At 37.1% G+C, this 72,089-nt stretch overlaps 1 protein-coding gene across 1 annotated transcript; it reads right to left on the bottom strand.

Moving 5' to 3' along the window:
- Positions 1-2,791: 2,791 nt before the first annotated feature.
- Positions 2,792-29,025, bottom strand: SLC6A15 (solute carrier family 6 member 15). The gene is made up of 11 exons (XM_009813815.2): positions 28,737-29,025; positions 19,664-19,821; positions 19,059-19,185; positions 17,205-17,386; positions 15,563-15,673; positions 11,740-11,981; positions 11,442-11,634; positions 10,297-10,489; positions 7,417-7,576; positions 4,601-4,763; positions 2,792-3,163 (listed from the first exon to the last, which is right to left on the bottom strand). The coding sequence occupies exons 1-11, from the start codon at positions 29,023-29,025 to the stop codon at positions 2,792-2,794; spliced, it is 2,190 nt and encodes a 729-aa protein (XP_009812117.2).
- Positions 29,026-72,089: the final 43,064 nt, after the last annotated feature.

A 72,089-nucleotide genomic window follows, 5' to 3' on the forward strand; every position in this document is an offset into this window, starting at 1 on the left:
CCCAAGGACTTGGGTGTTACACTTTATAGCAATTATTTTTAACATTTTTAAACCTCCACATCTAGCAATTTTTTTGGACCAGTCCTGCTTCTCCAGGCAGGACAGACAGTGCCTTAATTTTTAGCCCATCTGACTAAACCAGGTTAAAGGAACTTCTGCACTTCAGGGTGTTCAATCACAGTTGAGATCGAACTATGAATTGAACATCTGGCAGTAGACAGGACATACATTTTGGGCTTTCTCAAGCCTGAAAAATTTCATGAAGCCGAGGTGAGACATGCTAATTGGCACTATTAGGAAGCAACTGATTGAAAAGCAGTGGTTTAAATGAGTGGAAAATCTAAATACTCAATAGAAGTGTTCAAGGAGACAGGCAAAAGGGCAGAAAAAAGACATATATTCCCCAGCAGAATAATCCTCAGCAACCTGCTTAAGTAGCATTAGTCCCCTTTGTGATGCTTTAAACAGAAGTAGCTTTTGCACTTCAATAGTAAGATCTTGCTCACATTCTTTTTAACAGGTCTTATGTAGCAGCAGACATTTGGCCATCACTTCACGTTTAAAACTATGTTCTATGTAACTAAAAGCACATGTCACTACAGGCAAGAAGTCTGCAACAACAGACTTCTGCACTCTGTGAACTGGGCACAGAAGGGATGCATGACAACTACCCTGACCAGTCAGCTACTTCAGAAGCCTGATGCAGGAAGGTGGTGGAAATCTGCTGCTGCTCTGCCACAGCAGGAATATTTTGTACATGCTTCCTCTGTGTCTCTAATGCTGATCAATTATACACATAGTAATATTGCTAATTGATCTGTTATGAATGCACAAACTGCTTAAATTACGCCAGTGCTCTCCCATATGTTCTAATACATGCATTTTAGAGGACTGCTTTAATCTCTGTTTTATGTGCACAACTTCTAACAAATGTAAGATAAGCCTGGTAATTAAATATAGCTTTTTCTCAACTAATGCTACTACTTCAACTTTCTGATGATTGGGAATAACTTCAAAAGCTCCCAGGTTAGAAATGTAAAGACAATACTTATCCCTAAGGAATTTTATCAGGTTGATAGGATATTTTGATTTGTTTAAGATTTTGCTCCTTTTCATTTGGCATAGCTTTTCCACACTGATATGCTCAAAGCTGTACTCTTGAAACACACAGCTGCTGTGTGTGTTAGAACACTGTTGCTCCCCATGTGGGCAAGCAGAGGGCACTTACCTCTTGGGCCACCAGTATCCCAAATCAGCCTTCACAATTTTTCTTCTTGCATCAAAGGGCAAGAAGTTGGCAATGAATGATGGAGAATAGTCAGAGCTATGTGGGAGATCTGTTTCAGTTTTTGGCCTCTGAAACAGGGTTAAACTGGAGTGATGGAGAGTAGGATAGTGAGACATCCATATCTGGTCACAATTCTGAGATTTGCATTTACCTTGAATTAACCTGGTTCTCTGTCTGATGCTGGGACAACATAACTAGGTTCTGCCCTTTGCTTATGACAGGTAGTGAAGTCATTATTTACACCTAACTTCAAAGCTTTTTAAGGTAAGGAATAAATCATGTACTAGCTTTCAGAGTATCATGCCTGTTTACAGTGCTACATCAACTACTGTATTCACAGTAAAAGTCCTTGTCCAATAGTTTATTAAGATGACTGATTTAGCATGTGTTGTTTTCAGGTACTTTTAGCACCTCTGTTCAGCTGTTAAATGTTATTCTTTCAGATAGTCCAGCTGAGGGAAAAGCAGGCTGTGTTATAAGTGTATTAGGAAATCACAGAGAAATACCTTGTCAATTTCTTTATTCATAGGTTAAAATGTAATGCCATACAGTTCTTAACAATTACTGACTGAAAAAAAATTACCTGCATAAAACAGAAGCAAAACTGAAGGAGACTAATTAAAAAAGCCATCTTGCTTCAACTTTTGAAATGATTACGTACAGAATAATATACATATTTACATTACAAGTATATCATATAAATATAATATATATGCAATCTTGTAACCACAATAAATATCAAGGTCTTTTTTAGGCACACACCATAGAAAAAAATGCAGAATCTGCACAATCCTTAAGATTCTTGGAGTGACTCACTCTTACATTGTTTTCACACTGAAAAAGCAAGTATTTTACACAAAATATACAGCCACAGTTTATGCAGTCCCCAGTGAACAGGGAAACTTTCCTCACCTTCCTATAAGTCTACTCCTTGATTTTCTAATACTATTGCTCTATACAGCTATTACATAAGAAAATAGTTTGCGGGTTTGTTTTTTACTCAGCTAAAAGCCTAAGTAATTATCAGTGCTAACAAAATAAGTACAGCATATCTACACAAGGTATATACAAGTGTTTGCACAAACACAGGTTTGGTGAACTACTTCTGAGCTCACTTTTAATACTGGGGAGTTAAGCTGAAAGCAGGGGGAAAAAAAAAAAAAAAAAGGATTTTCAATGATATTACCTCAGAAATATTTTATCATTTGAGTGAGACCTGGGCTTCAGAGATAGAAAGCTTTAGATTTAGAAATTAATGAAAAATTCTTGGCTATGCTAGCAGATGTAGGCTGCCACTGATTTTGAATGTGTTCCCTTCAGTGCAAATGAAAACCCAGAGAATTAATCCAAAGGGAGTTTTCTCAACCTGTACATAATAGGCATTTTAAAGACTGTCACTATGGAGCACCTGAGATTGCACCCTAGTAAATGAAGCTGACCACTTCTCATAGGAGAGCCATGATCAGTGAGAGACGAGAAACAAACAGCATTTTTTTTCTGCAGTTACAAATCAGACTCCGGCATATCAGGCATATCTGCCATCAGGTACCCAATACCGTAACGTCCATTTGGAGCAGTATCCAGAGTTGGTGATCCAGTCTGTTTTCGATATATGTTTTTGCCAAAATTTGGAGACGGCACTTCACTTGGACTCTTCCCATGAATCAGACTTGTATTATCTCCTTCCAGATTAACAGGTTCCTTTATTATCCGGCCTCTTTTGTATGATACAGATGCCAAACTACCAGAGCTGTCATCGATAAGGTTGCAACGGCGCACCATGAAGACTATTGGGACCGGCAGTATGGCCAATACCATCAGTGATATACAGACAATCATTCCCCATGTTGGATAGCTGTGGAACTCTTCCATAGCCTGAGCAACCCAAGAGAAAAACTATTAATCTGCATTTACTTAAAAAAGAGCACATCTGCAGTCCTTACCAAGGCATGCAGTTTTCAAACACATACTCATCTCTGTCACCCTGCACCCACAATGTGGGCACCACTACAGATCTCAAATTCGAACAGTCCTAGAGATGTAGGATTATTATCTTTCTGCCAGTGAGTACAACCAAAACACTGTCCCAAAGTTTCTGAGATGCTCAGAGCACTCTAGTAGAGCCCAAATCAAGATTTTCACATTAGGCCTTCTTCTATACTTGTCTGTAGCTGTTTCCCAATCCCTTAAAGGATATTCAAAACAGACAAGTGTGCAGTGGTGTTTGTAACCATGCCTGGAAAGTAAGTCCTAGTTCTGTAGGCTAATAACTGGTCTAGACAGGAACTGTCTCAGGTCATCCTGTGTAATTGTTCCACTTTGTATGAACTTCATGCAAACTATAACACATTTACCGGGGCAGTGACTGCACCCCACACCTCTACTGCATCCATGAATCACTGGCCAACAGACTGTTTGCCTAGTAGCTCAACATTTAATTTTATACACAGAAAGGAATGGTATGTTTGGTATTCTAAGGTATTTATTTCTAATTTTTGAGGGCAAGAATCAAACATAACAAGACCATTTTTCTGAGAATCCCAAGGCAGTAGTAGTGGTTGTCTCCTCTACCTACAGTAAAGTCAACCTCTTGTATTTACACTTTACCTGTCTTTGCTGTGATTTTCCCCCCCTGACTAATTGGATAATTGTCCATTCAGAAGGGTCCCTGAGATTCATTTCTCTGACATTTTATGCTCCCTATGTTTTGCATGACAAGCCTGTAGAAACAGCTGAGGGCTGATGAGCCTACAAACTAGTAGAATTCTTAGGAGTTACCTTGACTGAATCTCTTTTGGAGCAACACGCAGCACTGACTCTGCAGTTCACACGGACAAGTTTTTTCACAAATCAAACATTCTTATCAGAGACAGGTTTTAAAGCAGCTGTTATCTACAATGTAATATGTGTTCCCAAAGGGGAAAATTTATGGCATGACTAAATCTCAATATTTAATTCCACACAAAAAATTGATGTGATATCTGAAATGATTTATTCAGTGTTATCGCCCAACTTTTTTCTGCAGTAAGTTAAGATTTAATGGAATTGAACAACCTCTCCCACCCTTAAGAATTTCTTCAACATACATCAACAAACTAAAAGTCACAAGGGTTATGTCAAGCAGTTGTATTTTAAAGCAGAACTACTCTAACATTAAAAAACAACTGGCTTTGCATTAATGTTACTTTAGATAAAAACAACCATGTCATTATTTATACTGATTTTGAATTTCTAATTGCAATTTTTTTGTCTTTTCATGTACTTTTGAAGATGTGATCATTATGATGGTGATGGTATCTGTTATATACATACCGTATCTTCAATCCAAGCATTGTAGCCGGGAGGACTTAATCCCATTTGGACAATGCTAGCTACCAGCAAACATAACAATACTAAAGGTGAAACATACTTCCACATATAGTAATAATATTGGCTTGGAGAAAACCCAAGCATATCCTTCAGATCCTCCATAAATCTGTGAAGGGAATAAAAGGTTATTGTTAGTGCGTACACTGAGATTTCAAGTACTATAATTGATACATAGCACCTAATTTGAGGGAACAGACACAGTGAAAAAATGCATGTATAGATATGGCTGCAGTTTAGATTACATGATGGGCTGAAAAATAGAGCTTGTATTACTAGTTCAGAACAGATGAACAGAAGGAATCACTACACAGTGCGGTGACTTAGTAAACTGCTTGCTGGACCGTGCTGGAAAGATACTTAAACTCATCTTTCTTTTATAAAATTCTTTTTCACATCTTATTATATTGTCTACTGGGTTGTTTACTAAGGCATGTGTCATTACTTTTGAGGACATATACAACCAGCACATCTTAGAGTCTGCAAAATTAATTTCAAACCCACATGTGTGCTGCAGTGTAAAAAATAACCTTATGTATAAGCTATGATTTGCATCATGTAAGCTGCTGAAATAAAGCTTCGTGAAGTTTTAAATCTGCCTCCTTGTGCCTCAAAATTGCAAGTTATGAGATGAACAAAATTCCTATTTCTGTATTCTTGACGGAGGAGTACATGGTTGCAGAGCCAGCAGAAAAAGAGACAGTATTTTTGGAATTAATTCTTTTGGAGTGTGCACAAGCAGTGATTCTGTTTTAACTCCCTTGTGGTCCCACTCCCTTTTGAAATGTGCATCTCAAAAAAGCTCTTAGAGCAATATGTTTTTGAAGCAGTTACACATGTGAAGCTACTATCATGTAAACTCAAAATTGAGCTGCAAAGTTTGGGGTATTCTATCCTTTGTTTACACTGCAATGAAGCACATCGTTAAAAAGAAGCTGAATTTACAAATAGATTGTGCCCTCTATAGATAGCCTTTTCTTTTCTGGGATCTCCAGTTCTTCATCCAGTTAAACATAAATCTATTATCTTCACTTTAAAGTCTTTCATCACCTCCATCCTACTTATCCTCTTTTAAAAGCTACCAAGCTCTTTTAGCACTGATTCCAGCAGACCACATTCTCCTTCTTGGCTACAGGGATTCACATGTTGTCTTTTTTGTATCCTTTGGCTGTAATCCCTTTGGATGCAAAGTTGGGGTTTCTTCTATCTGATCAAAGAATATGTCTAATAAGACACATATATGGATCTTCATCTACGAGGAGGACCCCTTGGTGCTATCACAGCCAATGACAACCTGAAGTTGTTGATTCCAGCAGTTTTTGCAAACAAGAACACTAGGTTCCTGAAGAAGGATATTCTGGAGAAATAGACATCAGAAGAAATATTAGGAATACTCCAGAGGGAGGTCCAGGTGGTTGCTATGAATGAGAAATTTGGCTGTTAACTTTTCAGAAGGGGTTCTGACAGGATATGGCGAAAATATGAATCAACTGCACTCTGATTCAGAAGCAAAATATTACCATATTTTAGCTATTCCTAAACACCAACTTCCTCACAGGTTAAGTTGTTGACTTTTTTGCATGTCTACCTCCCTTCACAGAGGAACTCTACCTGACTGGACATTACCAACCTGATACCCAGGTCATGTTTCATCGTTTGTTTGCATGTGTAAAAACATCTACATGGTGTTTTCATGTCTGTGTGATCAATTATAGGATTATACATGTGGCCCAAGTGGGAATTCTCCCTTAATGAGTAAGTAGACCAGGCACTACTTGCGTAGACCAGAAACAATGTCTGGAAATCATAAAATTAAATTTTCTTATTATAGTTTTATTTCATTATGGCAAGGGACTGGCTGGTTACTCAGATCGAACAAGTGAAAATTCAAATGAAAAACCACCCATTCTATGTCACCCTTTGTACATGCAAAGGAATCACAGATGTTTAAATTACTTCAACATGCTAGTATAGCATACTCTGTTTTATCTGTGGATAGCATGAGTTATTTTTGATACAAACTCTTCTATTCCTGAAGTGTGGCACACATTGATCTCGCTTGGTGAACACATTCTGGTGATTTCAGTTATAAGATGTAAAAAAATGAGAGGGACTTGATGGTCTTTTCTCTTCAGCCATCACTGATAGAAGGTCATGACACTTAATTGTCAACTGTGCTGCTTCCAAGTAAGTTTTAACCCTATTCTTTGCTATCATTTCCTCTATTTCCTCTCTCACAACTCATGCAAAGAACAATTAATTGCTACAACACTCCAAACCAAATCTAGTTCATAAACTGAAACTTTCTTATTGTTACTGCCGTTATAGTTTGCTTTGTTCCTTTCTCAGGCTGCCTGGAATACTGCCATCTGGTCAGAATACTCACCCGCACCTGCTGCTTAGACGATGGTTATTACTTCTTGAAATCTTTCTCTTGCTGTCTTTTTTTCTATATAAATTCCTTATAATTGCATAGCCAGCCTCCTTTCCAACTCTCTAATTTTGCCCCTTTTACTGCATCCTCCTCTTTTTGGATCTGTTGCAATTGCTCTTTGGGCTTCACTACACTGTCCTGATGCAGTATATCTTGCTCCAAACCTGTTCTTAAAAACAGACTAGATTCACCTCCAGATTGACTCACTTTCTACTTACTTGTATTTATGTGTACATCGCAAATACTTAGCACAATATAATTAAAATAGTAATAATTAATGTAATGAATACTGTTGATGTGGACAGAGAGATATATTTCTTCCACTTACTTGTCTATTCCATAAATTCGGGTGACTGCAATATTCTCCAAAATGACCACAATAAGCAGGGGCAGAGTAGCTGAGTAGTCATCAAACATTGTCACAAAATAATTTCCAGAGCGCTGCACAAAAATCAGGCCAATGAAAAATGCTACCAAGCAGCAGATGACTGGAATAAAGGACAGAAATGTGAGCTGTAAGTATAACAAAGTTCCATAGACAAAGAGGAAATAAAGAGAGTTTGAAACAGCAAAGGTATAAAACGCATTATTTCATATAATCAAAGTTAACAACATTTTCCTTTTTCTGCAGGGGGGGTGGGGGGGGTGTCTCAATTTTAAGAATATTATGAATCCTACCTATTCCCTACATAACAGAGAAGTTATGAAATTAGAAATACTGGAATTGACATATTACAGCAGTCCTGATTAAGCAGCAGAGATTAATCAAGTGACTATTTCTCATTAAACGTTTAACTTAATGTAAATGCAAGGCTAAAATAAACAGAACTGGTAAGCTAAACAACTTGCATTATGTTACTTGGTCACTAGATCCCTTTTTGGAATTTAGAAGTGAAAAGAACCAAAGTTTCAGACAATTCTAAAAAATAAAAGGCTGAATAGGCTTCTCCTAGATCATTCACAGCATGAACTTCCATTAGAATCTGTCTAAATGTATTTGTGCACTAAGCAACAAAATTTCTGCCCTTTCTTTTGTTTAGGGACAACTCAAAATGTATTTCTTGAATGCTTGATGCTGCGTAATGAATCTCAGTATTTTTTTTTCCTACTAAATTCATTGAGAACAGGACTGAATGCTTAAGTAGCCATAAAATAAGTCAAATTTCAATAAATTGTGAAATCAATTGTACACTGAGCACCAGTAAGAATGATTCTCCCACTTGAAATGCCCTTTTTTCCCCCCACTGAGAACTTAGGCTAAGGATACACCTAAGCAGTCTAAAATTCGGTGCAATGAATCTGGGCCAAAGTATAAAAAAAATCCTTACAGAATAAACCCGTTGCATAAATCCCAGATAGTCAATTAGTACTTATTAAATTAGAGAGAGGAAGACAATAACTTTTTTAAATACTGTGGTATAAGACCAATCACTTTTTTCAACCTTGTAGTAACTGTTGTTACAATGACTTTCAGAGAATAGAAATTTAGAATTAAAGAGCTCATTACAAATCGAAGTGAACTCCTAACGCAAGGTGACAAAACCAGAAGAACACAGATAAAATCTCCCCAAATTGAGTCTCATTAATCACACTGAGTTTTATTACTGACCCTGAGAAAAGAATTAGGCCATCCGAGCCATGTATATGTGAATTTCGAAATCCTTGTTATTCTTATGTTCTCCCATCGCGTCTTACCATTATACCCCAAAAATACGCATCTTCAGTTGTAAGCTAAGGCTCTGGTAGGTATACTCAGCACATACACATGCAGACTCCAATTTGGAAATAACTGAACACAAAATAAGTTTAAGCATATGAGTTGGTTTGCCTGAACTCAACAGGGACTGAACTGGAACCACAGTGCAAAAAGATGCAAACGTGTTCACACTTCTGCTAAAACTGAAGATTTGTGATTTCTAAGCACAAACTCTACTGGAGGCATAATCCTTCTTAAATACCACTGATACTGCATGAAGTATAACCCAGGCATTTCAATTTTGTAAGTTAATTGTAAGTTGCAATCCTTTGAGTACAACTGAGTTTAGCAAAAATCATGCATGCATAACACTCAAAAAAACTACCGGAGAAAGGCAGTTCTTGAATATTCCTCTATCTTAATAGGGACTTTTTGTCAAATGCAGTAACAAGGAATTACTGTAAAATGCTCCGTTACTCCAGAGTAATGACTATATACCATGGTATTTGCATATACATTTAGGGAGAACAGCTAATTTTTAAATGTCACACTGGTTAGTCAGTAAGTAATTTAAAAGCTAATTTAATTAAAAAAAAAACAAAAACAAAAAAAAAACCAAACAAAAAAACCCCCAGTGCTCAATAGGTTAGGACTTATACATGTCTTCTGTTAAATATTGCTTATTATCTAACAACTCAGCAGTCAGGAAAAAACAGTGCTCTGCTGCATCACGAGTTAACTGTTAGAAAATATAATATATTTAATATATTTCCTTCATAGAGTTAGATAATGTTAAAGCAGCTTATAATATTTTTCATTTTCTATCCCTCCGGTCACAGGTATTGAGATGAAATCCGAATTTGCGTCCCTTGCAGCTGTCCTGAAGATTTTCAGAAACGTAACTTCCACATTTTATGCTGATGTTCTAGTTCAAAAAGAGAAAATGCTACAAGACAATCAGAGCTACATGAACAGGCTACACCTCACATAAATTTAGGCATTAAAAAAAACCACCAAAACCAAAGAGACATCTCGTCCAAGACCTTTTCCACATTCAACAGGGAATATGTTCCTCTAGAGAGTAACTGTACTGATTTTTAACATAATAAACACTTCATCATAAATTAAGATTTCATTGGCCTACTTAGGAATTATTTGTTGTAATTTGTTATGTATTTTCATTCTTTCCTTTGGCTTTGTTTCCCTGATCTGTGACACAGGCTGGAATGGAAAGTATTCTGGAAGAGCTCAGAAGCACTGACCATACAGAAACTTGTAAAATTTAAGTTCTAGGGTCTTCCTGCTCTTGTAGCATTCAGGAAAAGGTTTTATTTGCAGATATTCATGTGCCTGTGCATGGAAGTGTAGTCTGGAATACGGTGATTTACTGCTCTGTAAAACGTCAGCGCTGAAAACTTTGATGTCAGAAAACAAGACTTCATGCTCTCAAAAAAAAAAAAAAAAATCCTAGCTTACTGCTCTAGTGAGAAAAGAAAAGTTTACACAACTCACCAGTAAGAATTTCCTTCCTGACTTTGAAGGTATCAACAATGGGTGTGATGATGCCTTCAATGGTTCCAAACATACTTCCAAGTCCCAAATTTACCAACATGAGGAAGAACATGACTGACCAGAAGGGAGAAGCAGGGAAGTGGGTCATAGCTTCTGTAAAGGCAATAAAAGCTAAACCAGTTCCTTGAACTGCCTGTCAATGAGAAAAAAATCCATGTTATTATTCATGGACAGTATTTTTTTTTTCTAGTGTGACAGTCTGACTTCATGTTCATGCGATGTCATTGATTAAATCTTGAAGTTAGATTGGGAAGCTCCTCTCTAATATGTGATTCTTCTAAACCCGCAAACTTAATACTATTTACTGATATACTAAATTTGGCTGAGAATCTGTAAATTGATTGATACTAACAACACACTTCTTACTCTCTTTCATTGATAATTTTGCATGAGAGCTACTATGAGAGGACTGCTACAAAGTACACCCTGTTCTCTCCAGTAAGTATACGAAGGACTTCGTTTCTATACCTATTTGTTTCAAATTTAAATGGCAGGAATAGTATAGAAACTTCTAATGTCTAAGTCATCTACTTGACATTTTAGCTTCAGATACTGGTGCAACTACATAGAGATCAGTGTTTAAAACTGGAAGTCCCTCTGAAAAAGCTAGAAAAATATCTCTTCTTTTACAGATCTGGCTTACTGTAAAGATTTCAAAACACGAAGACATTCATTAAGCAATTACATAATAAGTAAAGAATAACTTTTTTACTTTCTAGTGAAGTAGTATTTATATTTAATAATTGTATCTTAACATTAGAAGACATCAGTTTGAAATGTTGAATAGGTACACCTCTGTTTAGTCTTTGGAAAAATCCTCATACTTAACTCTTCTAAAAAACTGTCCTGAGGAGAGCGATATAATGATCAGAATATATTCTAAATCAGTGAAGACTATATCAAGACATCGGACCCAAAAGTCCCCAGGTGAGCTGGAATGCAACCCTGCACGGAACCATGTTTTCGTACGGATTTCTAGAGGTGCACTGCTCAGTACACTGTACTGATATTCACAGTTTACTTCAGGCTTACAAATACTCATCTGTTCATAATCCCTGTATTTAAGACTTACTTATAACTCTCACCTTGTTAAGTTCATCTTCAATTTGACAAGATTTCAGACCAAGAGAATCAAACTCTTCTTCTTTAACTTTCTGAATAATGTCATAAACTAAATTGTAATCTTCTGCTGTAATGCTTGAGAAATTGATATGATGTGGGATCATATCCTGGCTCAGATTGCCTATTTTCAAAAGTTTTAAAATCTTCTCTGAATTTCTGTAAAACACAATAAAACAGAGAAATCAAACTCGATGATCTGTGTTAACTCATAAATGAAATATACCATAAAAAATAATTAAAAAAATAAATGGATATTCATACTGGATAACACATTTTTCATTTATGATATTGGCTTTGAAACCCAGAACTGCAAACACCACCAAAGTTGCCAGCACAGAAGTGAAAAAATTGATGAAGGACACCAGTACAGCATCAAAATGGCAGTTGTTGTCTCTCTTGTTGTAGCTTGAAAAGGCAATGACTCCACCAAATCCAAGCCCTAAGGCAAAGAACACCTGAGTAGCAGCTTCTCTCCAGACCTTGGGCTCCAGCATTATTTCAAGCTGTTTGAAATTAGATATAATATATGTCAGCTATAAAATGCATTTCTATTATATGAAAAGACAACAGAAAAAAAACAGGAAGACAACCTACATCACAAAATGCTAATACGCCACTACAACTGTATTTTCATTATGATACAATGAAAACTGAATGTGACACCTAAAGTTGAGCAAACTTATTGGCCAGAATTTCTAAAGATTATATCATATAAAATCAATAAAGAGAAACAGAGTATGTTCCAAACAATGAGACACTACTGGAGCTATATGATTATTGAACTAGCAGCTAGTTATACTGTGAAATAAGAGAGAACATCAGGTTTTTGTGTTTTTTTGGTTGGTTGGTTGGTTTTTTTACAGTATTTACTGTCTTTTTTTTTTTTACAGTACATGTATTATCAGTTGTTAGAATTAAGATTTATTTTGGGATGATCAACCCTCTTATAGATGCTGTAAGTATGTTGAAAGTTGTTTTGTTGTTACTTTTCAAAAAAAAAAAGTCACCACAAGCTACACATGCTTATATGGAATTCTATTACATGTAAATATGTAAAGCAAAATGCAACATACTCAATAAACACTGGCCACGATGATTTGTATAGTCCAAGAGTCAAATCTCCCTTAAGCCAGATGCCTTGAACTTACCCTAAGTTCAAAAGGCAAAGTATTTGAGGGACAACTAAGCCTTTATCAAAAAATTGAACTGTATTGCTCTTTCAGATGACCATACTTCAAGAAATATCTTTGTTAAAGTTGAGTCATCATCTATCTATCTCAGATGCTTCTAGATACTGAATAATAAAAAAGAAGTACATGTGAAATTTAAACGCTAGATTTTCTCAAGCTGATTCAGGGCCTCCATTTGTTTAACAGTGAAAGACCTTACTTCTGTGAAGTTGGGGTTTTTTGCCTTTTTTTTTTTTCTTTTTAAACCCTAGGCTTATTGAAAACAGTAAAACTAAAAAGCATCAGCATAGATGCTGATGATCAGAAGACTGATTGTCTTACTCTGGGGGAAAAAGAATAAGTCTGCTATTGTTACGATAACGTTTTGAAAAATTTTCCAGTTTCCTGTAAGGGTATAATATTTATTATAGATAGGTATCAGATACCTTCTTTGTTCTTTTACAAATAGCTAAAATACAACATATTTGAAAAAAAGGTGTTTATGACAATAAATTTGTTCCTGACTTACAATTTTTGTTATAATTACAATGCACAAGTAGCTATTGCACATAGTTCAATCTGCCTGTATCACTCAGTCATGCCAGAGCTTTTCCACTAGAGGGAGCTCGACGAATAGTCTTAATTTTACCAAATCTGTAAACGGTTTAAGTATCAAAACACTTCTTGCTTTCTGCAATCTATCATTTGGTATCATCAGAGGTAGTACGTTCTCAGATACACATTACCTAGCATTTAAAAATAAAATTGTAATTGATTTGTTATTATAAGATATTTTCTGTGAAATTTTGGGGGCTCAAGTGTATTTAAGCTTCATACAGCCCTACAGTTTCACTATAGTAGCTCACTTCAGTGGGCTTTTCGTATCCCTGTCTTTAGGTTTTTCATTAATGTTATTATTTAGAATTTCTAGTTTGTTCATCAACCACACCAAAGAAAGAAATTCTCCCCTTCTTCATTAGCCCTGTGCTCTCTCTCACACCTGCACCAACGTGTGCCAGTCCTCTGCTGTACTAACACAACTCTCCTGTGGGAGTGTGTTGTGATCATCTGTGGTCAAAATGTGGTCGTTTGCTGAAGTAATCGAGGCTGAAAAGATGTTTCTCCCTCCCCCCTCATGTCTATCTACCTGAATTATTTTCAGCCTAGATCAGTTTAGCAATTCTTTTTACAGTCTGCCTGCCCAAATAAACTGTTAGCACAATGGAGCAAATGGAAACAACAGGTGGGCGAGTCTGAATTCCTTCAGGCAGTTTCATACAAACCTACAGTCCAAATTAGTGCTCAAGTACAGAAACAATCAGAGGTTATAATGAAAATACTTCTGAAGGTTTATATTCACATACAGTGTATGTGACATATAGGCCTCCTAATTTAAGCCACAACTTAAATTTTGAGATACAGAACTGGAAACCAGTAGAAGAAATTAAAAACCAGTTTTCTTTCAAGATTATCTGAACACTTGAAACGACTGTGTGATTAAGTTATAACATAACTATAAAGTAAGCATCAGCTGTAACTTATTTTAGGTCTAACTCATGAAAGATGAAATAGTAAAGAGGTGTTGGTATACAAAGGGAGATTCAGTGTTTACTTTCCCTCAGTATCTAGTGGTACTTCTCTAGTTAAAGGATTAATACCATGGTTGAGAAACCAAACAATTACTTCAAGAGGCCTGTATTCCATCTCTACTATAGACTTCATCTTCATTAATAAGCATTGCATTTTTCTGTTCCTCAGATTTCCCAAATTTGCCTGAGCAACCTGCAAGGTCCTGCAGAACGACTCTGAAGCAGTGACAGCAAGTGAAGCAGACCACAACTGCATATCATAATGCAAGAAATAACAATGCGATAGCTAAAAAAGGTCTTTTTTATAGAACGACAGTTCTCCACAGATTCAAAACAACTGACAACATCCCTGTCATCTGGCATTAGCCACTATGTGCATTGATTTTAATGATCTTATTTAGCTTTCAATTTTGAAACATCAGTCCTGTTCTGCTCAACTGTATTATGAAATGCACTTGTTGGAAAGTCCATTTCATAATACAATAACGCAACATGAAGCCCAGCATTATGCATTCCTGAGCAAGTATGGCTCTGATTACTCACACTGTTCCTGTAGCATAGATACAGTTAAAAGCATTTGAGATGGGTCTGGGGAGAATTTAGGCATTCCGGCTAAACAATGGTTTGTAACATCCCTTCTCACCTCAATAGTTATAAAATCTAAAGATCTGTAAGGCACATTCCCGGTAAAAAATGTTGACAGTAAAAATGTATGCTTAGACCTGCTGCTATCTTGGCATGACAACCATACAAACCATGGTAAGGAAAACTGAGTGGTGAGTACTTACACTACTTTTACAAGATGAGCAAAGCATTGAAGTCAGGTCTCCTGTACTTTTGGGCTACTATGCAAACAGCACTAACTTACTTCTGCAAAGGGACAAATCTGTCCCCTTTCAAAGGGAGAAGTTAATTATGTAAATCCATGACACCATTCAAGGTAAGGCATTTCACTGTGACATCCCAGAACTAGGCACTTCAACCCTAGAGAATAGCAAGATTCATGTTTCTTTTCAGTATTTGGAGCTTTCTAAACATCCTAAATCCTGGAAATAACACTTTCAGTTGTTTAGCTTTGTAAAGGCGTCTAACTCTGAACTTGTCACCCAAAGGAGGTAAGACTACACAAACCCTTGGAACACTTAGAGCCTTTGGACCTTAGGGCTTGATATTGTGCCACTGAGGTCAACAACAATTTTGCAATTTAACCAAACAGGAAAATGGTCAAATGTTCTACAAAGACCATAAGCTTAAATGAGAGCATTCATAAATGGTCAAATGGCCACTGAAACTTTAATACACCGCGAACAGAAATTAAGCACATACCTTAGGTGTGAACATGTGACGAATTCCATCCACTGACCCATTAAGGAGCAGTCCTCTGATCAGAAAGCATAAAAGTACCACATAAGGAAAAAGGGAACTAAAATACATGATCTGAAAAACATTAAAAAGAAATTTAACATGACATCCACAGACTTTATTTTCAATAACTTCATTCATTACTTAGTATATGACTGAATTGATAATCATATGCTCTGAGAAATATGCAGAACACTTCCCATTCCCCTTGTCTCTGCAGAAGAAAGCAAAATCACATGACTGTAAAATAAATACTGTACCGTATTAAAACAATACGGTTGCCATTGTGTTAACTAACTGATAACAAACTGCTCAGCTTCCAGGGAAATTCAGTATGAATTCAATGAGATGACAATGAGAAGGACAGTTTTAGAAATGCTTCACTTTACAAATGCACTTTGATTCAAGTACATAGTACGATGAAGATACGCAGCATGAACAGAAACTCATTCTACCTCCAGAAGGAGAGAAGAGTCAGTGGAAAGCATATAACCAATGGATTCAAACCGCTAAGTAATTCTTACTGCCAAAACAGAGGAAAAGCTGGGGATATTCTCTGATCTACAGAAGTCATAAAAACTAGAAAGCAGTATTGCACTGACTACTGGACAAACAAAATGCCACGGAGTTGTCAGAATCCTGAAGGGCAATGCCGTAGCTTTCCACGCAGAAGCAGCATGCTTTTGGTACTGCATTTGTGAAGCCCAACACTTTTGGGCTTCTGTATCACTTAAGCACTTCTGTGAAAGAGTATCTGACACATTGTTTGACTCATTTATCTAATACAAAGAGTAAATAAAAAATTAGTAGTCAAATACAACCTCTCATTCTCCATCATGAATGAAAACAAATCTATTCTGTGCTTTAAAGTTTAGTAAAATGATTCTCTTGCTAAACTTGCTAGTTGTTTCTTTAACTGAAACACACTAAAGACATCACAGACATTTCCACCTTAGTGCCAAACTTTTTAATCACAAAGAATTTTGCTATTAGAACAGATTATTTTTCATCTGAAAGTCCCTTTGCAATAAACAGAGCTAGTAAATCGTTCACTAGCCAATCCAGCTGGCTGCATGGAAAGGAAAGACGACAAGGTGATGGACTCACATGCAAACGGATGGTTAGTCATTAGTCAAAGGAAACAATCCAGAATCCTGAAAAGCAGCTGTGTTAATGAGAAGCATGGATACCAATGACAGTAAAAATAAAAAGAAAAATGCCAAGGAATTTTGAGGACCTGAGTGCACTGCAATCATACTGTGAGTATACATGGAAACCTAATTCCTTAGACATTCAGAAACACACAGGCTTATGCTGCATTAACAATTCAACAAAGCTGAGGTACAATTTCTTGCAACAGTTATGCTGATGAGAACAGAAATCGTTCTTCAGATCTCCAGTCCCACTAAATTACTACAATTTCCACTAAAATGTCTACAATTTTAATGCTTAACTACTAACATTCCTCTACTTGAGATTATACAAATACTGGGGTGAGTCACAGCTTCTAACCTGCTCCTACAGATCCATGTGAGGGTGTGGTGAGCAAAAACTACTGAAATGTTTCAAAGTAAAACATTGTTGTTTAGGTAAACAGTATACTCACTTTGCCTGAAGACTGAATGCCTTTGATCATGGCTAGGCATACCATGACCCAGGCAGCCAGCAAGCAGATAGTCATCTTCCAATTTAAACCACCGCTCTCTGACAGAGAGCTGGAAATATTCAGCGCTTCTCTGTACCAGTAATAAGTGGTTGCTGAACTTTTTTCACACTCTGGCTCCACAACTGTCAAGAGATTTTAGCAAGTAAAGAATGGGTTCAGGACAGAAGGATTTTCCCAACATTTCATAACAACGTCTTACCAATTCCCAATATTTGCAATTGTGCTGTTATTTACTGAGAAACTAAACTCACAAAGATTCTTAAGACAGTCGCTAAAAGAAAAAGTGACTGCTATTGGTGAAAGGTTCTGGAAAAACCTTTGTAAAACAACCTTTTGGGATAATGTATTCCTCTGTATATGGTCAATCTGAGTCCTAGGCAAAATTTAATCTTCACTGAAGTACTAAGTAGTAGGAAGGTCTAGATGAAGACAAACGTCCCATTTACCACATAAGATTAGATTACCTACATATGATGCTGTGACTTACATACTATGAAAAGTATCTCTCTGAAATGGAACACTGAATTATATTAATTTTGAAAATACATGGAAAACAAATTCTCAATTGTGTGTGCTTTGATATGACACTCAAATCAACAGGCACTTAATGACTATTAGAAATTATAAAATAATAACATCATGATATCAAAGTGATGAGAAAAGGAAAAAATGGCTCCTACACAGCTATGTCAAATGAAAGTTGCTATGTGTATTCCAGAAGTGATTTTTTGATTATGCTGTAATTCTGCTTTACTCACGTTACCACACAGTTTAAGAAATTGTGTGTATCTAGACATATAACACATATAAATAGAAATAATTATTCAAGGAAAATATGTACTTAACTTCTTTATAAATTATTTATATCTGACAGTCAGGCACATGTCTAAGCTAGGTCCTGAGTGAAGGTTAATTAATGAAAAGAAGGGCAAAATATACTGATTTTAAGAAACCTAACACAGGTGTCAGATCTTCACTGAAACAAACTGTCAAAAATGACAGGATGTTATCAAATATAATACTTTTCTGTGTTTAAGCTTAGTTCCGATGACCTCTGCTGAAGTTAGGCTGACACACTTTATCTTAATATTTAGGCAGGATAAGAGTATGTAAACAGACAAACACTGTGGCTTGATTAATGGACAATAGCTTGTGGAATACAGTCAACTTGACTGTGTGCCAACATTCATAAATACTGATTATTTTAAACAACTGAAGCAAGCAACTCTGGCAAAGACACTATAAAAGCATTGTGCAGCTTTTCAAAATGTCGCTGGTTATGTTCTTTAATAAAGGGGTAAAAAAAACCCACAAAAGGTAATTAAAGAAAATTTAAGAGCTGAGATAGAAAGAAATGAAAAGAAATATTTCATACTGCAAGAGCAAGGATAATGCAAAGCGTGTAACTATTACGAGACAACCAAAACCAAGGGATAAGGAACTTTTAACACTGTTGTATAATATGTCCATTTGAGACCATCTCATTATAGCAACAAACCAATGACCAATTATCTAATTTCTGTTGGTTTACAAAGCAAACAATGCTTTTATCACATGCATTTAATTGATGTTTACAGTTTTCCTTTTTCTGCTTTGTTAGTAATACAACACTTTTTTTTGTATTTTTTCCAAGTATTATAATGTGACATCTTACTAAGATGCAAAACCAGCTTTGCATACAACACTTTTTCCCTACAAGTATCTCTTTGAATTGTATTTTTTTCTCCTTTTTGTTTGAAAATCTCAAATTTTATGTATTTTATATGATTTTTAAGAACATTAATATAGACTTACAGGTATGAGATGTATTTTTAACTAAAGGACACTGGTCCCATGGTAATGGATGCTGAAAAGACTGGGAAAAGTAAAACAGGCTCCATCCAATAATGACATTGTAATACAGGGCCACAAAGAAACATACCTATAAAATAAAGATAGAAAAGTTACATTTATTAGCTACATTTGTAAATTAAAAAAAAAAATCCCTACTGAACTTCTGCATGTTTCTGCATATCAGCCACTGAACCTAATTTTAACAAAAATAAACCAGAATAATAACTGAATGGCTTGCCCCATTGAAGTACCTGACATTTTCTAAATGTTCACTTCTGTCTGTATTTATCGTGTAACACCTATATTTTTACAGGCTTTTTTCTCCAGAAGACTACTCTGTTCCCTAGTTCCTAATTTCAAAAGAATCACAAAATACAAGTTGACCGGTTTTACAGACACAATGATTTACATCAACATTTTTTAATGTACTAATTTAGTATCTTCCAAAACAGTGTAAACTGACCTTGAAGCCCAGCTACAAATCAGTGGCCTTTTCTTGTAGCAAAACAGGAAGTCTAAATCATACAGACTGAAAGCAAATCACACAATTAATGTTAAAAACTTACCACGCAGCTTGCAAATCCAATTCCTCCAAGTTTGGGGCTGATATAATTCCATACACCAATACTCCCTCGGCGAATCCTCTGCCCCACAGCAAGCTCCAAGAAAAACAGCGGAATCCCTATTATCAGTAGCAAGGTTAAGTATGGCACAAGATAGGCACCTATGAAAGGAACAAAGTATAAATCAGTGAGAAGGGTCAGAACTTGACACAACAAATGTGAAACCTTCTAATAGCTTCAAGTTTGAATTAGTGTCATTCACTGCAAAGCTTTTTTGATCACAGGCAAAGAGTAATTTTACCTGAATCTTGGCCATTCATCTTGTAAAATATGAAAAGCTCAGAGACGTCAAATTTCTAAAGCACTGTAACATTCTGAGGCAAAGCTTACTGAAAGTGAATTATTATCTAATCTAGTTGATCGCTTGTGTGAAATTTTGGGCATTTGATCAAACTTTTTAGAAATATAGTGATGCAATCAGGAGTTAAATCAACATTTCTTAAAAAACTCTACACCTTGACTTGTAACAGAGCAGCAAGACTGAATTTATAAAGGAAATACAGAAAATACTGTGCATACAACATTCTGAATTTCATTCAATCTTAAGCGGTTTCCGAAGATCATACTGTTGATTTCTCCATGTGCACCTCAGATGCTCAGAAAGGGGATTTCACAATGTACAGAATAATGATTCTATCCAGCTAAGCAAGAAAACTGTATCAGCCCATTTCTACCAGGCTCCAGACAGAGACTAGAGACATGAGGTGGAAATGAAATGGAGTATTTTAGACCCAGAGCTTGCAGTAGTCACAAACTCTTGTTAAAGACATATTTGAAAATGCAACTGTTACTTCACCTTTAGACATACATATGTAAAACAATTCCTTTTTTCAAGGTCTTGGTTCCCAAGAAGTGGTCATATACAATTCTAACTTCAGGATGTATCTCCGTTTATTTCATTGAAACTAATTGCAAGTAAATACATCCATACACTAAGTGTACTGACAAGTTCAGAGCCTAACTTCCTCCTTGCTGTTGAGGAGTATTTAGTACTAGAGCTGACAAAACATTTGGGCATCAGCAATTAGCAACGTGGCACCTAATTTTCAAATGCATGGCTCTTATGCTGCAATATAGAGTACTGTGCTGGCCACCTAATTCAAAGGGCTTAGGACTTTTGATTGCAACCACTGTAAGGCTAAAGAAATAGCACTTGAGAGATGCAGACTGCGGCATGTCAGAGCAAGCTACAAATCAAAGATCTAAAGACCTCAGAAGCTTACATGAGAGCTATTAAGTTGTCTAATCAGTCTAGTCAGCTCTGTGATGAGAGGGAAGCTGAGCAAAGTTCAGCAACCAATTTGGGAATTATCTTCAACTCCAGCTGTCCTACTTTAAGTTTCTTCATCTAGCATCAACTTTCTAGGGCTTTTTTAGGAGTCTATCAAAATACACTGTCATTTGCATATTCTTAGTAAGTAGCTTATCTCATGGAACACCGTTTATTTTAGAAAAGTTACACTTCCCTAAGCTGTGCAGGAGGCCTCAGATTTTCTAGTACCATCCACTCCTATTTAGGTCCACTTGCTATTTTGCTCTTCATGAAATAAACACAAATTGGACATCATCTTCCATTATAAAGACCTTACACAGACTCTAAGCATGGAGTAACTACAGTCTTGAGTCTAAGAAAAAAAGACAGAAGAAAGAATATCTGAGAAAAACTACTGGTGTACCAGACAAAGTATATTGATCTTATTTACCTCACAGTCTATAGGCTATTGTTAGCAATGAAATAGCTCCTTGTGTTTTATTTTCATGACATGATAATATGATATGCAATGATATTGTTTGAGCAGCATTTGGTCAAAACCTATGCCAGGCTCTGAACAATGTACCGCTTTTGAGGTTACAATACTCCCTCACAGTGACAAACATCACGGTCTATCTACCCATTTCAGCACAGTATAGACTTAAGTATTATTTCCACTGTGAGGTAGCAGCTACATTCCCAATCAGCACTTTAGTGTCTCTTGTGGTTCATCTTGTATGTGCACGTAACAGAAAGAACGTGAAGGACTTACTTTCTACTATGAAAAGAGAGACAACAGAGACAGAAGGAAATAAACATGAGGAAAACTCAGGAATAGAGTTAACAACCACATTCCAAAATGATGGGGACTATCTGTCTTAAGAATATATAAGATAAATAATACCATTAAATACTCTTGATTTATCATCAATATTGTCTCAAAATTTCTGCAAGACAGAAGTATACTGTTAATTCATACTGCAAGTGAGAAGCTTTGGCATCACTATCTTCAAAAATTTGGTCATACAATTAATTGAAAGCCAACAGTACATAGGTTTTTTAAATAGTATAACACTACTGTAAATGATACCTGAGGTCTTAATTAGACAGGTGTTGCATAGCTGAGCAGAGACAAGCCTAAACAGCTCAAAAAAATTGGGGCCTAAGTGACTTACCCTGTATCCCACTGGATGACTGTACTAGAGCAGGAACTGAACCCAGCTCTTCAGTGTCCCAGTCCACAACCTTAATCACAAGGCTGCAAAGTTAAGCACATGTTTAAAGACTGGGCTGACGTGGGTGTTTTACGGTGCAGTATCAATGTAAGTTGCAAGATTTATCAGTTAGATTCAACTAAATGAGTTAAATAAATGTGGTGCTAAATCCACACTACATTATGCATGACACAACCCTGTAACTCAGTGTGGGTAGCCAGCAGAGTTCATCTCTATACTGCGGGGCTTGTGCAGAGCACCTGAAACACTGGTCTTCTGATCATTCAAACCTGCTGAGCACCCTTCTGATCTTGTGCCCCTTCCCAAAAGAACATAATGGAAAACAGTGTACATATGAGTTTTAGTGTGATATAGTTTGGACATAGCCGGATTACACAACTGTGTATCACAGCTGCAAAGGGCTTCTGTGCCTTATAGTCAACATGAAACCACAGCATCTCTCGACAAGTATTTTGTTTCAGCCTTTCCTTGAAGCTAGACGTACTTCAAAGAACTGTAAGACTTCATCATAAAACATCTTCACCTCATCATAAAACAGAATCATTATGGAAACAGCTCAGCATGTCTCTTATTTGCCAGTACATGAAAACATGGGTCCTTGGAGTTACAATATTGAATAAGGATCATTTTTATTTGAATTAGAACAATAAACTATACATGCTGGCCTTGAACAGCATCCTACAATTAGTTACATTGTCTGCTAGATCTGCCAGCTAAGCAGCCTTCCAAATATTACAATTCTGTGTGGTTCAGGATCCTCAGGTCTCCTTTCTACATTTGCAAAATTATTCTACTGTAAAGTCACTTTTTTGCATGTTTTGGCCTTAAACACTGGTTTTCATATTAAAAAATTCATCGCAACTTCATAAAGAAAAAATCTAAAAAAATATACCTCATCTTTCTTCACTAGAATGAATGACAAAGATACACAAGATTTCAGGAACTGGTGAATGTTAATACTGTGCACTGCATCAAGCACCATAGTGGGATAACTGGCAAATTGTCTCTCTTGATATTACAGAGATATTACATTTGGCAACATTATTGATAGAAATTGAATATTAACATTGGTTTTGATTTAAGTTCTTATAAATGCTCAGGGGAAAAAAATAACATAAAATGATACCATTCATAGTGATTAAAGAGTTGGAAAATAATTTCAGAAGCAATAATGCAAGACAATATAACCATTACCATCTTGATACCACAGAAAAACTTTTCTTTTCCTAGCCATTCTTGATGTAACGTGAAAAAACTAGTAACTTTCCAGATTTGTTTCAACTGCTGCTGTGCTAGTTTTTAATTAAGTATCTAGTGCTTGATTTAATTCTTATTCAATGAAGGTGAGCTTTACCACTGTCTTGAGGAGACATCCCAGTTCTTGTAGCTTACTCGACACTTACTAATAGAAAGCTAGCGGGAAGCTGGTATTCAGATGAAGATCAACTTATTTTCAATGTCTAATGTCAAAATTGTCAACATTATGACAAGTGGGCAACAAAACACTAAGCTTTACAGTTTACAGTCTACTAAGCTCCTATAAGGGAAATTATTTACCATTACAAAACACAACCTAACTATTACAAAATACAAACTGCTTTTAACAGGAAAACTCTGATAAAAGGTTTTGTGTTTTACCTGTAGGTTTGTAGTCTATCCTACTGGTAGGATAGTCTTCCTGTCACTAGTCTTTCACAGTTTAAATATGTTCAGGTGTGCCTATTTACAAAACTGTACTTAAAGGATGAAAATCCCCTTAGCCAATAAGCTTTAATGAAGAATTACACTTGCAAAACAAAAATAAGACATTTTCAGCACACTGAGGGACAACTAAATTTCAAGTCTGATAATACAGTTTATATCAGAACTCACAAAATAATTTTCAAATCATCAGTGAATTCAAGGCACTGCTTATAAATTATTCATCAAAAGCTAAATAATGAAGCCACTGAATCTGTACTCACTTTTGGAATACAAGGGAATACTTGCTTTGCTCCCATTCTGCTTGTATTAGACAATCAGACTGTAGCTTCTAATGACTACTCAGTCTTTAACAGTTTACATACTATTTCCTCAACACTTCTCAGCAATAGCTGCTTTGCTTTTTATAAGACCACAGAACTTAACTGTTCAATCTGCTGGTATTTCAATATAAAATCCAGACTACTTAACTGTAAAAATTCACAATGTGACTCTATGCATGTCAATCTTTTTAAAACATAATGGCAAGATAATCTGCTACAGATTTCCCTATGCTGCTCACAGCTTTTATCTATCATGGTTTACTAGTTCTTTTGACTTTTTACATCACAGAGGTATTAAAAAGACTGACCTTAAAAAAAAAAAAAAAAAATCAAAAAAATCAGGAAAATTAAGTTAATGCTCATGAAAATGCAACAAAAAAATCTTTGGGTGTGCAGTACTTTGTAGATTCCCAATAACACCTGCAACACTAGAAGCACCTCTTAGATAACTATGTTCACTTGGCTTCATAACAAAACTGACTCGAATATCACTTATTCTAGCAGAACAGCTAATTTAGTTTGCTTTTGTTACTTCTAATATGTGAAAGCACCATTTTACTGCTGCTAATCCTAAGGGAAAACAACAACCAAACAGAATAAACTTTAAATATTTCCTTTGTTTGAAAAACATGAAAGGTGTGCAAGCTATTCACCAGATGATAACAATGAGCAGCAGGAAAATACAGGTCTAGTTTGTCACTATTTATTAGCCTCACAGCAAGACTGTATAGACCTGAGTGGTTTATTTTTAAGGCTCACTATCAATCATAGGAAGCTGAGGCAGCTTTGAACATATTGCGTGCTAGCATAGGTTATGAATTTGTTATATAGGAACTGTGCCTATCTGAACAAACACAAATATTTGTCTTCATATAGTAAAGGACTAATAAACTGTATAGTGTAAAAATGATAAATATAAAAAAACCTTTAAATCTAAGTTAGAGTATACCCAGCTCCAATGAAAAACACCTTTGTAAGGCATGAAGGAAGAAACAGCTTTTTTATCTGTTAGGCTGCAAAGAGTGGAAAAGGTGCCTTAAGTGCCAGATGGGGGCTGGGCATTGCCTACCAGGGAGAAGGGAGACCTGTGGTGAGGACAGAGGTGAAGAAGGCAGAGAATCCCTCTATTCTCAAAACAGAGTTCCTCAAAACTCTACTGAACACCTTCAGCCTCTCATTTGCTGAGCCTAAAACTCCTTTGAGCCCTCCCTCTTATCCCAAGCCAAGAAAATGAGCACCCTGGAGTGCTCTCAGTCTCTTCCCAGCCTTTCTCTTTCTCTTGATACCTCCTGCATTACGGCTACATCCCAAATGTGGATAAAAGTTCACCCCAGCTGCATACCAACCTCTTCTCTCACCTCTCATGACAAACTTTTTTGTGGGAAACAGCCATGTGTGAAAGCCAGCAGAGCTACACAGTCTAGCTGTAACTGAAATGAGCGTAAAAAATACAAGCTATTACTCTAAATATTTATGAGTTTTTATGAATTAAAGCAACAGGAAAAACTGTTAAAGGTTGACAAGAAAGAAAGCAAAGGCAGTTGTTTTGGTGGTGCAGACCAGACCTGGAAATAGAGATTGGAAAGGTACCTATGGACATCCAAGTATCAGTGCAGTGTAGCGATACACAAGTTACCTTTAAAGATGGTACCGCAGATACCTCACCAAAGCAGTACAGAGCTCTGAATTCAGGAGTGCTGGCATACCACAGGCCATAGTGATAAACAAACCCAATCTCTCTAGAAAACAGGGTGGTAAACACCCATTTTTTTCCCTATACAAAACCCTCTAATAATATATATCTATTTGGGCTAACTTTTCTGTGTCTTTTCTATGTTTATTTTGTTGCTTTTATTGTTTATGTCACAGAATTTAAAAAAAAAAAAGACAAAATTGAAGATTACTATATGGTTAGGATTTGCCTTCTCTTCTACTGATGGCTTTGGAACACCTAAGCTTGGAAGAAACCTGTGAAGGAAACTAATGAGTAACTATGGGTTTTTTACTTCTTTTTGTTTTAAACTTGGAGCAGATTTACTAGTTTACCATTTTTCAATATACTCCACTCACCTGATGGTACTTGCCAGATATAAGTTGCTTAAACATAGGGAAGAAAATGAAAAATGTTTGGACAAGACTGAAGGTGGAGACCTAGCCATACACTCCACTGAAACAGTTCTAATGAAAATCCACAGAAAGGCTGTTTACCTTATACTCAGAGACTTCAACAGGTATTTATAGTAAAGCTTTCTCAGCAAAAGACTAGAGAACAGTTCTGACACTGATATTTAGAATGGGTTGCATAAAACCACTCTAATTTCACCTGGAATGAAACATACATGAAATAGTATGTGTAGCAGAAAACCAGAACCTCATGTAAAATGGGGGGGGGGGTTCACCATGCATTTGAACTTTTCCCTCCCTCCCTCCCATCCCCTATTCTTTTATGCACCTGTGAGAATTATCTGTGCATCTGCACATACATATACAGGTACCAAATGGACTTCACATGTTTCAGTGTTTTGTGCCACCTTCTCCTTCTTGCACTATGGTTAACTTGAAAACCAAGAAAGCTTTAGCTCTAATCATCAGTTGCTTTTCTCTGTTGTTCTGAAGGTTCCAATTTGCTAAAACAGTGCAAAATTATTGTTAAAAGCCAAATATATCCTTGTCTCAGCCATGTGCAGAAAACGTTATGTCTCCACAGACTATGTTATATATCCAAGTTCCTGCAATCACAGCCCAGGGGAAAACATTTATTTCATTTAATAAGGTGCCATAATCCCTGAAGACTGGGTGGGTTTTTTTCTAAAATGTGAAATTATTAATTATTTTAATACATTTACATTTGATCTGAATTAAATTTACGCTCACTGGCAGAGTAACTTTAAAAAGTGCCTGACAGTATGAATCCACTAGCCTAAAGAACATACCAACAGATCTTTCCTGTTGGTTTGAAGGAGAATACAATGGGCTTGCAAAATTAGTAACTAACTATATTAAACACAGACTTTCAAAAGTGTCACAACTACACAAAACATGCATTATCCTTCAGACTACATCTTGACACCATACTTAGGATGAAATGATACAGAATATAAATATTTTAATAGCTACATCTTTAACTACAAATCAGTTTGGTTTAAAAATTGTTCATTAACAAATGTATTAATTTTTTCAACTACTAGTGATACATGATCAATTCTATATTGTGTCTAGTAGACTAGATAAAATTGCCATCCACTGAAAAGCTGTGGTTTTTGAGAAACTACATTCAAGGTGTTTTCTCAGTTAATATAACAGTTACAGATGAAAACTCTAGATTCCACACAAAAAATTAAATTTAATTACTTTCTCTCCAGAATAAAGGAGAAAAAAAAGGAAGCTAAATGAGAGTGGAAAAAAAAAATCTTATCACTAAATATAAAACAGTTTAGACTTTATCCTGGAGATGGAATATTTGGAAGTATAAATTCCACTTTTACTGCTTGAACTGAATGAGAGAGAACAAATAAAGTACAAAACTGTACTCTGATTATATTCTAGGCTCATGTCTATATTCCTCAATTACATCAGTTTTACCATCCAACTTTTAAAATACAGCATGAATAAGATGTTGTTCTTTATTTTCTATTCTGTAGTACAGATTCACTTTTTGTATCATAAAAAGTAACAGGTTTGTTTTGAATTCAGCTAAGTAATTAGCTACAATAGGATGTGCATTAATGTAATATAGTAGGGTACAGTATAGCATAGGATAAAACACTAATCCTGCATTCATAAAGGAACGTCTCCAGCCTCATACTTCACATCAAGACCATAGATGGACAGCTAACAAATAAACAGCTTGATGTTATTGTTCTAAGTGAAAAGTAACTTGTTCTTTAGGAAAATAGTTAACCATATTACAATACAAAACAGATGTATTCCCTTAATGTAAATGTTATGATTTAAATTATTCACTATCAGTAAAAAAATCCTTTTTACTCCTACAGTATTTTGTTGCTCTTGCAGAGAGTAAATTAAGATTAAATGGCTTAGGAGCTAAAGGCAATTAAAAAGCAAAGGTGTGAAGCTTAGTACCACTAAATACTAAAGACCGAATACTGCTTTGGTCTTTAAAGTGGATGCAGGTTCAATGCCTTGATTTATTGTCCAAGTACTATAAAGAACACTTTAGCACACAATAATCAGGTCCTAAATAATGCAACCCCTCCATAAATATTTGTTTTGCTTAACCATTAGTTTGACCACTAGTTAAGGTCATATCAAGAACTTTCTCCCCTAAAATGAGGAAATGGAATCTTAGAAGAATCTGCTACTTACTTTAACAGATGTGTCTCTCTAAATAACGAGAATATGGGTTTTTCCTCATAGGTTCTGGCAGAAACTAAAAGAAAAACCTGACATGCTGGAACAGGTTTTACCGTGGGTATCTCTACTAACCTTGAAATCTGAAACATTAGCTTCATCATTTAGCTGGAACTAGCTATCACAAGACTTACCTCCACCATTTTTCTGACAGAGATATGGGAATCTCCACACATTCCCCAATCCCACAGAAAATCCAACTTGTGCCAGAATATATTGAAGTTTGCTGTTCCAAGCAGGTCTTTCATCTTCTACATCTGAGCCTTCTTCAACATCTACATCTTTTTCTTCTTGATCATCAACCATAAGTTCACTCTTCTTAAAGGCATCATCTGAAGAGTCTTCATTAGAGAGAAGGTCCTTAACTGACTCAATGACCTCATCATCTAGTTCTCTTTTCACTACCTTGCTGTTCTTAGGCATTTGTGATATGAGAAAAACAGTAAGGAAGTAAAGTTCAGCTGAGACAGATGGACAAGTGCTGAAGAAAGCTCGCCCTCTGCTTGGCCAAAAATATTGAAGAAATAGACTGAAGATGGTGCCTGATGAGTCCTTGATACCAGGGAATCAAGAGTAAGAACTTCTGTTTCTGAACCTTTGTTCAACTGAAAGTGTCTGTGAAAAAAATAGAAAAGAATATTATACTATTACGCAGAAGAAACTTAATTTAGAAATCATGTGCTTTGGTTTACCCATTTCTGCTTATCTCAATGATTTGACAAAAGGAGTAAACGAGAAGAAAGGGATGTTAAACCACTTCCAAATTATAGGAATGAAGTCCACTTTTTGGTCTTAAATATTTATTTATAATACATTTCATTCACTTGCTGAGGGGTTTTTTGGTTTTGTTTTTTTTTTTTTCCTGAAGACTGATAGGCTAATTGTTCATATTTTGACAGCATAAGATTCTTCTTAGCAGGCATAATGGGGTACGCGCTTTACATAAAATTTAGGAGCCCAGTTCCGTTACTTCCTGACTTAACAGCGGTACTTGAATTTATTAAGAATATATTTTAAACAAAGTAGATTAAGTTTTTCACACCATTTCTGAAAGTCATGCAGCAATCAAGATTTTGATATACAGGATGCACCTAGTGCTTCGAAAACAAGGGTGACTTATTTTCCTATATACTTCATCAAGGAATGTATAATCACAATCATTTTTTTCAAAGGAGAGATGCTCATCTCTTATGAGCTTTGATGCTATAGATAGTTTCTTAGAAACAGGAAATAATTAAACATACTGGAAACATCTAAAAAGTTGTAACCAAATCCATTTTAAAAGCCTGCTGTTTCAAACATGTATGTATAGACAGAAAAATGCCTCCATTTGAATATGCGTTTTTCTTTTAAGACAATGAATCATTTACAAAGACAGATCAACTTTCTTGCAGCTGCCATACTGAAGATAGCCGTAAGATTTTGGGGAGGAATGTTTTTTGAGAAATTCTTCACTAATCACATGGGACAAAACTAGTATGTGCAAAGCCATCTGCACAATTAAGGGTCTTAAAAGGGATTTAGATTATGTGTTAAGCTTCATGAAAACCCTAAAGAAGGGATACACAAGGAGTCTAATCAAGAACTGCTAACTGATGAGAATCAGAAATCACTGTGGGATACACGAGACCTTTCAGCTTTTGCTTATGGACTTGCTGCTACATCTGGTCCATAGGACGAAGGCTGTATCTTGTTCTGATGAACTTGCATGTAGCTGAGAACTGCTAGCACAATAATTGAGAGATCAAGCACCTCACAGCTGCTTCAGTGACAGACCAGAAGGAACGATGTTAAGCCACTGGAACCCAGCCCGCAGCTTATCAATATGAGACTTCAGAACAACAGAACTAAAACCTCTGTCACTACAAGTACTATCACCAGCCTCGTGGCCGACAGGACAATTACCTTTCTCAATAGTTTCCAAGGATTTGGAAGCTAAACTTCACTCCAGTTGCCTACTAAACTCCATTCTAACCTATTTCCATTTATTGCCTAGACTCCCGTCACTGCCTTCTCACTTTCCCTCTCCCTGCTGTTACTGCCTCCTCTCAGCAACTCCAGCTCTGGCAGTCAGCCCAAATTTTTTAAGCACAGCAGAGCCCATTGGCTTGTGATCTGCTTCGTGCTCACTACTGACACTGGAAGGGTTCAGGGTCCTATAAACCTTCCTTCTGGCATGTGGTGGAACTAGTAGCAGGCTATGTTTTGTCTGATACTAGTTCTTATACAAAAATTAAGTATACGAGCTATACACAGAACAGTATAATGGGGAGAGCTATTAAGACAACAGAGAAATCCTAATACTGTATCCTGTATATCTGGGCTAAATGAATGTCTGCTCAGGCCTCTTTTTATCTGTTTTGTCTTTTAGGTTGTAAACTCTTCAAAGGACTACATCCCCTTCTACTCCATGTATGGTTCAGTAGCTCTTAGTTGTGACTGAGATAGCCAGGTAGAAACAGAATGCAAGCATCAATAATGATTAAGTTGAAGCATTTAAGCAGTCCTAATGGAGCTTTGGGACTATAAGCCACAGCATCTGGTACTTCAACCACTACTTCTAGTCACATTTCAAACTCTTCTCTTCCTTTTGTTCCACTGATGTAAATTAGAGCAGCTTCTCAGTTCCAGTAATTAGTAATAAGTTCAGGGAGTACATTAAAATGAAACAATTTTCTCCCTGTATTTAATATAACAGCTGCACAAATGAAACTACATCAGTATTTGTCTGTAGGTCCGAAATCCTTCTCTAACTGTAATAAGCAAAAGATATTTTCAGTCTAAAAGGCACAAACCATCTATCAGTATTTAATAAAATGTTTTAAAAGGTCATATCTTTATCAATTATTTTAGATATAGTAACTTGCAGGGAAGCAAAATTATTTATCTGGAGCTCTCACAGATGAGTCAATTCCAACAGAAATTGCATCATTCTGTCCTGTCATGCATTAAACATTGCATTACTACACTTCAGAATAAACTGGGCTTGATACTTTTATTCCTAGCACAGTATTATATTAATTTTCCTTTCATTAGCCTTCCATTAAGCAGGATTTTATCGATAGTGCTATCACTATATAGACTTGCAATACTTCCAGGGCTTGAGAAAATGTAGGAGGCATGCTCAGCAGACTGATGCTTGGTCTAAGAGTACTGGTTTATTAATTGAGTATGTATCATTGGCCACACTGCATCAAGGATGCATGATAGTCCTTCACGATATATCACTAATCCACAGGTGGTCTCCAACTGTCAGATTTAACAACTTGTTCTCTGCACTAAAAGGGTCAGTACTAAATCAAACGAGGAGTCCTACCTCACCAGACAATACCATCAGGTGCGAATGTTCAAAACGTGGTCCCAACTGGTTTGTGCAAGGAGCCTGCCGTTCTGTGCTCGGCACTCCCAGAACACCCTCTTAAGACACACACAGAAGCCTCTCTCTTTGATCCAAATCACACCCGCACAGAAGGCGGACACCAAACTACTCAGCCCGAGGCAGGTCTAGCTACAAGTGCTCCCAAGTGAAGACTGAATAGGGAGATACCTAGTAAAGTTACTCACCAGCATAGTATGCCTAAACATGAACCACTGAACAAGCTCTTTTTTGTATCACAGTATTGAACTTCAGCACTTCTACCTATAAAATGTTATTTCAGGTTCCCACATTATTTGGATCTAGTCCAGTATTGAAGTTCTTCATTAGCATCAAATAGTAATTAGGAAATATCATGCCAAATTCTGTTAAACTGCTCTTTCAGTTAGTTCCGCTACCAGCTACCTTCGACACAGCCTTGTGCAATAATACAGCATTATGTGATAGGACTGTTTCTCCTGAGTGTCATTAAAACATCTACATAACAAACCACCATATTTACTAATGAACTACACAATTCAGTATTGTAGACTGAGTCATTACTGGGATCATTTTAAATTCCAAGTCCTACATCTTGTCACATATTTTAAAATATTACTGTACTATACTATTACCAGCACCTTGGATTAAAAATAAAGTTTCTAAAATATAACTTAGCCTTATTAAAGCTGTCTGTTTGGGAGGTTTTTTGGGTTTTTTTTATCTTAGGTCTAGATCATGGAATTTGATCAATTAATTTAATTCTGGTTTCCAGGCAGTTTCACTCATCCTTTTCATAACTCAAATGATGTCATGTGACAGATGAAAACACTGAAGGGATATTTTTATTATTACATTTACTAGAGTATATAATATTTCTCTGGACTTTTCCACAACTGAAATGAACAAGTAAAGATGGTATCCCTTTTCTTATGTAAAAACCCCTTTAAAAAAAAATAATCTAAAATTAATCTTAAACTGACCTGACAAATATCTGTATTGTTTTGAGGGAATTTAACAGAATGGAAACTGCTGAACAGTATGTGGTTCAGTTAGAAGAACATTTAGAAAATTATTCTGTCACTGAATTAACAGTAAACAATAATCTGAGTTAGCATAAACAAACTTTTGGAAACAACTTCCTAAATCAAACACATCAGCTAGATTTTTATGATGTCTTACTAGCCCTGTCCTTGATATGTTAAAATCTGTATTTCATTCTCATACTTAAAACAGTGGGTCTTTTTTGAACATCAAGCAAACTGCAGACCCAAACTGTCTTTCTCAGAACACAGTTATTTTGTTATTTTCTTCTACAGAAGAAGAATCAAGCCTTAATGCATCAGCATGCAGAAGTAAAGTAACCTGATTAGACTGCCACATTATTAGCAGATTAAGCAATAATAATCCCTTGTGACAGGGAATTCAGACCCAAATTAGCTCCCTGGGAGATCTGGGCTCGCTATAGAACTTTAACTTCAGCTTCAGGCCCGCATTCACAAACGCTCACACAGGGAGATAAGACCTGTAGAGCCTCTGCTGCCAAACTGCATACGTTTGCAATAAGATTCAAAGGAACTTCATTAGTCAAAGCACCAAAAGACACATTGAAAAAATTTGCTGCATACACTTTTCACCCAGTCTTTCTTATATGTAATGCCTAGTAAGGGAGTTGTACTAGTTCTGTCCAACACTGGCTGCTCCTCTTCACCATTACACTGCTCATGAATCTTATGTCCGGCTCCCTTTCAACACATCTCTATTAGAGAGACCTGCATGCCAATATACAGACACTGCTAGGCCAACACCATACTTCTAGTTCTCTCAACTGTGTAGTACCAATAAACAATTAAAAGTTATGAGGCTGGAGATTTTCACAACATGTACAGAAAAACAGGCACAAAAAAATCTCACTTGCTTACAAATTTCAAAGTATACTGAGTACAACCGCCCCATGTTCTTGCAATTACAGCACAAGTCTCCATAAAAAGCCATTTGCAAAGCAATTTCATATTTAAAACATCCCACAATAGTATTGCAACAATTGATATAACTAAATATCAAAGGTGTTTTAGCAAGGCTTTTCTGACATAAATTAGAACGATTATTTTTACATTGTGTTGCTTTTTAAAAACAGCACTCCCCTCTGAAAAGGAAAGGCCAATTAACCCTCCATTCTTTTCTAACACTGTATACTTTATTTCTTTTATTATCTTATTTTTACATCTGATGAAAACACAGGAATTTGGCAAAATTATCTACATTCAAATTTTAACGCATTACAAATAATCCTCAAATCTTTGATCAAAAATGGTTTCAATCTTCAATGTGAGTTGGAAGGAAAGGAAAGAAGGGGAAAAAATTAAAATAGTGTGTTCGTACTTTCATAAAAGACTATCAAGAAAGTCCAGACAGAAAATAACTTTCTGGAAGGCTACTGTAACATCATAAAAAAAAGAAAAAGGAAAGAATGGATACCTTTTTAAGTTCAAAATTTGCCATTAAAGGGAGAAAAATATTAATGTTCTGTTCTTCAGACCTCTGTGTCCTTCTCCGATGAAGCAGTCAACAAACCAACATGCTGCTGTGGGGGTAGCCAAATGCAATATAAAGCTGCAGCCAGTTCACATTACTATAATCTTTGCTTTGAGGGTAGATTGTGATAGCACAGTGTACCAGTGCAGTCCCACAGCTTACGTCTTACGCTTCTGTTCACAAAATCTCCGCCTTGACTCCCAGGGAAGAAACCAGTATGATTCAGCAAAGGACGCAGAACGCAGAACTAAAAGTCAGGATCCTCACCATGGCAGATGTTCATAAAAGATCTTGACTGATATTTATGCCAAAGGTTTCAGTCTGTATGAAATGACTGGATGAGAATTATATGCAAAAGTGAAGAAGAGGAGCTTCTGCACCTTGAAGGAAACCTATAAAATGCATCTCAAATACAAGTCTATGAGCTAGGCAGAAGAAAGCATGATGGGAACAACCAATATAGAAAAAGGAAAACCAAAGTTTTAGGAGCAAAGGACTGCTGTGAGTCTGCAAAAAGGAATCAGGCCACTGGTGCAGACAAGATGGGGAAATAGCTAATGACCATCCTATTTGAGTGAGAAAGACGACTGCAGGAGCAAACCAGGTTTCGTGGGAGTACTGCGATTGTGAAGAATGGCTATCACTGGGGGAATCTATGTACAGATAATTATTTCAGCAAGAGTTACACTGTGTTACAGTACTTATGTACAGACTGAATTACTGCTGCAATGCAGCATTGTGTTCTTTGGCGGAAATAAGAATACGCACCATAGTCTTTTTGCCTAGTCAAGCCCATTTATATTTATCTACTGAAGCAGCCATTATGCTGCTCTTCAGCGTGAACTACATGATCTAGCATTTTGCCCTAGCGAGTTTAACACAGCCTGTCAGTAACAGATATAGATTCAATAGGTACTTAATCATAATGAAAGATAATTACATTCTATACAATGATACTTACATTTCTCTGCATTCTTCAGTGATGTTATCTGAGACATGCTAATGCATGTTACACATACTACCTGACGTTGTAAAAAAATAAGAGCTCTTTGGGCCACGGCAGACTTGAAAGCATTAGAAAACATGAATGTTTTTTGATTCTGGGGTCTCTATACAATTAAATCATTTAGACTATAGCAAAACTACTTAAAGACACAGGACTAAATTCACACCTGCTGCAAATACGGGTAGTTATACAGACTTCAGTGACACTGCATGTTTCATATTTCTGGGAAATTTGTTCTCAGTTCCTACAAAATGTTCTTCCTGGCTTTATCTTACATCAAGACCCTGCACAGTCTCAAATGCAAACAATTTCTCTCCCAGATTAGTCTCTTTAAATTTTAGTTACAGGAGAATACTTTCTACTATTGTAAGACAAACACAACGATTTGACAAAAATAGTAAGATTTCGTTCGTGGAATTGTTCATTCCGAATAGATTTGATCATAATAGCTTGTATGACTTCTTCCAAATCACTGGCCCAACAGAAATATCTAAGAGAGAAAATGTTACAACCTAGAACTCTTGAATGTCAATATTTTCTTGTCATTGCATGTAATTTCTAAAGACTTCATTGGCCTTACTGTATGTAGTTTCACACCTGCTTCCACAGATTTCTCAGTATTTTCTTCTCACAAATCACTTCACTGAAATACTTCCCAGACTTACATGACGTGCTAACTGTAATTTCCTATTCAGATGGAGAAAATGTATCACTTATTCTGCAGTCTTTTCTTACATGTACTCTGTTGAAGGAACAAATTCAGTAGTTACCACTCCTCCAGCTTAAGCTAAGTGAAGTAATCTCAGCAATTCTGACAATACTCCACCCTTAATTGGTGAAGCTCAAAAGGTACAACTGCTAGCAACTTGAAACAAAATCTCCATTTTCTTAAGTTCACCATATAAGTTACAAGAGGACCATGACTTTATTATAAAATCTCACCGCACTTCTGAGAAGTGAGAGGATATGAAAGTATAGTAAATATTTCATTAAAGTACTGAAGTTATTTAAGTTGCAAAATCAAGTACTGAAAGTTAGACGTTACCAGATATACAATTGCCCCGAGACCTTAATTCTCTGCCCTCTGTGCTTTGGAATGGATCAGTAAGTAAATCAAGCAGTCCTTGGGAAGAATTTATGTGATTACTTCTTTGTCTGTTTTTTATACCTAAGAAAAGAAGCTGAACTGTTCATAGACAGGTTAGCAGAAATCTTGCTTCTCCTCAAATCTGCTTATTTAATTTCATTATATAAATCATGCTTTCAACTTATGTTACAGCAAATCCCTACGTCTTTAAAAAGAAAATTATTAATACCAATTCCACTACAGAAAAATCCAACACTGTAAACGTCCTATTCCAGTTTCCCACCCATTCTCCATTTTGTCTTAAGAAGAGCATGCTGAATCATTAGCACTGCAGTACACATTTCTGAAGCTTGAAATGCAACGTATCAGCATTTGCCAGCAGCAAAAAACTGTTTTCCCAAAGTGGGAAACAGACTACTGGCACCATGAGTTAGATTCAAAGTGTTGTTGTACACAGTGTTAAGCAACCTTTTTCTTTTCTTTCTCCGATACAGAAAATAAGGAACCCCTAGTCTTAAGAGTGAAAGGTAAGAATGAAGAGCTCTGTTTCAGCGTAGGCTTCTGAGGAACTCAGCCCAGTTACTGCCATTGCCTAAAGCAACCGTTCTGGCAGCTAACATTGCTCTTTCACACTACTTTGTATGGGCTTGTCAGGTTTTGTGCATCCAGCTCTTCAGTAGAATAGTGCTCAGTTACCATTTGTCGATGATACTTTTTCTCCTAAATTATTCAAGAGCATTTCCTGAGTAATGGCAAGGTTACTTTGAATCAAATTTCAAGGAAGAAGGCAGTTGCTTAAGTTTTAAGATGCCACCTGCTGATACATCAAAGTTATGCTGCAACCAACTGAGAATGCAGGGATCTTTAAAGTCACATGGAAAAGCTGCTACTAGTATTACCATTTGTTACAATCCATCGCCATGCTGATCTACAAACTTTATGAGCAAAGGACCCAAAACTGTTCTTTCAAAATCAACAGATATTTTGTCTTTTGGCACAAGAACATTATTCCTTGATAGAAGTGAAACAGTCAGTGCAATGGAAAGTAGCTGGGGACACAGCTGAACGTGTCCTTAATGTTGTGGATGCTTTTGGTTGTACACTAGACAATTTCAGAAAAAAATCTGTCCTCCCAAAAAGATTCCTACAAATACTTCCCAAGTGATCTAATTCCATACCACCTGAGCAGCAACTACTCCAGTATATCTCAACAATGCACCTTACGCCAAAAAGAATAGCTGTAATTAGTAGAGTGTGTTTCTAAATAACCTGTGATTTTTTTTTTCTTTTCTGATAAATTCTACACTTTATAAGTTTTGTGGATACAGGCTTTTGCAATATACAGCAGAGAAAAGACAGTTGGTGCAGCTGTTCAATCTATACGGTCCTCATCTACACATCTACTACTTTTTTGCTTGCTTGCCTGTAAGAAAAAAGAAAACTGTAAGAATGACGAGACACAAAAGGTCAAGATGAATCAGCTTACACTGCAAAACTAGTTTCAAGATGCCTTAGCAGTTTCACTATTGGTGGCACATCTGAACAGCTATGAAATGGCTTGGTTTTTCACCCACAGATCAAAACCAACGGGTTTTTTTGCTCTTGAATCTTAAGTGCAGAGCTGAGCCCAAAGGGAGTATTTGATATGCACCGAACACAGGCTGTAATTCTAACATTACCTTAATATGGTCTGTGCGTAAACCAAAATCTTGTATATTATCCAAGACAAAATTAAGCAATCTATCCTAAGTATTTTTAAAGTTTCCTTTTTAAAGATGTTGATAATGGGAAACACACTACTACATAGAAAAAAACCTGAGTATGTTGTCATAATTTCTATTCAAATGGAGTAAGCTGTCTGCATAATATATCCAGTGCACATGTATATAACATCAGATGACAAAATCTTTACTTCATTTATACTTTTCTTTGGAGGGGCAAACAGAGATTTGGATCCCTGTCCTATGGTATGTCACCAGGACATATTCATGGTGACATACTATTTAAAAATAATTAGGCTTCTCTTAGAAATCGATACTACGGCAGTGAGCTTGTTATGTAGCAATACCACACAAAATAAAATGGCTGATGAGGATGAGGTCTTGACTGCATCTTTTACAAATAAAACAAAGTGCAATTTACTTAAGTGGAACAAATCCCATTGCAACCTCTCTTGTGGCAGGTCAGTGTGACAGTGCAGACATATTTCAATCATCTCATTTACTTCCACAACAAAAGCCGAGCCTTCCAAAGAAATTCCAGTTCGCTGTAATACTAGCAAAATCAGAACAAAACCAGGCAATACGAGCATAGGAAATAAGAATAATTAATAGGAAAATGGAAGAGGGGAAAAAAAAAAAAAAAAAAAGATCACCGGGAGAAAACCGTATGTATGAATCTACCCTGTGGATATGCCATAGTACACGGAGGACTGCAACCATTAAAATCCAGGAACAGAATATAAGTGCAAGACGCATAAGGGTTGAGGAAAGGTCCTCATTAACATACCCACCCAAACATGGCTGACACCAGGGTGCACCAGCCCCCTGCCCGCCGCCGCTGCTCCAGCCTGCGCGGGGCCGGGGAGGGATGCGGCTGGCGGCGGCGGGAGGAACCTGTGGCGGTCCCCGCCGGGCGACGCCCACGCTCCGCGGCAACAATGCCGCGCCCGGCGAGCCCCGCCGCCGCGGGTCTTCCCCACCTACCTCCTGCGCCTCCACCCAGCCCTCCAAGAGGGCGACCGCAGCCCTCGCCCTGCTGCGGCTCTTCCCCGCTGCCTCGCACGCTGCCGCTGGCACAAGGCGGCGATGGGCGCCCGCGGGCCGCTCCCGGCGTGACTGGCGATGTTCCTGCTCCCTCATCTGCCGGAACGGCGAGGCTCGTCCCGCTCCCTGCGAGCCCGCAGCCATCCGCGCAGCGAGGCGTACAGACGCGGTGCTGCCGTGATGGAGAGAGCCCTCGCCCCCTCTCCCCCGAAACACGCGCTACACGTACATTTAAGCTGTTTTACGCAACACGCGGGAGATGAATGAAATTTGTATCACTCATGGTGGGAAAAGGATGTAAATTCTCCGCCCCCCTAATAGCAATAATAATTATTATTATAAAAACAGCCCCGTACATCCTTACAACCTACCGCTGACTTAAAACACATGGGCGGCTTCAAGCGGGCGCTCGCTATTGTCTCCCGAGGGGCCGGCTCTCTCCCCGCGACCGAGAGGCTGGAGCCGGGGCGAAGGCAGCCCCCCGGGGGTGGCGGGGGGGAGGCAGGGGGGTGCTGGGGGAACCCTCCCCCCCGTCCCGCAGGAAAGCGGACACCGGGCGGAAAGGGACCCCCCGCACATCCTGCCCCTTCCCGCCCGGCGACACAAGCGAGGCGGCGGGCCGGCCATGCTCCCTCCGCGCCCCCAGCCGCGCGGCAGGGCTGGGAAAGCGCGGGTCGCGGCAGCGCCTAGCCCGCCCGCCCGCCCGCCCGCAACCGCCGCTCCGCGCGGCGGGCGCCTTGCCTTGCCTTACCTCCGCCCGCGGGGCTCGCCGGGCGCCAGCTGCGGAAAGGGGGGTGCCGGGTGCCCCCGCGGGCGCGGGGTGGCGAGCGGGGCCGTGCGGGCGCGGGGCTCAGCGGCGGGCAGGCGGCGGCGGCGGCAGGCACATGTACCCAGCCCTCGCTGCGACGGCGTTTAAAGACAGACATAAAAGCGGCGGGGGGAGAGGAAGGGGGAGGGCAGCGCCAGGCCGGGGGAGCCGCACCTCCTGACGCAGGGAGGGGCGGCCCCCACCCCCCCCCCCGCCTGCAGCAGCATCTCCTTCGCCAGAGGCGGGCGGGCAGGGGGGAGGCAGAGGCGGCAGCGGGAGAGAGAGGACGAGGAGGAGGGAGAGGCCCACCGGCCCCGCAGCTGCGCCAAAAGCCCCGCGGCCGTGCCCCGGTACCGCGGGTGCCCCGTCCCCTGCCGCCTCCCCCCCGGACGCGTGATGGTCGCCGTGTCCCCGGGCCCCGTGTGCCGCACACATGGGCCGCGAGCGGCCGGCGGCGCCGACCGTGGACCGCCCTTGGCCTCGCGTTGGCGGGGTGGCGGGGCACAGGCGGAGAGGTGGCCTGGAGGCGGGAAGCAGGCGCAGGGCTGTGAGCTTCCTTGGAGAACATGGAGGTTTTCCAAAAGAAGGGGGTGCGTGGGAGTGAGGGGTGTGGGCCTGAGGAAGGAAGACGGGTCGGTCAGGAGCAGGGTGTCGGCGGGGCAGCCGCAGCGGGTACACCGGCGTGCTGGAGGCCGGTAGGCAGCTGGGGGGACGGGGGATGGAGACCTGAGGGGCGAGCCTGTAGACTGAGGGGATGGAGGGGGCCCGTGAGGAGGATGGAGGGCACCAACCAGCACCCGTGGTGATGTTGCACAAGTCTTGTAGCCCAGACTTTTACTGCTGCCGCAACCGCATAAAGATGTTTTCCTTTAACGCCCCCACTAAACTTTCTGTCCTTAAGTCTGTCCACCGCCCTTCTACCAGTTTTTTTTCTTTGCCTGCATTTCTTTTTGTAAAAAAAAGCAGACCGGTTCTGGCTAGAAAGGAAGGCGTGTAGTAAAGGTGAGGAAGTAAGCTGTTCGGAGGCGCGGCAGTCAGACAGGAAAGGCATGTTGACTTCGGTGAAGATACGCACGGTGGAATGGAGAGTGAACTGTTTTAATGTTCCCTCTGAATAATTTTTGCAACGACTTCAATCTTAACTCACGCTGAATAAAAATATGTAACTTTCTTACACCACATGAAGCGAGAGATTTTTCTTCAAGGAGTTATGAAGTTAGTCTGCCTAGCTGATTTGCATTTCCTTCATATTTTACTAAGAAAGCTGTGATGCAAACTTATTTTTGTATTTATACTTAATTATCAAAAGCAATTTGTCACAGTATTGTGCATTTCTCATTATTGTTGCTGGTACACTTAACTAATTACCACATTGTATTTCAGTTACTTGTAAAAACGGCCCTGTAAACAATAGATTTTGCACCTAGTGATTGAGTAATTTGGAACTCAGTAAAAATGAACTTACCTTGAGTAAGTTTCTGATTGTGAACTAAACTTCTTTTGATACTAAGTACCAATGAGAGGAAGAATTTACACTTTCTATTGCCAGATGAGGAGTGATACTTTTATTTAGTAAATTAACTAATGTCATCATGTGACTGCATAGTTAATTGACACGGGAAAAGGCCATTCCTGGTTCCCTTTGAATTCTGTGTACAGTTAATGATGAGCTTAGATCTGTAATCATGTTCTCAATTATTTGATGCCTCTAATTTTACCATGGGAAAGGTATCATTCAACTTTTAATGTCCACCAAACATATCATCAGATATTTCCAGCTTTTTGCCATTGCTTGAGGAATTTACAGTTCCTCAAATATCATGTAAAATACCACATTGGTAACCATTCAGTAGCAATCTTTTCCTCTTCTTCAGACTTTCTGCAAACTAGCAATATACATTCAGAATAGATGGACTAGGGTATTTTTACTGCAGCTCTTGTAAATGAGGTATTTTTTACTCCAGTGCTTGTAATCATCTTTGTAATCTTTTTTTATTAAGTTTATTGGAATCTAAATGAACCATCTTTAAATTCCACGTTGGTTTAATCTTCAAAGTGCAGATATTTCCAGCTTCAAAACTGTAGAAGCAATTCCACTTCTGGTGTAGAAGGATTTCCACTTTGGCTTCTGGGTGGAAATGACAAAAATATCATACAAAAATAGTTTTCTAATTTTTGCCTTTTTTTTTAAACACAAGAAACCACTGGTGGACACAAGGTTTGCAGTTCAGCTGTTACAAGATTGAGGTACATTGAAGGGGAGCTTACGCTCTAGGCTGAGTTACGGGTCTGCCCACAGAGAGAAAGCCTCATTTGCTGGTCAGACTTTCAGTGTATCTGTGCTTGTGACTCAGGAGGTTTGAGGACAGAGAGAAGCAATCTAAGAGGAAAGCAAGAAATGCCAGCATGAGAAAAAACATTATCCTAAAGCAAAGCTGAGATGCTGATGTATAAAACATTGTCAAAACTTTAGATAAAAAAATGCACAAGCAGAGAAAATGACTGTACGCTGTTTGGAAGAAAATGTTTTATGGAGCAGTTACGCCGGTTTTATTTTTCTGCTAGGTTTTGCTATCTTGTCACTTGCATAGAGATTTTAACTAGAACACATTATTTTATATTTTTGTTGGAAGTAAACATGAAATAAGCCACTTAATAAAAAATACCTTTACACCTCTTCTAACTATTGAATAACTACAATCTTAATGAATAATGTGTTGAGTTCTTTAAAAATCTCTTCAGCCCTGAACTGTTTGTATTCCTTGGATTGATGGTATGACGTTCAGTAATAGGTGGAAGTTGGGAATAACATTCTTGTGACTAGAATGAAGTAGATAAGCACATACCAAAATAGGAATAAATGTGAGTCAGTATACACCTGTAAATTTTAATGGAAACAATGGTAAGTGATTGTCATTATTACTGGTTAAAAATCATACCTCAGTTTCATAGTCCAGGGCTTGAACTTCCAGGACAGAACCGGTTAGTGTTTCGGACTTTTCCGTAAAATCTGTTGCATAGTGCTTCAATACAAAATGACAGTTTCTTGTTAAATGGGCTTTTTGTATACAAGTATCGTTAATATTCTCAGTGCATATAAATGACACTTTTTCACGTGCTGGCTAAATGTGAAATCAGATGATATTGCATCTTGCACCTTTTGAATCTGTTACTATTGTTAATGTTGTCTCTTTGTCTCGGTATTAGCTCAGCACTGAATTTTAGCTTAAGCTATTGCAATTCAGAATATTGTGGATTGTAAGCTGAGTTACATCAGCAGTTATCAACTATACTAACTATTTGACCAGTCTGCTACAGCTGTACCATGATGACCTAAGTCTCTGGAAGACTGCTTTACACCAATACACAATATTTTTACAGATTTTTTTATGATTTGAGACACAGTAAGCATTCAGATGCTACACATAAAACCCCTCAAAAAGTCAGGTATGTTGTCAATAGCAAGTCCAGAGTTTTGTGCTTAGAAAATATGCTTGACTTTGTTCATATAATTTGTCAATGCCTATTGTCAATGCCAACCTCAGTTTCAGACAGCATCTCTTCATAGTGTGCTGTCAAAATAGAAAATTTTTAGATTTTCCGCCTTGGGTTGCCATTTATATTTTTCGGTTCTGCATTTAACTTAGTGCAAATTAACCCCAAATCTAAGTTTTTAGCACCCCTCCACTCACTCTTCAAACCTACTCATAATTTTGTCTGTCTTTATGTGCGCTTCAGGTTTGCAATTACCATCAGACAGAAACTCTCCACTAGTTTTGAAACTCCAGTTCTGGACAATTGAATAGCTTTCCAGCTTATTAAAATATGTCCAAATGATTGCGATCACATTTCTGAGTGCATTAATGGGAACTGCTGCATAGAAGAGGGAGAACAGTCTGGAGAAGACTGAGGAGGGATCTTTTTAATGCTTATAAATGCTTAAGGGGTGGGTGCCAGGAGGATGGGGCCAGTCTTTTTTCAGGGGTGCACAGTGACAGGACGAGAGATAATTGGCACAAACTTGGTCACAGGAAATTCCATCTAAACATGAGGAGGAACTTCTTTACTTTGAGGGTGGCAGAGCACTGGCACAAGCTGCCCAGAGAGGTTGTGGAGTCTCCTTCTCTGGAGATATTCAGAACTCACCTGGACGCATTCCTGTGCAATCTGGAATGAACCTGTGAACCTGCTCTGGCGGAGGGTGTTGGACTAGATGATCTCCAGAGGTCCCTTCCAACCCCTATCATTCTGTGATTCTGTGGATTTTTATCTAACAACTTCAAAAATGAGAAGATTCCAGGCAGGATGACATTTCAGTCTGACCCTACAATGCTTCTCACTGTAGAACAACCTGATGACACAAGCAGGACAAGAAACATGCATAATAGTTGTATTCCTAAGTGTACTTACCAAATCTACAAAATACATTGTAGACGTCAGTGTGGTTCTTTCATGAATGATGAGCTACGAACAACATGTCAGCATATCTTGGATCAGGTAAGAAGCCACTGTGATTTAAGAAATACCAGGCAATGGTTATATAGCAAGTGATCTGTTGAGGTACTGCCAATTACTGTGAGCAGTTGTAAACCACAGTAGTTGCTCCTACATGTTGCAGTAATGACAGAGTCCTTGAAGTCTGGCTATACTTCTTCAGTTTTTTACATTTTCATCTCTAAATATTTTCTAAAATATTAACAGATATAAGAGATTTGCTACTTTTTGCCGGCTTTATCAAAGGACATATCTGTTTCCATGTCGTCAAAAATGTGGATTCTCTGTTACTCTGTGTAAAACTTCATTGCAATATTTAGGAGTCTGTTGAGATGACTGAAACATTTTTACAACTGCACACAGAAATTACTAACAACTACATGACATAAGATGAAAAATCAGTTGAAAAATCCTCTGAGTATACCAGTGGCACATTCAACCATAGTGGTGGGGTAAGGGGGTATCTAGGATTAGCTACTAAACTCATTCTCAGGGGTTTTGGATGGAAGGTGCATAAAGATTTCAATGCCTAGGGTTTCTGTAACTCTACAAGGGCACTGCAGGAAGAAGTGGTCATAGCAGTTGTCTGTTGCTTAGAATTATAGTATGTTAATAATGTCTCAGATGTGGTCTTGTGTTGCCTTGCCACATAAGAGAGCAAGACAGTGGCTGGTGTGATTCCTGCCGTCACTGCTGTGTGTATTATGCTGAGAGAGGAACATCCTAAAAGGTAAATCTTGCCTTCAGGCTTTGTCTGTTAAATACATCTATTTAGGCAACTCTGGCAGCTAATTTAGGCAGTTGCAGTGTACCTCATTCTAGTAGGGAATAAAATGAGAAATTAAGTCCTGGAAGTTGTGAGCTGTTGTAGAAATCTGGCCAGTATAAATGTGCCCTTCTGTCACCTATTGAAGAAAAAAACTATCACAGATGCTTCCAAATGTGAAACAATGGCATCATATTGAGTGTTAAACAGAACATTGGCAGGGTATGCAAACCACAGATACTCAGAGCACCACATGGTTCATTACAGGTAAAACATATATTAAGATAGCATCCAAACCAAGCAGAAGACTCATATATAAAGTCATATTTTAGCAGTTAATATCTAACATAGATGATTATGCTACTTGTGAAAATGTGGAAAATGAAGATATAATTCTAGTAATGGAGCCGTTCTCCTTATCTTTAACAATTTAGAAATCAGCAAAATTAGGTTGATGACAGCAATCTAGAAAGCTAGCAGCCACTCAGCTACATCTTCTTTTCTTGAATATAAAGCAACAGATATAATAACTACAAGAATTTATGTCTATACCAACCAAATTTCAGGACACCAAACTTTTAAAAATAATATGGTTGAGTGGGTTGAGAATGAGGCTAAGGCTAAGGAGCTAAGAAATCCCTCAGCAAATGCACAGCAAGTAGAAAAATAAAATTGGCTATGCAAACATTAGCCGCAACTGCAAAACACTGAAAGAGATTCTGCACAAAGCTAAAATATGAACTCTTTAACATACTATACATTGGAGTCTTAACTACAGTTTTCAAGAAGCTATCATTCCTATTTTTTCCATATTTTTCGAAAAGCCTCATGATCCAGTAATTTTAAATCACTTATGACCATTTTAAACTTAAAATCTTTATTTGAAATGTTGCCTGTTTGGTTAACAACTTCAGTGATCTATTCATGGAATTAAAAATACTCTTTGTCTTCAACAGTAGCAGAAGGATTACAAAAAAAAGAGTAAAAATGTTTTAGGTTAGTTGCCTGTTTTCATTGACTTTGTGATAATGAACGTGTTGAGGACGGCACAGAATGACTGACAAGTCGCCATTACTCCTTATTGCAGCATCGTGGCGGCTGCTCTTAGTTCTCTAGGAGGTGGCGTCCAGTCAGGATTCTGAAGGAGATTTTTCCTTATCCCTTGGGACATGAACTATCCCTTTGGACATGGTGAGCATGGGTTTGCTGACATTTAGGAAGGCGCCATATTCTCCCCAGTCGGGGGCAAATCAAAGCCCATTGCAAGACTTGGGCATGTATGGAGATTAAAATACACAGTTCCAGGAACACTGTGAGCTGAGCGTTTGGCTAGTTAGGTTTTGAAATGTGTATTGAAAATTTAATTTTCACTGAATTGAAGGTTTAGATATAATTAATGGAACGGTACATTGACCATCATTTCTTCAGCAGAATAAATTAAATAAGTACCTTATTTTATTCAGAGAAGAAAGAAATAGCATTGAAAATATTGTTCAGATAGATACAAGGTATCATGTAAAGTGTAAGTGTAGCCATAAACATAGGAATTTTGGGTTTGAAAATAATACAGAACATGCTGCTTACTAAGGAATGACTCCATGTGTTATGTTCATCTATATAAGACATTATGAGAATCTCAGAAATTATAGTCTCCATTTAAATCCAGAAGACCGATATGCTTACCATATAATCACAAAATCATACCAATAGAATTATACCCAGGGGAAGTACTTTCTGATTCCCAAAACTCACTGAGACTAGAAGAAAAAGATTGTAGCAGCTCAAAACTGTGTGTGAGTTAAAAATATTTTCCTCTCATGATGTGTTGTATCTGAGATAACACATTTTCCAGAAAATTGTTGGGGATGTATTTTTTAAATAAATTAATACTTTTATAACAGAATGCAACAGGTAGGGACTATTTTTTCAATTACTACAATTCAGAATAACATGTAAATAACTGTATGTAATATTCAAACAAAAGAAGAGAGTTTATTTTGAGAAATCCCCAAAAGACTTTTTTACAGATTGAATCAATGATAAATTATGTTTTGTGACAGCAAGGAATAAATAGCATAGGATGTTCAATTGCAAGCCACCCACGAGAGAGTTTTAATTGCATTTAGGCAAGTAAATACACAGTGTTCTACATGGCCATCCAGGACATGGGGAAAACAGATCAAGAAAGATGTCACAGTCATGGGTGTCATTTCTAGGGCTGGGCTAAGACAATAATTACTTTGAACATGAAGAGGCCAGCAGTTCATTGAGTTGTTTCCTTTACACCAGAAGTCCGTGTAGATTTGTGTTGCAACACAGCATTCAAAAAATTAAATGTTTACGTAGAAGTTTAGTGCTTTCACCTTGTCATATACTCAGCTTTAGCACATTTAAAATTAAGTTAATATAAACCATTATTATTATCTTTTAGGCCACACACACATAAGCATCACATAATAGTCCAATATACAGCTGAGCATAATGATCTATTCATGGTTGTACTGTAAGTCTTGAATGAAGTGATAAAATGATAAAATGGCGGGAAGTTTTCGGTTTTTTTAAAGCTTGTAGAATAGCCCTCTAAAGAAAATTATTTTTGCTTGTAGAAACACACTATATACCACATTTTGAGTATTATACTGAGGACTCGGTTCTGAATAGTATTTTTGTTCAATTCTTGCCTGAAACTGCATGTGATTCTCAGAATTGTTCCTTACGTTTGAGCTAGGTAGACTATTTTAAATATATACTTTTGCTAAGCTTTGGTGGTTTTCATCATCTCATAATGAGATGAGCCAGAACGAAATCCTAGCCTCACCAAAATGTATTCTAAAATCCATGGATCTAGGATAACATGGGCTAAGTCTATGTTAATCTGTACATTGCATGAAGAAAACTGATTTAAAGAGAAGTTGCAAAATGTCTGTGGCTGTGTTGGTTGTCTCAGTGAGATTTCAAAGCAAACCAGTTTGACAATATATTTTAACATATGACCTCAGATCACAGGCTTCTGGGCTGAGAAAATCCAAACACATTTCTTAACATGAGGATTGGCAAGGGAAAACATAAGGCTCCACTCATGTCTGTAATCCTATCGGTCATCGCTGCCCACAGAAGCTATCATTCCCTACTTGCAGCATAACAACTGGGCTATTTCATAATAATAAGAAATCCGTGTTAGATTTTGCCCATGTCTTACACATGCTGTTTCATACTTACTGATGGGCAAGGGTGGAAACTACTTTTTTACTCCTGCATGGAATTTTCTTAAAAATCTGTGGTACAAGGGACTGGTGTATTCCATATGCCTCAAGCTGAATACCTTATGAATCAACCACCACTTGATTCTCCTGTCAAAAGACATAAGCAATTAATTTGAAATAATTTCAATTTAATACATTGCAATCACAAAGCAAATCTGAGGAAATGTAAGCTTATAGGACACTCATAGAATTAAAACTTACTTGTTGGCTGTCAGGTAAGGTCAGGGAGTGAGGAGCAAGATGTGTGTTTCATTCATGGGAGTAAGAAACTGGAGGGGACAACTTGCATTAGCAAATCCAGTTCTGTGATATCCTAGTCAACCTACGTGTATAAACTCATCCCTAAATTTGTCATGTTCAGTCTTAAAACTACTTAGATTTCACCACTGCATCTTGTTAAAAAGTTTCTCCAGAACTTCTCTCCTGTGATGGTTAGAGACCTTCTTCAAACATCCGGTCACAGCCTATTCATCATCATTTGTTCTTGCACCAAAAAGTTCTTAAACTTGTTTTCTGTCTTTGTATTTTATGTATCATAATGTATTTATGGAGAGTAAAGCTATCCCTTTCTCTCTTTGTTTTGGCAGAGTGTATAAAACTGAGGTCTTTTAGAGCAATGAAAGATAATATAAAACCATTCTTATGCATATTAGTCATGCACATCATGAAGAGATATTAGCTTGAGTCTTAAAAGGAGCAGGCATGTGATAGTTTACTACAATATTGTAATAGTGAAGTGTTATCCCTGAGATAATTTATTACATCTTTGTGAAAGACTAAGTAGCTCATCCACAATACCACGCCGATGTAGCACATGTTGTTTCCAGTTGTATATAGGACCAGAATAAAGGTCCACCTGAACAGTTATCTGTCTCAGCAGTGGTAAATGGTAGATGTTTACAGACGAACATTAAGAACAGTGCAGGTATGATTTCCCATATTATATCAAATGCTTAATAAATTTCAGACAAAATTTCCTATAGTTAAAAGAAAATACTAGTTTATCAAAGAAAAATATGAAGCTGATATGTATGAATTATCCTTACTAAACCCATACAGAACTTACTGATTTTTATTTCTTTCTTTGATTACCTTTTTTTTCAAATTTGATTGAAAAATCTGTACGTGATTGAAGTCAAATGAGTATTCTCACTCTTTATCCTTAAATATATTTATTTCCAGACATATTTGCAATCCTCAACTTTAATTTATTACTTTTCAAAAATTGCTAAGAAAATTTATAAAAACGTGTATTAAAATATATCATGCATAGTACTTTTGGTATGCTGGGATGGAAATAATGTGGCTTTTTCCTCCCTCAACTGTCTCCAGCTACACAGAAATGGAAGTTTTATTGTTGAGGCTTGCTCCATTTTAATCCTTCTCATTAGCAAAGCTCCCTTTGCAACCAAGAGTTACACCACCAATTTTGCTGGAGACTCAAGCAAGGTATCATAATTTTTGCATATTTTACTTAAGGAGATTCTGTACTTCCTCATTGTGTAAGTCTGCAAAACTTCCCTTGTAAGTTTCCTAGCTTCTTACTATTGGCTCCTCTGAAACAAAAAATGTTATTCACAGAATCGCTTAACCATTCTGTTTATGCCGTTGAACCAGCTAGTGATCACTTAAGTCTTCCTTTAACTGATTTAATTCCCTTATGACTTCACTGTTCCCCAAAACAAGTTAATATTAACCTATTTTTGGTTCATTTATTATTTGTAAAAAAAAGAAATCTATCATATGTCCTGCTCAGGAATAGTTGCTGTTGATACTCATATTTCTTCACCAAACTGTCTGTAGTTTCTATCTGTACGATACAGGCTTCACTAGTATTTATCTTGCCAGTAACGTTATTTTCTTCATATTAATGTCCTATTCTGAGGGTTTATAGTAGACCTATGCCATTATTACAAAACAAAAAAAACCCCTTCCATCACCACCACCCCAAAAAATTATTTTAACCAAAATGTATTTTATTCATGCTCAATTCTGATTTAATTAAAGCTTTCAGCAGCAGCTTCCAGAATGCTACTCGTCATCTTCAACTTTGTCTCTTTTCCATATCTTACACCAGCAGTTCTAAGTCTTTCATTTTACTTTCAGAGGTCTTTGCATTAATGTAAAGATATATTAGTTATTTTCTCTTGAGTTCATCCAATTTCCTAGCTGAATTAGGCAATCTTCCTCTGTCTTACATCCCTGACTTCTGCTCTTGTCACTCTCATCACTGTTCATATTCACTATTCTTCATTTTCTGTATCTTTTACCACTCCATTTATCAATTTTTCTCTTCTTCTTTGCTAAATCTAAGTAGACTGATTATTTGAGACTCTCAGATTTAAAAAAAAAAAAAAGCTGAGGGACCAGCTTTGATCTTAGATACCTGGGGTTACTTGCATGCTTAGAATCAACTCCATCTGTTGAGAAGAGTCCTTTTCCTGTAAATACCTCCCAGAAGTTGGAGATCTCTCTTAACTCTTCTGTTCAGCCTCGTTATCTAGATCTGGATTTCCAAAAATCTGCTGCCTGCGGGCTCCACTTCTGAGGGGTTTATAACCCCAAATACCAATTTAAATAATCAAAGTGCTGTCTCAATCTAAAGTCCTAGAACTCCATTTGTGGTCAGATTACTGCTGTAAGAACTGCTGGACTAGCAGCACTCTTGTGTTCACTGACTTCCCACTTTAATGAATTTTGCCCATGTTTGCTCTTTATTCATTGTTTGCAGTGGAAATCAGGAAGTTGTGTGGCCAGACATGAAGAGCAGTCAATGGTTTTCTTGTGTCTGAATCTGCCCAATGGGCAGGCCTCTTTATTCTTAATTTCTAACCACAAAGACCTGACTCTTTTGATGTTGTAGTGAATATCAGACTCTCTCCCATCTGTTCTATTGCTGTCTAAGGATCATTCTGCCTCGTAGACATTCTCATGTTTTCTATGTATCATCCTGTCTTTGTTTTTCATCTGGTTCCTGATTGTCTCTCCTCTTCCTTAAATTTTACCACTGAGACGAGCTTCCCTCCTCCTATCTATGCCACCCTCTTTTATTTTGTTAGAAATGAGGATACATTATTGCTACTGATCTGCAAAGCTACTTCACAGTTTCCAGCAAATTCCCAGTCCTTCTAACCCCCTGAATGGTGCTGCTTAAAAAAAATAAATCTTTTACCCCTTCTGTATTCCTATTGGCTTAATCACTTGTCTGTGTATCTTTTGAACAAGCATTTTAACTTTTTCGTCTTTCGGTTTCCCTGTGTTTCACATAATGTTAATCACACTGGCTGTTGTAAAACCACAACTAATAAAGTACTGATTTACATTATACTAACTAATCAAAGGTTTTGGGGTAAATAATGTCAAAACCAGTTTATTTATCCAAAAGTTGGTTTTGATCATTTTACTTTTATTTCATTATTTCCATTGGCCTACAAGAACAATACTGAAAATAAAGTTTTGATTCAGACACCACTTTTTTTCTCTAAACGACTGGAAAACTTCAAGTGGAGTTAAATACACACATAAAGGATCTGGATTTTGTATTTTATCTATTTGTTTTAACTATTTTGTTAGCAAAAAGTTACTCTTTAAAGACTATTGAACAGTAACACTGATTAATTTAGAAGTGATTTTTAGTGGGGAAAACCATAAAACTACTCAGTCACTCATTTTTCCATGAAGAAAGGTAGTTGCTACAGCTACACACAAGCTAAGGCTGCTTGCATGTAGTTTTAAAGGCCTATTTTATGCTTTAGTGCTTTATTCCTTTATGGGATAGTACTTTTTTTCTTTAACAAAAAGGTTAACATCATGCCATCACAAGGGAAAACAGAATTGGTAACATACTGGACAATTATATTTTCATAGTAAATAGATGCATTTGTTTTAACTACTAACGTGAGTACAAGTTATAACATTGAAACATAGGTTGTATTTTAAAAAACTGCTGATTTTATTAGTTATTTTTTCAGTTTTGTGAATTACAATTAATCCTATCCTGCTTAGTGTTCATTAAAATTTGTGAATTTTAAACCAAATTCTAGTTTACAATGGTGCCTTTAAGATCTAATTTGGAGTAGAAAAATCAACAATTCCTTCAAACATCAAACACTAGCTCACTCTTGAAAATCAGATGCTTTCTTCAAGGTGTTTTTTTTTTTTTTTTTTTTTGTTAGAGGAAATGCACCGTATATGGGTGTGTTGCAATTACTTCAAAGGCAGGATTTATCTAACGCAGTGTCAGCCATCCCAACATTATTGTTACTTACATTCCTCTGGTGGGATGGCATAAATTGTCCTGTTGATACCTGTTCTGTCCAGCAGTGGAAAAGAAGACAAAAGCTTAGCTTAATCCAGACACCTAACTTTGAGACAGCTGAAAAAATTCCATCCCTCACCCACGCACCTTACATAGGTACAGCTTTGGGATCCCAATTCCTTAAATTACTCTTATTATGACAGAAATATTTTGGCATAAACTTGAGATTCAAACTAACAGTTATACACTTTGACTAAATCCATACTATGAGAATTTACGAAGAGCAAGGATTAAAAAAGTGGTGAGGTTAGAATGACATCATTTACTGCCAGACTATGTAAAAATGCTGGTTTAAAAATAACAGGTTGTAGAAAAATTGTCTGTGTAGACTAGTTTGGATTCTACATATTATTTTGCATTCTATATAGTATAGTAATATGAATATTATAAAAATACTAGTATGATTCAATTTGGTCATAAAACTTCCTCAAATTAAATTTTTCTGAATATGTGTTTACAAATGCTAGAAATCATTAACTAGTATTTGCTTGAAAATACAATATACACTATTTTCTGTATACCTAAATCAAAATATGCAATATTTACCTGAATATTCTTGTAGAATGATTTCTTTATAGAGCACTCTAATTTGGTTCCCCTTTACTGCTAGACAAATGATATATCAAGGAATTTATGTTACTTTGGTGAGACTTTTCTATGAAAATACACGTTGACTTTGAAGAGTCGTTCTAACAATGCGGTTTAATGTTTCAAAATGAGAGACATTCAGCTATACAGGGCTTGTGACTCAAAAGCAAACCTTAACTGCAATTTGGAGAGGTGCCACTGGAATTTGTAGGTGCTGGTATGCAAGACCAGGGTTTGAAGTCTGAGGAGATCTTGTTTGGTTGGTTCTTTTTCCTAGAGCTGTTGATTTAGTCTGGACGCTACTATATACCTGAGAGCAGTATGGGGTATTATACTGTGGAACTGAAATCCCTAACTGAGTAGACCATGAGTTTAATTTTCTGTAAATGTGCTTTTCTTATGATCTTGCCTATCTTACAAGGTTCAGGGCTATGACGGCAGGGATTGATCCTGTGCTTAGAGAAGTCAATGCCAAAATTTCCATGGTAAGTAACATTAGAGTCTCCCTGTCCTTGGCAATATGCAAGTACGTGTGAACAAAAGCTCTAATTTGCTGCAGGTATGAACTAGCAAGAAATAACTTCTCAGAGTAATAGAAGTAGGCAGGAATGTGCACTGCAGTGATGTGTGCCTTGGGGCAGACAGTCATGGTACCTGTGAGCACTGCTGCTTTGTGCTTCAGACTTGCTTTAAGCTAAAATCTCTGAGGAAGTCAGTACACAGGACCAATGTTTCAAGCTGCAGGATCCAGCGTCTCAGTTATAAATTGAGAAAGTTTGGCAAGCTTGAATCTTGTTCAGGTGAAGTATATGATATAATATATGGTATACATAATATATGATAAACAGGCAGAACGCTTCCTGTCATGGTTTAACCCCAGCCAGTAACTAAGCACCACACAGCCGCTCACTTACTCCCCCCACAGTAGAATGGGGGAGAGAATCAGAAGGGTAAGAGTGAGAAAACTCGTGGGTTGAGATAAAGACAGTTTAATAGGTAAAGCAAAAGCTGCGCAGGCAAGCAAAGCAAAACATGGAATTCATTCACTACTCCCCATGGGCAGGCAGGTGTTCAGCCATCTCCAGGAAAGCAGGGCTCCATCTCGCGTAACGGTTACTGGGGCACTCCGAACATCCCCCACTTCCTCCTTCTTCCCCCAGCTTTACATGCTGAGCATGACATCATATGGTCTGGAACAGCCTTTTGGTCAGTTGGGGTCAGCTGTCCCGGCCATGTCCCCTCCCAACTTCCCGTGCACCCCCAGCCTACTGCTGGTGGGGTGGTGTGAGAAGCAGAAAAGGCCTTGACGCTGTGTGAGCACTGCTCAGCAGTAACTAAAACATCCCTGTGTATCAACACTGTTTCCAGCACAAATCCAAAACATAGTCCCACACTAGCTACTATGAAGAAAATTAACTCTACCCCAGCCAAAACCAGCACACTTCCTTACAAATACACGTTTTGTTCGCAAAAATAGTATGTCCGAAGTAATGAATCTATTGTGAATATGTACAAAGAGAAAATTAATGCTGGATTCACATGAAAGCACCAGTTAGAAAGCTTATTTTCCTGGTCTCTTATCTTTAAAATGCAATGGTCTTACATGGACATGACAAATGGGGACCACAAGACCCTGCAAAACAAGCCTTGTCTACTTCGTAGCGCTGATACCATTGTTTAATTAATGCAAAGGATGGAGTTTGTTATAAAAAAAGAAAATATATTATTGATTTCCTAAGGGATCCCAGTGAAAAAGCATGCAAATAATATTATTCTCTTTTACCTGTAAAAGTAAACAGATTACACACAATCAAACTTTAGTTACTAATTATGGGAAATGTTTATTCAGATTGGGGACAGAGAGTTACAGCCATGTTTATCCAGTAGAACTGATAAATGCTACTAAATTAAACTGAGTATTTTTCCAGCTGTTTTACAGAGGATTATGTATTTCCAAATGCTTTTCATAAATTTGTCCAAAGCTGGAAAAAAGTAACTAGAAAACAGAGCTTCTTGCTAAACAAATAAGCTCATTAATATGCCGGGGGTGGGAGGATGGGTTTTGCTACATACTTCATGATGGCAACTTGAGTGTTGTGTCATTCTGGCAGCCAGATACGTATACGCATAACGAGTATAGCACTCACTGGAAGATCAGCACAAATGATGGGTGTGGAGAAGCAGCGGCACCCAGGGCTCAGTTTAGCATTTAGTGGAAGAGCCAAGAGTGGACCATGCTGAAGAAGTTTAGCAAGTCTAGCTCTTCAAACATATATGTACACATATTTGCACTCTTGTGTAAGTGTAATATATGCCCTGTTTTGAGGTTTTATTCATCAATAGAAATTATGTGCTCATTTAGGGATTTTCACAAACAGAAAATCTTCCAGTCGTTGGAATTTCCTTACCTCAAGCTACTTTGACAATAATAACACTGCTTTAAGTAACAAGATTACAAACTTTTAATGCATAAAAAAGACAATTGTTGAAAACAAAAATTTAAAGACAAAGCTTTAAAAATCTTAGATAATTTGAATCTTACTCATTATTTTAGCCTAATTATTTTCTGTACCAGTAGAATATTTATGTCTTTAAGAATTTAACCTTGTATTTAAAAAAGCAAATTATCTGTTGTGTAAATTCACTAGGCCAGCTCCTTAGTTCATGCAGTTTGAATTCGGCTACAGTTACAATACAGTACATACTTGAGGGCTTGGCCTTTTCAGTTAAAAACTAAAATGGGGTTAGAGGAGGAAAAGGTGATTTCAGCCATTTTAGCTTTGCTTATTTAGGAAGTTTATGAAAAACAAACCAAACAGAAGTTATTTTCTCTTTACAGTGGTTTAGCAGATTTTGTTTGGTTTCTTCTTTAGAATTTTCTCTCATATCTGAGCTAAAACACTGTACTCTTTTTTATGTCATCTCCTTTGATGTGCGAAATAGAAGGGTTATAAATCAGATAATTCCTGCAAACAGAATCTATTTAGTTCCTTGGAAAATTTGTGTAAATGAATTTGGATGCACCACTGTGAAACCTGAACTCAAACAGCTTGTGTTCTAGGAATAAAAAAGAGAGAGAGCTCTTACTACCTCATACCAGCCAAAGGATGATAGCTATTATGTGCAGAGCGCCTGATGTGAAAGATTTAGCTATAGTTTTTACACACAGTAGCAGGTAAAGGGAAAAATAAAAGAAAACTTAATAGATGTGATTTCATAATGTGAGAGGCTGGTAAAAAAATCCTGAGAGTACTTACAAAAGAGAGGTTATCGTTCTACAAATGCATTTAGAAATGTAATACCTTTGAAAATTATGAACTGTATGTGATGAAATTAAGTCTTTGAATAAATAAATACTGTTATGAAATGCTTCTGTATGAAATAAAACACCTGTGGCTCAAATTTGAGTTCATTGAAAATCAATGGGTTAGTAATCCAGCATGTACTGTTTTAATTTAGCAAACGGACTTTCTTTGGTTTATGATGGGTAAAAGAAAGAGTATGACTGTACATTTGGAATACTTAAATGTATAGTGATTATATTACTCATCATCATACCACTTGCTTCTTATTCTTAATTGCAAGTCTGGCAATGATCAGATCAATCATCCTAGAAACGACGGACTAACATGAAAACAGCTTCAAAAGTTAACTCTTGTTGGCTGGCAGCTGTTCTACTCAGAGAACACTTATACAATTATATGTATTTTTACTGGAGATTACATATATTTTATATATATAAAAATACATAAACTTTTCATATATATGTACACCTGTAGGTATACATTTGCATATATACACATGGATATCTGCATGTGTGTATACATATGTACACTCACCTATAGACAAATCATATATCACAGACAGAGGGAGGGAGAGACAGGCGCGTACACATCTGTCAGGTCCACCAACACTCACAATTCTGAATTGCTTGTGAAGACTGGGACTGACAAGGTGCTGTCGCTAAGCGCAGTATGGATTTGCTGCAGGAATTGCATGGTGACATTGGATGGTCAGAAGGAGATCAGTCAGGGCAAATAGCGTGGTCAATGGAGAGAGTTAGTCCAAGAGTGGCATTGAATTTGGAACTCTGTGTCTTCCTTTGGGCAAGCATCTTTCTACCCATAACTACAGGGATCCTGGAGAGACTGTGCCTCCTGAAAAGGGCATCAGAATAAATTAGTGCCTTGCTCATTCTGCATGGTAGAAATGCTATACACTTTCAGTGTCTGTGTGAGTGCATTCTTGTACGACTTAAAAACAGGTCAAAGTAGAGTGATGGTAAAACAGCATGAGGAAAATCTACTTAATTGATATATTTGCTTGCTTTCATTTGTCTGGGTTAATTGAGCAGCTAATGCCAGTTTCTAAGTCATATATTGGATGACATTATGTCTGTTGTATATAATCAGGAGAATGATATCCTGCTAGCTTCCTAGTTGTGAGCCATAAATGTTGTCCTCTGGCTATGCAAAACTCAAATTTAAAATGTTGTCATAACTTGCAAATATGCAGAAATTATTTACTTTCTGCATCTTGTTAGACTAAGTATAAACTTTACCATTTATTGTTTTATTATTCACTTTTTCTGTGGAGTGGAAGAAAGTCTTCCTGAAAGCTGTTGGGGATGAGGATCAGTGCCAAATGAAATCTGAAATAAAATTGTCCGAAACAAGCAGTGCAGTTGTACATTCCTCTGGAATGTTTTGGTATATAGATTATAATCATTTCCCTTAAGATATAATCCTGTCCTCCTGACAATAGGTATTTTCTTCTGGCTATGGTTTTCAAAAGCATGTAAGTTACTTCAAAGCATGATTTTTATCAGTTTGAAATGGAGCCATGCCTCTGAATTATGGAGATACTTTAAAATTGCTTTCCTTTCACTTTAGTAAAATACACTCAGATTCTCTAATATATGAACACAGATTACTTTTTATCTTTGAACCATTTCTACGTATGAGAAAATATGTCCTTTTTTTAATACTACACATTTCTTGCTTTATTACCTGAGAAACAAGTTTTTTGGCTGATATATCATTTTAGGATGATAGCATAGGGAATACTCCCACTCTTATCCCATAGGGGAAAAAATACTTGTTATGACATCTCAGATAAAACAGCGATGACAGTAAAATGAAAATATTACTCAACCACTTGTTTAAATGACTGAATTGTCCAATAAGCTAAAAGCAGATGTGTTTATTATTTAAAACAGGCACAGATTTCTGACCACAGAAACTTCTGAACTTGCTTTTACTATGATGATTAATTTCAATGAAAAATTCAGCATTCAGGGTGTGAGGAGTAGGACACATTTTATATGTCAACTTAAATATATTATATTTTCCTAATACCTAATTAAGTCATTTTTTTCTTCTCTCTTATTTGTAAATTGACCGTTGAGTTATGAAATAGAAAAACTTACTGCCACTACTGTCTATGCTGAAAAAATGGACCATGAGGGACTGTCTCAGGGCTACAACTCCATGGGATGGAGCAAGGCAATCCACAACAGGATGGGTGGACCTTGGAAGCATGGACACTGGGCAAAGGAGATTGTCTCCCTGATGACTCCACATTTACTCTCTAATGAACCAGATACTACTCAGAGCTCAGTCTTATTCTCTTTTTTGAGTGATAATATTGGAGGAGTAGAAAAGCACCAACAAATTGGATACATCATCCTTCAAAAGTAAGATAACCAGAAGGGAGGTCCAGAATTTAATTTTCAATGTGAGGTCCCAGATCCTGGACAAGGGCTCTGGCAGGGTACACCCATTCTGCAGTGCCACGGTTACAAGTACAAGGTCCCCTTCCTGGTACCAAGGAAGGTAGTCACATTCCTCACCTAAGTCTGCTCACCACTGGCTCATAACAGTTGTTTGGTGATCAGTTTAGGGTGGGCAAATTCACAAGTGCTTTGGTCATAGCCTAGATAAGTAAACAATTCCTGTGCTTCTGTAAAGTTCACATCTTTGGCACCCGAACGTCATTATCAGACTGACAGCTATTCAGAATCTTCCTTTCCTTTGCCTCCTTTTCCAAAAATAATCTGGTACTTCTGCTCTGGATATGGCTATAAGCCCGCTCAAAAGCAAAAGAGGTAAAATGGTATTTTAAAAAAAATCAAAAATTAGTCTTTAGTGAAAATCAACTTTCTTATTAACAAACTTTTGAATTCTGCTTTTTTTTTTATTGCTGTAAATCATAAGCCAATATATATGCGTGAATGTTGTAATATATTTGAGTCTAAAACTCAATCACTCATCCCTCACTCAATTTTTCAGACTGCAAATCATTTGGGACAAGGGCACTTACTTGCTTATGTGATGTGGAACACAATGGACCTTCTATACTTCTGCTCCCAACTCATCTAAACATGACACAATGAGTTTTAAAATATAACCTAGCTTTAGATTTATGCTCTTGCATTGTAAAGTATGGGAAATAAATTTGAATGCTGAAACTTTTTTCATATTAAAGTTCAGAAAATTTGGGTTGTTCTAATACAGAACTTAAACAAAGTTTGAAACCTTGAAAGTTACTGTGAAAAAGAATTTCTCTCCTGTGTACTCCAGAAAGGAAGTGATTCTTGGTTTAGGTGATTTCAAACATACAGCTATATTTCATCATGACAAGGACACCTGCAGCAAAAGATATGCACTAAAAAATTGGTTTGAAAATTCTAGCTACTCAGAAATTTTCACAAAACAATGTTTCTTTAAATAATATCAATCCATAAGCAGGAAAGTGAAATCCATCAATTTCAAAGTGCATTGTAAGATCAGGGAAGATTACACTTCATTAGTAATTACAAATTGTTTTGAATCAGGCCTAATTAAGCCTGAAAACAGAATAAAAAACATTAATCAGAAAGTGTTTGTTGGCCAAAAGGTAGTAAAAATTTAAGTCAGAGTATGTATGTTCTTTCCCTCCAAAGCCCACTGATGCTCAAACACATGCAGAAGTAGAGAAAAGCTATGTCATGGCTGTGCATGCAGGTAACAACAATGAGAAATGGAGATAATTGAATCCATTATCAGATGATCACTGCTATAATGGTGGTGGCAAAATACAAGACATTTTCAGACATTAATGAGCATTGAGAGAAAGTCTGTCTTCTAAAGAGGGAGGAGAAGAACCATGAGCAAAAGATAAAAATAATAATGTGGACTCATTCACTGAAATTTGTCAGCTAAAAAGTATATTTCATTACAGCTATAATTTAGTGAAATACTTCACATCAAGTCCAACAATTTCAAACTTTTGTGAAAAATCTCATAGTGCATCTAAATTAATATTTCACTTAACTTTGGATTTTTTTTTCTGCTTTAACATCTTGTTAGGAATATTTCATTATGTTCAAAGTTCAGGGCAAGATCACATGTTGCTCTGCATGTCTTAGCCTGGCTGAAAGAGCTTTTTGTCTTTACATTTTTTTCCCTCCCAACTGATTAATTCAGTTTAGCCATTTGCTCCTCCTTTCCATAACTGAAGGTTTGTTTATGTTTGGCTGATGCTGCGCATTTTGGTAGCAAGAGTAAACTGGTTTCTGATACAGCTACATTAGTACTGGCAGAAAACCAGACAGATGCCTATTCCTCCTATCTCATCCTCCTCTCTTTCATTCTCTTTTCTCTGCTTATTGCACAATTCGTTTTTCAAATACCTAACCTGATGTTGAACCTCTTCTCTAACTTGATCTGTGAAATTTAGTAAAAGTTCAGTTCAAAATGGTTACTTACAGCATTTTCTGCTAACTGCAGGATCCTAAATGTGTGTTGAGAAACGATGCCCAAAATGTTACTAGAATTAAATTTGCAGGTTTAAGGGGGTTAAAGAGAGGGAGAGATCTGAGGTCTAGAAAAAAAAATACCATGTCATCCCAAAGTTTTGACACTGGTTTAGCAGTATAGAAAATCTTCTTTTTAACTTTCCCTTTTGAGAAACATATTAAGATACTAAAGATACTAACCAGCTGTACAGTTACTACATAGAAACAGGTATAGGGTACTACAAAGTTTTCCATTAGTAACAGAATTCCGGGATCAAGAAATGTAATCTTTAGACATCTACTTCAAACTATTTCAAGCACTGAGGAGTAATCAAAAGCAAATTATGAATATGCTATCCTCCTCCTTCTTGTTATTATTGCTGCTACCTAGCAGAATTTAATGAATTGTACAGGTCTTCATTGGAGGGAGAAGGATATATCTTGTTAAAAAAACAGATAAAGTAAATCTTGCAGTAAAGAACTTATAACCTAAGCACTTATCTTTTACATGTACAAAGCATGTGTCCTTAGATTGGAGAAGCAGCACGCTTTTTTTCCTCATGACTTTACTCTGATTTGCATATTGCACCATGATTCACGGCAGCACAGCGGTCTGTGTGAACATCAGCATGCCCACAGCTACCCACAGCATGATACCTGCAGGCAATCATACTGCGAAGGAGTGGAGCAATTGTTGTGACTCACCTACCTCCAACAGTGAGTCTGCTGTTGTGGTCTGTTCCTCTGTTTACACACGTGTTCATACACACACACATGCATGCACCCCTTTTCTTATTCGGAGAGATTTCCGCACCAAGATGATGATAGTAAATATGAAAACCAAACATCAATATACAACCTAATGTGTGCCACTTCTAGCCCATTTACAACACGCCAGTACTCACTCCAAGTCGTTTTGCTTAGCAGTGAAGGGAAACAACTGAAGAGAAACCTCAAAGGATAATTAAGAAATAACATAGGCTTTTTCTTTAGCTTTCCTTGACATATATTTTCTTCACAAGTCTCCATTCAACTTTAATTAAATTTTGCTTTGAGCTCCTGAACCTGGAACAGTGGATTTTTTTTTCCTCATAAAGCAAACTTTACCTTGCAGATAAAAAAAAAGAAAAGAAGTGACAAAGCTATAATCAGCAGATAATACAATGAAACTACTATGAGTTTCATACTGGCTAAAAAAATCTTTGAATTCATTATGTCTTTATGAGTTTCACATACATGTGAAGTATCAAATTAATAGCACCTTATTCCATTCATATTTGGTGTTAGAGGAGTCTTAAGCGAGCAAATGTAACTCATGCTCAATTTAAGACCTCTTCAAACTAGCAAGATGTTGCAAAGTGATTAAGGACTAGGCCCAGAAAGCTTCACCAGCTTTAACAGTTTAAATTAATAAATGATGTAGGTGTGGGGGATTTAATATACACCCGAATAAGATGAATAAAATTCCACATCAAATAAAACACCCTTTTGCACTGAAATACATTGTCTTCAAGTTCATTTATATATCTCTGATACAAGCACTACCATTTCCAATCTTTCCTTTCAATGTAGGATTACAAAGCCTAGACTATTGCTTATTATACACTTCTGTGCAAGAGATGCAGTAGAAACAAGTGCAGTAATCAGTCAAAGGTAGAAGTAGTTATGGCTCTGAAAGATCAAAGAGCAGGTAAAGTAAGTAATAAAGGGCACACTTTCTTGTATATTAAACCAGTAAATCATTCTCATTTATGCTATATATATGCCTGTCAAGTATTTTAAAGAAAATTCAGATAATCATGAAATATATCGTTAAGCATTTCTATGGGATTTTATGTTTTTGAGTCACAACAATATTCAGAAATTTTTATTTCATTGTTCCCACAAAGCAAGTGTGAGTTGCCAACAATCACAGAGTAATTCAGTCTAGGTATGAGAATTAGAGCCAAAGGCTTCATTGTCCAAAGCATAATCTATTCTACACACCTCTGCTAAAAATGAAACTATGGGAATATTTCGCTGTACGTGGTCAGAAACTCAAACTGATTTTATAATTTCTGTATTCCAGGTATTATAGATGGTTTTGCCATGTAATTTCTAGAACATTTAATGTCCCAGTAGCATCCTATTACTAAAACAAAGAAACATGAACAGATATTGAGCATGCCAAAAAATACAAAGCCAAACTACTAAATAGTTATTTGAAGGGGTGCGAAAATGCATCAGTCAAGACTGATTTCAGAGAATAGCCTGACACATTCCAAAGAATCTATTTTTCATTTCTGCAGCTGAGATAGTATGCCCTAATAACTACAGTAAGAGAGGCAGAGGGAAATACTAATTTGAAACAAACTCATTTTTGGAACTGTGCTCTGAAAGGTAAGAATTCATAAGAGAAAGGGATGAACACAATCAACTTATGTTTATAGACTGTATTACCACTTCAATACAATTTTGTTTTCATGTTGAACAACCTAGGTCTGAGGCAGCAATTTTGTAAGAAACAATGACACTAACTTAACTTCATGCCATTGCGGTCTGTTGCTCATGAACTTAGTTTCATCCCCTACCATGCAAATTTCTCTTTCAGTGCAGCAGCTTGCTACAGCTTCCTGTTTAAGAGGAAGGTATTGCCACGCCATCTTAAAATAACTTTTTAATTTAGACCAGAGCTTGTGGAACAACATAAGTGGTTGGAAAAAAATGGCAAGTTCATAGGAACTGAGAAATCCCTCGGTAAAGCTGTGTTTTATCTGATCAGCTAGATAGGTACTTCAGAATCTTGCTGACAGGTCAAAGAGGCCTGTTATAATATGCGTATATGACTACAGGCTATTTTTTGAACTGTTAAAACTATTTTACAGTTGAATTCAGCTGAATATTCAGCTATCACCATTTAATATTTTTTCCTCTGTGAAGTTCAATAATTATGCTGGTGCTATCTCTGTTTAACAGTTAAAGTCATCCTCCTCTTCATTCACTCCTCCCATCTTGTTCAGCTTCCTTGTGTGACTATCAAAACTTGCTTTGACCTGAACATTAGAATAGGCCTAAAGTAAGCCACATTTTGAGTCAGGGAACAGTATTGTTTTGATCAGTACAAGACAATGACACTTTTATTTACTTTTCCTCAGTTTGTATTTTGTTATTTGAGTATTTTTCTTTTTAAAGAAAATTTAGAATCCACGGTTTTCAGCCTTTGTTTGAAGATACTTGCCTTCTAATTAGAATGTGCAGACACATTAGACTGGGGGAAAAATAATCCACTCCCCATCGATATGAATAAAACCATGGTTAGCACATCTCTTTTTACAAGGTAATTTCCATTCCAAATAACAAAAGCCAGCAACATCTCTCGCCACATTATGTCAACATGTAAATCCCAAGCCAACATCAGGATGTGATAAATCAGCACTTTTAATGCAGATGTCTTCATCATAGCCCATACTCCCTGACTTTCCTCTTTACTAAATCATGAGACACTACACACCTTGCTATATGCTATTTCGCTTGGTGAGGGGACCATGTGCTGCTGGGAAGCCACCAACATAGCTCCAAACACCTCCTTGCCCTCCTTCAGGGTGCTACTGATCAGGTCCATCTGGTTAGTGGATGACAGCAGTGCAAAAACCAGCTGTGTCTGGAGCAGGAGAAAGGCTCCACGTGAGAAGCAAATAGATTTGTTTGACTATGGAGACTGACACTTCAGAGGCCTGAAGTCTGGGCCAGAAAATCTTCTCTCACATGGGAGTAGTTGAATCCTTTATTAGAACCTGATTCTAACTAAGCTCAGCTGTAGCTAGAGGAAACATTCCTATTTGGAGATTTGGGAAGTCCTGGTGGGACCTATAAAGGTCATCACCCAGGAGGTCTTTTCTCAAATTGGATTTAGCATAATTTTGAGATTTCTTTGCAGTGCTATTGCTAGTATTTCATCGAGTTTACCTTCTTCTCATTCAGGCATATTCACTTGCTATAGTGGCCATTTCTGAAAGATGTGAAGTAAAGAAACGCTAAGCCATTTCTGAGTCACAGGACTGTAAAAGAAACCATAAATAATGTAATTATAATGTAATTTTTATTACATGCCATCTTGTAGAAAATGCTGTGAGATTCTATTGAGTAGAAATGATGGAAGTTTTAAAACTGACGGAGTCTATGGAATAAGTAGCAACACAGCCATATATTTGAAAATCGCCTGATATACAACAGATTCCTTTTCTGTTTGGCTACTTTGTAAGTGCAAATGCTAGAAGAAAATACATGTACCTAAGAACAGAACTTAATTTCTCTACTGCTCAAAGCAGTTTATGTAAGTAATCTGTAAGTAATCTTACAAATACCCAATTTTTAAAAGGCCCCAGAAAAAATGCCATTTTGCCTATTACTGCAAATCAATTTTCCAGCACTAGGTGCTGATTAACAATGAAGAAAAAAAAATGAGGAAGAGTGGAAAGTATAACAACAGAGGTCACGGTGCTCATATACTTGATAAGTAGCAGGGTGTAAGACCCTAGACTTGGATAAAAAGAAACTTTCTTTCAAATAGTTCATCATATACTGAGACGAAATCTCAATCCCTGTAAGAGGGCACTAGGTTTAAAAAGATCTGGTTCTGCTGTTGGCTTACGCACTGTCCTACTGCATGGGCTTCAGCAAAATACCCATTTTTCACTGACTGCCTTCTCATCCCTTGCAAGTTCTGATTATTTAAATTGAAAGACCTCAGGAAAAAAAAAAGAACAAAGAAACAGTTTCGTGTTGTTATATTCACTATATTCCAAACCAAATTTATAGTAGCTAAAATAATGCAGATAAAAATAATGCTATATTTAAATTTCTGATGATCATGTGACTGAAGCATGGAGTATAATGCATGCATACAAAGGAACTGAGCTATGACTGTCTGAGAAACAAACCTTTATTTGAGGAAGCTAGAGCAAAAAGACACGTGCGAGAGGTATAGTGACTCTGGAAGCTTCTGTGTTGATCTTTTTCTTCATGTTTTCCATTTAGCAGACATACCAGAACTGCAGGGGCTAGGTTTGTTTTGGTGCTGCACTGCCGCAGAGGTCTTCCAGGTTGCACAGACATAGGTGGTCTTGGCTTTTCGTTAAAAGCAAAAAGAAATAGATTTGCGCTGCACTTCTCATGCAAGAATATTACCTCCTGACCCTCCAAAATTAGATTTTAGTTCACAGAAATCCAACAGGAGCTCACTAGCTACATAATTTTCAAATCTCAATTCAGTTTCCTGATTTATAGAAAGCCCCTCTGTTTTTAACAGTAATTTGCAAATACTATTCACAGCACCACACAGACAGCCTGGGAAAGTACTCTTCCATTCCACTTAGTTTTTCTCCTTCCCATCTATAGGAAAACCATGCCTGGTGCCTGTATCAGATAACTGTATCAAGTTCTTTCTGAAATTCTTAGAACACCTTGATTTCTCACCTTTTATAACTGAGAAAGAAAAGGCACAGACTGAAAGTTGTATTGCTAAAGCTGCGTTGTAAGAAAAGAGGAGAGAATGGCTATATTTATTTCATGTGCATAATCTATTTACCCATCCTCACCACTTAGCTCAGTGCGTTTTTCCAGCTCCTCCCTCTCTGTCTGACTCTGAGGAAGGCCAAGCTCTATTTCCCCTTTTTCGTTCATAGCCATCGCTCCACAGGGCAAATGACACAACCGTGCGTTTGCTCAGTAAACCTGCTACCCTTTTAGTAAAGTACTTTTCAGTTCACAGCTTCCTCTCAAACGTGCTGCAAAGGTGGCATGTGCGTAAAGTGCGAATGGAAACTCAGAGGCACGTGGTGATGAAAGGACTGTGGTAAAGCAGTGTGCTCTTCCACAGAACAGCAGGAGCATAAACTGTAGGATGTTTTAGAAAATGGCAGCAGATGTTTATCTTGACTACACAGACATAAAGTTTTTTTCCCCTAGCCATATAAAATTAATATTAATCATTCACAATGTGACATGAAGCAATACAAATAGGGCTTTCTATGCAGGGCTGAAGAAAAAGCACTGTCTTTTAAAATGTGCGTGCAAGCAAAGAGAAGATGGGTTATTTTACTAACAGTAACATGCAGGTTCTTGTCCTTTTAAAATATTTTTATTTTTACTAATTACTTACGTTCTAAGTCAAGGGGAAAACAATGGTTTCTCTGTTCATTCTTAGACCATTTCACACTGCCAGAGTACACATGAGCAAGCACGTATTTCTTCAGTCAAGCAAGTGCAAGCCACAGTCTTGACAATGTTTAAGGTGCAAGACAGAATGCAGATTTGACCAGTTCTATGTGGTTTTGAAGGTTCTGGCTTTCTCTGTAAGAAATTTGTCCTAAAACATTTGACCTTTTGTTATTTATACCTTTCACATAGTCCTAGTTACAGATTAATATTCTTTTATGTATTTTCCAGTAGGCTAATAAAGCTTGATTTAGAGGCACTTAGATTTCTCCACAAGGACCTAAAAACTTTTAAAATCCAAATTTTATTTGGCTGAAGTGAGAATGGAAATCCCATTCTGAAACTAGACATGCAGCTTTAAAACAGAGAAAATTGAAATTAGGGAAGAAAACAAAAGCCACAAGGTTTCTTCACCCCTCTCCTTCTGCCAAGCTGTGTTCTTGAAGGTCAATCCTTGCTCTCGGTCCCTCAGTGACTTTCTGAGGAACACAGCCTCTGCTCTGGTCCCTAGAAAGCACTTTCTGTCAAGGCTGAGGTCTGTCTGCTCCTTGCTGCCCACTGCAGTCCCTTTAGTCTCTGCGTGAGACTAAGTAACTCTCGCTGTTGCCTTTTCCCCTCTGTACTTCCCATAGGAAAGATGCAACCTCCCTCCAGACAGTCCACCCGATCTCATCCTGTCAAGTACAAGTAAGCCCTCTCAAAACCAGCAAAGAGCAGTGAATACTTTGCCTCAAAGCAGGTCAAGAGTTTCCCTCACTTTTTTTGCAGGCAGATGACAGTGATCTCTGTCCAAACAGGCAGGTTGTGAGCCAGATCCCCAGCTACGTGGCTTCCATGTCAGTGCAGGTTTGCACCTGACTCGCTCGGAGTCAGGCAATGCTCATTCATGTCGGTTTGCAAAAGATCATGGAGATACTCTCAAAAATAAACACCAGGCATGTCAGCAGACATATCAAAAAATGAACACAGGGATAATTTAGAGCTCACTCAAGTTTTACTTGTATATATGCATGCATGTTAGGACAGCCTGTAGTTACTACTGCTAATTTATTATTATCTGTATTTACCATTCATTTTTATTTTGTTACCATGTAAAAACAAGTCTGGGTCTCATTCTGCTAGACACTGTATGAACATAATTGATGAGAAAGTCTGTGTCCCTAAAAGCTTTTAGTCTGAAGGGTAAGACATAAATACTAGATGAAACAATCAAATCGACTGGATGAACTTGGGGGGAAAACATGCTCAAAAAATAAATCCACAGTTTAATATGTTCTGCATCACAGTCACAACTTCTCCATCTGTTTCTGACTGATAACAGCCTAAGAGGTACCACGTTCCCTGTTACTGCTTTATTTAGTAAAATGTTATGTTAAAAAAAAATGTTGCCTCTCTGTGGGGCATTAGTGGAATGAGTATGAGTGAATACAAGTTTTTAGAGGTTTTGGCCTTCCAATTACTTCCAAAAGAAAATAAATGCAGTAAGCATCAAAGTGATTGTTCACTGTCCCATATTGTCAATAAAACTGGTAGTTCTAATAATGGGCAAGGAAAAGAAACCAAGTACATCTCAGTCCTTCAACCTTTCTGTGTGTAATCCCACCAAAGTCAAGAGTTGTACAGGATTGAATTCAGCCACAAGTTGTTGCAAATTAAAGTTTCATTTCAGGAAATGAATGTAAATAAACCAAACCAAAGAACAGAGAAGAGAGAGGTTTCTCTTTCATTAAACTTTTTACAGGGAGGGAAAAATATCCTATTAAAAGGTACTACCCAGCAAAAGTAAATCTAAGCCATTTTGCTTAAAGTAGCTAAATACGTATTATATACACAACCCTTTTATCAATCTTTTAATGTACTCCCATAATTTTGCCATTGGTGGAAGCCATCGACTTACATCCATTGTAACTATGATTCAGAAAAATTGTGTTGTCTTAAAGAATTTTGTCAAAATTTTCAAAGGATACCAAGTTAATAGAAAAATTAAGGGCATAATTTCTGTATTTATTCACCCTAGAAAAAAGTTGATTTTTAATATGGTCACTCATAAATTATTATTAACATACATTAAAACACCCTTTGATATCTAATGCACAGGCAAGTATTGTTCTAAATTTTTATTTTTTTTCTGGACATAGTTCACTTCGGTTCAAAGTGTAGACAAAGCATATTATGCCTAATATTTGTCAAAATTCGTTTTGCCTTAAAATCTATCCATCTAGCATCATTTTAGTTAATGCATTTTAAGTAAAGATAAAATTCGGTGATCTAGACAATTTTCTAGCTAAGATAAATCTTAAATTTTAGGTTTATATCCCAGTATAAATGATGGGATGTGGGGACTTTATTTGTGTCTTATTTAGCTTCATAAGCAATATTTAAAGGGTCAGCTGTATTTATCAAACTGATTCTTCATTGATTTTTGCTTCTGCCATGTAGCTTATTGATTTATTTTTCTACTGAAATTGTCTGTCAGCTGTTAAATTTGACCAGCTGACTTTTCAAAAACATAATTAGGGAGCAAGCACTTCATCCTGGGTTAAGGATGTGAGAACTTCTGGCAGAGGCAGAGTCACACACATCTGGGGCAACTGCTGTTTGCTAGGTGAGCCTGTGTCCATGGCCAGTTGCACTGTGCCCCAGGTTCAGCTGCAGCTGAACTTCTTCCCTTCCCTCAGTGAGGTCATGTAAAGGTAGTTTGAGCTTCTTACATTATGATCCATAACATAATAGTTATAGTATATTGCACTGTATTTAGGTAAACTAATTTATCTACATCTCAGAGGACTAGATTGCTTTTGTTGTCCTTTCATAGGTAACAGGAAAAATTTAATCCCCTCTAGTAATTAATTTAAAAGCTAACATAAGCTTTCTGGCTGCATTTTGAAGAGTCTTCACTTTTTCTTTTCTTTCTTTTCTCTGATAGGATCAATAGTCTTCTATTTGCCAGTCAGACCATCTCCTACTTGGCTGTTAATTTAGAAACTTCCTGAAATAGAATTTTTCACCTTCAGTTTTCTATTTAACACACTCCAAGCATGACTCCTCAGGTAACATAAAAGATAGTTTCTTTCTCATCACAAGAAAAAAGAAAATTTCTAGTTATTTTCAAATTTATTTTTAAAGGATGGAAGTGGGCTGCAGTATTTTGACTGGCCTTCTTTCTTTCTTTTTGTTGGTTGGGTTTTGGTTTTTGTTTTTTTGGTTTGTTTTTTTTTTTTTTTTCTGGAATCTCTAAAACTGATTAAGACTGAAGCTGATGAGACAAAGTAATTTTGAAAGATTACTTTGAAGTCTTATATTTCCTTAATATTCTTTAACCTAGAGACTTAGCTTACCCAATAACATACTGAATAGCATAACCTACACTGACAGGAAAGATGAAAAAATTATGCTCTTCGCTTCATCTAGTTTATTTTTCCTTTGAATATAGGCTTAGAGAAGACACAAAGCTTTGTAATATTACATGTAGTTCATAAATAATCACAATCTTTGGGACTAATTTTTTTCAAGGTTTTGCTCCTACTACCAGAAAAACTGGACACAAATTATAAGGTGAATAAATATCAGAAAATCTGATTCCTATATTATCACAGTATAACGTTATACCTCATCAATATATTCTTTCAATATTTATGCTATACTTGATACTTTAAACTACTACTTCCTTCCTTTTTCAGTTATACTCCAGTGTCACAAGACCATTCTTAGACTCAAAATCTATAGAAATTTGAAAACAAAAGCGTTCTGTTTTTCTACTAAAGTACAGCTAAACCAAGAAATGTTTGTTACTATTTAACGAGAATAGGCATAATAATAGATGTAAAATTAATAGAAGGAAAGGAAAAATAAGAACTATAAAAGTGAGCTAAAGCACTAAGAGAAGAAAATAATGACACAAGAATAAACTTGCCTTAAATTCTTCTCACTCTTAACTTACATTTTTTGAGGCAGACAGAGACTGATTTTATATACTGTTCAAAATATAATAGTTTATACATCTCAGATAATGGACTCAAAAGAAAATAACATCAAATACTCATTTCCAATTCAATACAGACCTTAGAGCTTTTAGTGGTTCACTAATCTTAAAAGATCTTAAGTAGAGGTTCACATTTAAGGATACAATTAAATTCCAGTTCCTGTTTTGTTTTACAAATGCTACTACTCTGTCCTTATTTTTTAGTAGATTTCATTGCATTACTAAATATGTTTTATTTCATTGGTAAAATATGTAAGTATCCATATATTAGTTTTCCATATGTACATTTTAATGAGGAATAAAGGAAACTCCATTTTAATGGACAATTCATTGAGAAATGGTCAACATTTGCATTTATACTTCTGCTGTATCTTTTTGTGTTATATGCTGATATGGAACTTGTTTACTGTTATAATTCAGAAGTCATTTATGTCTATAAAGCACATCATACTTTAAAGACAACGAAAGGAGAAAAGGAAGTTATACAGTTTATCCAAACTGTAAGTACAGTGTTGTTTTAAATATTTTACATTTTCTTTCAAGGCAAA

The sequence above is a fragment of the Gavia stellata genome, chromosome 4 (assembly GCF_030936135.1).
Source record: "Gavia stellata isolate bGavSte3 chromosome 4, bGavSte3.hap2, whole genome shotgun sequence".
Lineage (NCBI taxonomy): Eukaryota > Metazoa > Chordata > Aves > Gaviiformes > Gaviidae > Gavia > Gavia stellata.

Excerpts from the sequence above, each read along its gene's own strand:
- SLC6A15 (XM_009813815.2), bottom strand. The coding sequence starts at position 29,025 with ATGCCTAAGAACAGCAAGGTAGTGAAAAGAGAACTAGATGATGAGGTC. Across the intron at positions 11,635-11,739 it reads AATGAAAAATGTGTTATCCA|AAATTCAGAGAAGATTTTAA; the intron begins GTATGAATATCC and ends TGTGTTTTACAG. Across the intron at positions 3,164-4,600 it reads ATGCTTGGATTGAAGATACG|GCTATGGAAGAGTTCCACAG; the intron begins GTATGTATATAA and ends TGGGTTGCTCAG.